This window comes from Coregonus clupeaformis, chromosome 5, assembly GCF_020615455.1.
Source record: "Coregonus clupeaformis isolate EN_2021a chromosome 5, ASM2061545v1, whole genome shotgun sequence".
Lineage (NCBI taxonomy): Eukaryota > Metazoa > Chordata > Actinopteri > Salmoniformes > Salmonidae > Coregonus > Coregonus clupeaformis.
Window position 1 is genome coordinate 33367424 of NC_059196.1, and position 72089 is coordinate 33439512.

At 42.7% G+C, this 72089-nt stretch overlaps 3 protein-coding genes and 1 long non-coding RNA gene across 7 annotated transcripts; 2 read left to right on the plus strand and 2 right to left on the minus strand.

The window, feature by feature from the left end:
* Positions 1 to 9406: 9406 nt before the first annotated feature.
* LOC121567194 lies at positions 9407 to 15522 on the minus strand. 2 transcript variants are annotated; one of them, XR_006001064.2, is made up of 4 exons: positions 15273 to 15522; positions 14970 to 15057; positions 9932 to 10023; positions 9407 to 9755 (listed from the first exon to the last, which is right to left on the minus strand). It is a non-coding gene; the product is annotated as an uncharacterized LOC121567194 (long non-coding RNA). The 2 variants fall into 2 exon arrangements; XR_006001063.2 differs by having other exon boundaries at positions 9909 to 10023.
* On the plus strand, positions 11987 to 15932 carry LOC121567193 (retinol-binding protein 2). Its single transcript, XM_041877125.1, has 4 exons — positions 11987 to 12143; positions 13955 to 14133; positions 14959 to 15060; positions 15759 to 15932. The coding sequence occupies exons 1-4, from the start codon at positions 12071 to 12073 to the stop codon at positions 15810 to 15812; spliced, it is 408 nt and encodes a 135-aa protein (XP_041733059.1). The 5' UTR covers positions 11987 to 12070; the 3' UTR covers positions 15813 to 15932.
* A 2159-nt stretch (positions 15933 to 18091) lies between these two features.
* On the plus strand, positions 18092 to 33928 carry LOC121566898 (coatomer subunit beta'-like). Of its 2 annotated transcripts, none has more exons than XM_045214050.1 (22): positions 18092 to 18301; positions 19485 to 19622; positions 19796 to 19882; positions 20062 to 20188; positions 22019 to 22167; positions 22359 to 22505; positions 22751 to 22850; positions 23086 to 23228; positions 23508 to 23707; positions 24156 to 24266; positions 24372 to 24460; positions 24578 to 24684; positions 27030 to 27173; positions 27291 to 27421; positions 27688 to 27895; positions 28032 to 28142; positions 28487 to 28701; positions 29112 to 29219; positions 29547 to 29727; positions 31207 to 31278; positions 31439 to 32788; positions 32995 to 33928. In XM_045214050.1, exons 1-22 carry the CDS (start codon positions 18299 to 18301, stop codon positions 33085 to 33087), a joined length of 4014 nt encoding a protein of 1337 aa, XP_045069985.1. In that variant the 5' UTR covers positions 18092 to 18298; the 3' UTR covers positions 33088 to 33928. The 2 variants fall into 2 exon arrangements, with proteins under 2 accessions (XP_045069985.1, XP_041732741.2); XM_041876807.2 differs by having other exon boundaries at positions 18093 to 18301; positions 29112 to 29204.
* Positions 33929 to 34219: 291 nt separating this feature from the next.
* Positions 34220 to 44130, minus strand: LOC121566899 (28S ribosomal protein S22, mitochondrial). 2 transcript variants are annotated; one of them, XM_041876810.2, is made up of 7 exons: positions 43987 to 44130; positions 36409 to 36569; positions 36080 to 36244; positions 35655 to 35882; positions 35397 to 35542; positions 34908 to 35016; positions 34220 to 34776 (listed from the first exon to the last, which is right to left on the minus strand). In XM_041876810.2, the coding sequence occupies exons 1-7, from the start codon at positions 44111 to 44113 to the stop codon at positions 34687 to 34689; spliced, it is 1026 nt and encodes a 341-aa protein (XP_041732744.2). In that variant the 5' UTR covers positions 44114 to 44130; the 3' UTR covers positions 34220 to 34686. The 2 variants fall into 2 exon arrangements, with proteins under 2 accessions (XP_041732744.2, XP_041732742.2); XM_041876808.2 differs by having other exon boundaries at positions 36409 to 36587.
* Positions 44131 to 72089: the final 27959 nt, after the last annotated feature.

Here is a 72089-nt window from a genome sequence, read left to right on the forward strand (position 1 = left end):
CTTCCTGTTTGAGTTTCTGCCTATAGGAAGTGAGGAGCAAAATGGAGTTGTGATCAGATTTGCCGAAGGGAGGGTGGGGAAGGGCCTTCTAGGCATCCCGGAAGGGGGAGTAACAGTGGTCGAGCGTTTTAGCAGTGTGAGTACTACAATTAATGTGTTGATAGAACTTCGGAAGTGTTTTCCTCAAATGTTCTTTGTTAAAATCCCAGCTACAATAAATGCAGCCTCAGGATATGTGGTTTCCAGTTTGCACTAGGTCCAGTGTAGTTCCTTGAGGGCCGTCGTGGTATCGGCTTGAGGGGGAATATACACGGAGGTAATAATGTCAGCATTTGATTGTGAGGTATTCTAGGTCGGGTGAACAAAAGGACATACACCACCGCCTTTCTTCTTCCCAGAGAGTTCTTTATTCCTGTCTGCGTGATGTACTGGGAACCTAGCTGGCTGTATGGATGGGGACAGTATATCCGGAGAGAGACATGATTCCGTGAAACAGAGTATGTTACAGTCCCTGATGTATCTCTGGAAGGAGATCATCACCCTGAGCTCGTCTACTTTATTGTCCAGAGACAGAACATTAGCAAGTAATATACTCGGAAGCGGTGGATGGTGTGCACGCCTCCTGAGTCAGACTAGAAGTCCACTCCGAATGCCTCTTCTCCGCCCTCTTATAGGAGCCTCTGGGATAAGTTCAATTGCCCTGGGGGGTCCGAACAAAGGATCCAATTTGGGAAAGTTGCATTCCTGGTCGTAATGCTGGTGAGTTACCGCCGCTCTGATATCCAAAAGTTATTTCTGGCTGTATGTAACACAAAAAAACATTCTGGGCTAATAATGTAAGAAATAACACACAAAAAAGCAAAATACTGCAAAGTTGCTTAGGAGCTAGAAGCAGATCTTCCATGTCTGTCGGCGCCATCTTGCCATCATTTTGTAGCAGACCAACAGAACAAAAGTAAACCTTGAATTTGTAGGTTTAAAATATCCCTCTAGTGGCCAAGGTTGACCTGTTTAAAGAAATGCCATTGGTTGGTGGATATGAAATCTAAGATCTTTCATAGGCTGATGCAGAACTTGTGCCAGGATTTAATCAGTGTCAACTGTTGAAGTTAGCATAGGACTAACGTGTGCCATTTATCTGATGGGACCAGCTACAATTTAGCGCTCTGTCACATGCAAGTAAATCAACGATTGTAATTGGATGATACGCATTTTGAGCTGGAGAACACATTTACCTTTAAATGGTTGCTTATGTTCGCAACTATGGCCTCATAATGTTTTGGGCTTTGAAATGGCACAGAAATATTATGTGAACCAATCCCAGTTTAGTATTTTGCCAATCGTCCCCCTCTCTTTTAGATACACACACAGACACACACACATACAGATGCAGGATCTTAATTTGATCACTTTTGTTGCTGAGAATTTTCCTGCAAACTTGTAGTGTATTCATGGTTTAAAAGTTTATAATTTCCACTTTAAAATGTCAGACTTTATTTGCCCTAACGAAAGCGTATTTTATATCTATTGCTTCTGATATTTTTACATTTTAGTCATTTAGCAGACGCTCTTATCCAGAGCGACTTACAGTTAGTGAGTGCATACATTATTTTTCATACTGGCCCCCCGTGGGAATCAAACCCACAACCCTGGCGTTGCAAACGCCATGCTCTACCAACTGAGCTACATCCCTGCCGGCCATTCCCTCCCCTACCCTGGATGACGCTGGGCCAATTGTGCGGCGCCCCATGGGTCTCCCGGTCGCGGCCGGCTACGACAGAGCCTGGATTCGAACCAGGATCTCTAGTGGCACAGCTAGCACTGCGTTGCAGTGCCTTAGACCACTGCGCCACTCGGGAGTTATATTGTTATGTAGCCCAGACTGTGGTCTCATTCCAGTTATATGTGACATTTGAATTGTCCATTTTTGATACTCTATATGTTCCTTGTTAATATGCATTGACTCCCGATTCGCCAGTCTCTAATCAACTGTCTGCTTGCACCTGTTGCACCTGTTGCGCACAGCAGGTGTCTTCTTAAGTACGTGTCTTCTTAATTTGTTTGTACAGCACTGATGAACGCATAAGGCCGAAATGTATGCTCCGTTCCTTAAAAATAAAATTATATAGCACCTTTCACCTTCACTTTTTGTATTCTTTCAAGCATGGATTAAATTAATTATATTGTTTTTGCATCTCTGCCTCCTTGGGTTATTCATTTTCATGGTTTTGAGTGCAAGTACCTTTTGAACTCTACAGATATTTTCTCTCCCACGCACCGGCTGCTTTTTATTCTAGCCTGAGCGCAAACCCTCATACTTGTTTCCAAGAATTATAATCCACATAATAATTCACATTTCCTGCTGCTGAAGGATTATTTTCCTGCTGTAGGAAACTGGCTCAAATTAAGATCCTACATCTGTAGACACACACACACACACACACACACACACACACACACGCCACTCACCTGGGCTTCACATGAAAAAAACAGAAGACCTTCTCCACAAGTGCCCTCCTGTAAGAAAGGCTATGATTGTGGTGAACAGAACGGGCATTTAATCTTTTTTGTCCTGGCCCTTTTTGTCTTGGGCCCCTGGAAGGACCACAAACTGTGTGTGTGTGTGTGTGTGTGTGTGTGTGCGTGCGTACAGGTGTAGGATCTTAATTTGATCACGCTGTTGCAGGAGAAATGTAATACTTGTAGTGTATTTGTGGTTTAAAAAGGCTTCTGAAGTTTGTAATTCCATTTTGACATTTCAGACTTGATTTTCCCTTACAAAAAAATGTATCAACCCCTACAAAAATGTCCATGAATTATAATCCACATAATAACCCACATTTCCTGTTACTGCAGGATTATCTTCCTGCTGTAGCAAACTGGCTCAAATTAAGATCCTACATCTATACATGTGTGCATGTGTACGTGTGCGCACGTACTATGAACATTTTTGCTTTGTACAGCTATGTCAGACTTCTCTGATGGGGCATAGAGTGGTTGAAAGCTGGTGATTTTGGACCAGCCTCATGCAGTCCTGAGAATGATAGAAAAGCTGTTCTATTGTACTGTACTGACATATTGGAAACCTTTTGATTGTCACTGTGACACCTGAGCACACAGCTAGAAGAACATTTCTATTCGGGAGACCGTGGGTGGCCACAGAACAGCTCATTAGGAAAATAAAGAACGCAAAAAATACCTGCTAACTTTTCTAAATCTTACAAGTATTTTGGGATGTCAGGGAAAATGTATGGGTGTAAAAAGTACATATTGTCTTTAGGAATGTAGTGTAGTAAAAGTAAAAGTTGTCAAAAATATAAATAGTAAATTAAAGTACAGATACCCCCCCAAAAAATACTTAAGTAGTACTTCAAAGTATTTTTATTTAGTTACTTTACACCACTGATCTTCCAAAACAAAAGCTGCAACACAGCTAGTAAGAAGAAACATAAAATTAAATAAAAATAGTACCCGCAAAACACCAGTCTCAATGTCAACAGTGAAGAGGCGACTCTGGGATGCTGACCTTCTAGGCAGAGTTGCAAAGAAAAAGCCATATCTCAGACTGCCCATCTTAATCTTTTCTTTTTATTGGCCAGTCTGAGATATGGCTTTTTCTTTGCAACTCCGCCTAGAAGGTCAGCATCCCAGAGTCGCCTCTTCACTGTTGATGTTGAGACTGGTGTTTTGCGGGTACTATTTAATGAAGCTGCCAGTTGACGACCTGTGAGGCGTCTGTTTCTCAAACTAGACGCTTTAATGTATTTGTCCTCTTGCTCAGTTGTGCACCGGGGCCTCCCAGTCCTCTTTCTATTCTGGTTAGAGCCAGTTTGCACTGTTCTGGGAAGGGAGTAGTACACAGCGTTGTACGAGATCTTCAGTTTCTTGGCAATTTCTCGCATGGAATAGCCTTCATTTCTCAGAACAAGAATAGATTGACGAGTTTCAGAAGAAAGTTCTTTGTTTCTGGCCATTTTGAGCCTGTAATCGAACCCACAATTGCTGATGCTTCAGATACTCAACTAGTCTCAAGAAGGCCAGTTTTATTGCTTTTTTAATCAGCACAACAGTTTTCAGCTGTGCTAACATAATTGCAAAAGGGTTTTCTAATGATCAATTAGCCTTTTAAAATGATAAACTTGGATTAGCAAACACAACGTGCCATTGGAACACAGGACTGATGGTTGCTGATAATGGGCCTCTGTACACCTATGTAGATATTCAATTAACAATCTGCCGTTTCCAGCTACAATAGCCATTTACAACATTAACAATGTCTACACTGTATTTCTGATCAATTTGATGTTATTTTAATGGAGAAAAAAATTGCTTTCCTTTCAAAAACAAGGACATTTCTAAGTGACCCCAAACTTTTGAACGGTAGTGTATATAATCACTATAATGAAATATGTTTACCAATAGTAAATAGGGCACTCGAAAACCACAGGCACAGCATGTGATAGTCAACATAAAATACACATTGGCTAGGGCTCACCCCCCTGCTAAAATAAAGGTTCAATAAAATAAGTAATAGTAAACTTGTGTTCTTACTGATTTTTTAAAACTTCTATAGTGCTAGAGATTCAGTTAACATAAAATACACAATGGCTATGCTAATACATTTTAGGTCTGTATAAATACATTGTAGGTCTGTGCCCTATTTACTATTGGTAAACATATTTCATTATAGTGATTGTGTTCCCCAAACTCTACATAATATATGTTCATAGATATGTGTTGTGTATTTGATGTATTGATGCAGGGCTCACCCCCCTGCTAAAATAATGGTTCAATAAAATAAGTAATAGTCAACTTGAGTCCTTACTGATTTTTTAAAATGTTCTATAGTGCTAGAGACTCTGACTCAGATGACCTCTGGGAGCCAACACCAAAGAGACCACATTCAAGTCCTCCAGTAGATACTGGTTCATTCAGTCAGACCCCTGCTGCTGTCTCTGGCTCCACACCCACCCCGCCCGGCCATCTAGATGTGTGAAGTTTAGTGTCTTATGTAGGGAAGCTAATGATCCATCATGTATGACATTACTGGGAGTGTGTAAACTTGTATTTTTTTATTACCATAGTATTTTTCTATGTTCTCTATAGTTATGTACTTGAAAATGTATCAATTTACCAACTCGGCCACTTGGGTACATCACCAATTGTGCAAGTTCTCCCACTTAAAAAGATGAGAGAGGCCTGTAATTTTCATCATAGGTACACGTCAACTATGACAGACAAAATGAGAAAAGAAAATCCAGAAAATCACATTGTAGGATTTTTAATGAATTTATTTGCAAATTATGGTGGAAAATAAGTATTTGGTCAATAACAAAAGTTTCTCAATACTTTGTTATATACCCTTTGTTGGCAATGACACAGGTCAAACGTTTTCTGTAAGTCTTCACAAGGTTTTCACACACTGTTGCTGGTATTTTGGCACATTCCTCCATGCAGATCTTCTCTAGAGCAGTGATGTTTTGGGGCTGTCGCTGGGCAACACAGACTTTCAACTCCCTCCAAAGATCTTTTATGGGGTTGAGATCTGGAGACTGGCTAGGCCACTCCAGGACCTTGAAATGCTTCTTACGAAGCCACTCCTTCGTTGCCCGGGCGGTGTGTTTGGGATCATTGTCATGCTGAAAGACCCAGCCACGTTTCATCTTCAATGCCCTTGCTGATGGAAGGAGGTTTTCACTCAAAATCTCACGATACATGGCCCCATTCATTATTTCCTTTACACGGATCAGTCGTCCTGGTCCCTTTGCAGAAAAACAGCCCCAAAGCATGATGTTTCCACCCCCATGCTTCACAGTAGGTATGGTGTTCTTTGGATGCAGCTCAGCATTCTTTGTCCTCCAAACACGACGAGTTGAGTTTTTACCAAAAAGTTCTATTTTGGTTTCATCTGACCATATGACATTCTCCCAATCCTCTTCTTGATCATCCAAATGCACTCTAGCAAACTTCAGACGGGTCTGGACATGTACTGGCTTAAGCAGGGGGACACGTCTTGCACTGCAGGATTTGAGTCCCTGGTGGCGTAGTGTGTTACTGATGGTAGGCTTTGTTACTTTGGTCCCAGCTCTCTGCAGGTCATTCACTAGGTCCCCCCGTGTGGTTCTGGGATTTTTGCTCACCGTTCTTGTGATCATTTTGACCCCACGGGGTGAGATCTTGCGTGGAGCCCCAGATCGAGGGAGATTATCAGTGGTCTTGTATGTCTTCCATTTCCCTAATAATTGCTCCCACAGTTGATTTCTTCAAACCAAGCTGCTTACCTATTGCATATTCAGTCTTCCCAGCCTGGTGCAGGTCTACAATTTTGTTTCTGGTGTCCTTTGACAGCTCTTTGGTCTTGGCCATAGTGGAGTTTGGAGTGTGACTGTTTGAGGTTGTGGACAGGTGTCTTTTATACTGATAACAAGTTCAAACAGGTGCCATTAATACAGGTAACGAGTGGAGGACAGAGGAGCCTCTTAAAGAAGAAGTTACAGGTCTGTGAGAGCCAGAAATCTTGCTTGTTTGTAGGTGACCAAATACTTATTTTCCACCATAATTTGCAAATAAATTCATTAAAAATCCTACAATGTGATTTTCTGAAAAATAAAATCTCAATTTGTCTGTCATAGTTGACGTGTACCTATGATGAAAATTACAGGCCTCTCTCATCTTTTTAAGTGGGAGAACATGCACAATTGGTGGCTGACTAAATACTTTTTTTCCCCCACTGTATCAGTCTGAAACTTTACATATACACTGCTGACCTTACCTCCAGCTTCCTATCTGAATCTATGGCTTTTATTTGTCATGTCAAAGCTGATGCAACAAAAATAGAAATAGAAAACATATGTTTTTTTGTTTTTTTTACCAGATCTATTATGTTATGTTCTCCTACATTAATTTTACATTTACACAAACTTCAAAGTGTTTCCTTTCAAATAGTATCAAGAATATGCATATCCTTGCTTCAGGTCCTGAGCTACAGGCAGTTAGATTTGGGTTTGTCATTTTAGGTGGAAATTGAAAAGAAGGGTGTGATCCTTAAGAGGTTAAGGTAATGGTGAGAGCATGTCTTGGGGGTATGATATTTGTGCGTCTAACTTTCTCACTCATCATTATTCACAATTCATTCAGGATTATCCGTAATCATGGTACGGTTCCACATTAATGTAGAAGTGTTTAGAAACATATTCTATTCTTATTTACAATAAAAGTGACTCCAAAAAGACACAATACATTATTTACCATTCATTTCTATTAGGCACAAAATAATCTGAAACACAACCAAAACAAATAGCAAATGCATCCAACAAATTTGTATAGTCACAAGCTTGATGTAGTCATTGCGTGCTATGAATTTGGGACCAAATACTTAACTTTTTACTTTAATACACATAAAAGTGAATTTTGCTCCCCTAAAATGGGGGGACTATGTACAAAAAGTGGTGTTCCTTCTAAATGGTTCACCCAATATGGATAAAAATAACATCAATTAAAGCTGACAGTCTGCACTTTAACTTCATAGTCATTGTTTGATTTCAAATCCAAACTTTTGGAGTATAGAGCCAAAAGAGGGAAAGATGCTTCATTGTCCCAATAATTATGGATGGCACTGTAATTCATATCATAGGCATAATAGTACTGTAGAGCTCTTTTTACTTGCAATCAATATAGCTGGGTCGCCCCGTCCTGTCCCTAGGGGTCCACTGCCCTGCAGCGCCCCAACCCAACACACCCCACTCAGCTTTAGGATCTTAGTGAAACATTCATTATTGGTTTCAGGTGTGTTAGACCAAGGCCAGAGTGCCAACTAACTGTACGGCAGACCCCCAGGGCCAGGACTGACCAGCCCAGCAGCTAGGGATTGCCTAAATAGATATCTCCCCTGACATGGGCATGTTTTCAATACAGACTCCTTTTGTCGTACAGTATTCCATATAAGGCATCCAGACCTTATGAAAGTTGCACAGTATACCCTGAATCTTGTAATAAATCAAATATAGTGATACATAACTTGACTTTTCTGCCATCCATTGTTACATTGTGGGAGGATAACCAACCTTCCAATTAATGGCAATGCATTTCTTATCCGCTATAAATGCTAGGATACACAATTTCTTCTGATAACAATCTCCAGTATCAACATTTCCAAGCAAACAAAAACTGGGAGAAGGGAGAATCTGTAGACATGCTGAGATAAAATAACATACTCTTTGCCAGAATTCAGCAAGCCTTAACAAGAGCATAACATATGCAAATATGTCCCCTTGTGTTTTACACCTCCAGCAGAGGAATTACATTTCTGAGTGCATGATATTCAGTTTCACTGGCATATAGTAAGTTCTATGGATGGTCTTAAACTGCAGTAATTTATGTCTGAGATTATATGAACATGACTGGGCATTCAAACATATCTGTATCCATTCATTATCATCAATAGTGTCTCCCAGGTCTTCCTCACATTTTTGTTTTACATGTTTTGTGTCATCGAGAAAAGCCTCCATCAACCTTTGATACAGTTTGGAAATCAACTCTAAAGGTTTGTCAGACTGCCTTAAAATAGTTTAAATCTTTGAAGCTTCTGGCTTGTCCAGTGTTTGCTGCACAGAGAGAATAAAGTGTTGCATCTTCCCTGGTTGCCTGACCCTACTGAGACTCCTATCACCAGCCGATCCTACTAAGATGAGGCATGACAAAGAATTACCTTGGTGTACATTTATATATGATATTATCCATGAATAGAATCAATGGTTCAATAATTGAATGACCATTATTCCCAGATCCCAGACTGTTACTTTTCTGTAGCCCTACCCATCAACTCAAGATGGAACTTTGTGTCCATTCAGTGATTGTTATAATATACTGCAAAATTCACCTGAGCTCCGTAGACTGGTCTCTCTGGCTGTCTGACTCTGCTGGGACACCTGTCACCCTCTGATCCTGCTAACACATTATGAGCATAGTGTTGTGTAGTGTGTACTGACGGTGCACCATTACAGTGACGCCTGTAGAGCTGTATATGCCGTGTCAGTGTGAAAAGTAGGGAATTAGCTAGGGAAACTGTCAGATCAATATCGTTTGAATCAGGTCTAGTGTGATTGAGGCAAAAAATAATAGCAAAAGTTAGTGAGCTAGCTAGCTAACGTTAGCCAACTTTTGGCTAGCTCTAATGGTACAGCAACTGTCGAAAACTAGCCAAGTTAATTTACTTCTGTTGAAACGGGACACAACAAAGGCTACAAAACATTTAAATACACACAACAGCTGTTAGATACTGCTACCTGACAGATACTGAGATAGCTAGAGGCTAGAGCTGAACTGACTGTGGTAGCTACTAGCTAGCTACTGTAACTAGTTCATTCACTTCAGATAGAACTTCAGTAAAGAGGGGATGAAACATTAGTTAACATTAGATGCTTTATTTTTTAATGTTAGCTAAGTCAAACAGCAGTTACCTTGCATCAGTGAAGCCAGTTAGTAGTAGCCAGTTTCTGCTCTGCTTGCTTTACAACTCAGAGAAAAAGTGCAACACACACAGACAGCAGCTGCCTCTGTTCATCTCTCCCGTGCTGGTCCAATACGCCAGCCTTTCAGAAGCTTTGCCTTCACACAGCCTGTCCCCATGCTCTGCAGAAGCGGTCCTAAATCCAGCCAGCTGAAACTGCCAAACAGCCTACACGACCAATCTGAGGCGTCCGCATGGTCCTAAAGCACACCGATACCTCTTTTTGTATCACACTGCAATGATAAAACTGGGGGGGACAAAATGCAATTTCAGAATGTGGGGGGGTCATGCCCCCCCGTCCCCGTCCCCCCCGTCCCCAGGGAAAGTTGCACCCCTGCCTGTGTTAAACCATGAAGATGTAGAGTGGTCTGAAATGCTTTATGCCCTATAATCAACTCACACTGGCCCACCCACCATACATACACAGATGGCCTTGATGCAGGGAATGGTGGATGGTTGGAGAAAGACATTCTGGCGGTGTTGTATCCACTTGTGTGGTCCGTGTGCGTGCATATCTGTGTATGAGAGAGAGACAGAGACAGAAAGTCTGAGCATGTGAAGAGCATGCACAAGTAAAAATGACTTGTTTTCCATGTTACAATACCACCCTCGTGTGGTTAAAAGATGAAACAATCCATGTTTGGCATTGAAGTTGTTGCTGGTGAGCCCAGTCCATAACAAAAAGTGATTTTGCCTTTCTGATAATGTATCAATAATAAAAATGTTAACTTTTACCCCCCACACCCAGAATCTTTTTGGGTTGCCTAAGGGTAACGCTGTACCATAAGGGTACTAAAACACCACGGAAAACCGGGGGCAAAAAGGTTTTCTGTTTTCTAGAGGGTTAAATAATTGGATTCTGCATTCTGCAGGCTTCTGCAGAATGAAGGAAGAGCAAGGCTACTCAGTCAGCACTAGTTTTAAGAAACACTTATGCAGTTGCATGACAACAGTTCGTTCCGTGACACTTTACTCAGTTGCGTGGCAATGCTAGGGTGAAAGTTCCGATGATAATAGTGTTCTTTTGATAAAACATTTCAGACATCGACCTTTGACCCCTTCAAAGCAACTCAAGAGGTCAATTCACATCACAGTCAAACTGTTATTTTGATGTGATGCAAATTAAATAATCGTGTGAAATACTGCTCCATTAAATTAATTGTGTAGTTAGGAGTACATACAACACAATCTATGCAGAGCCGTTGTTCAGCTGTTGTTGGTTGCATGTATTTATGGAATAGGATTGTGGTTTAGGGTAACAGTGAACTCAATCCTGAGAAATGAATAACGCTGGGTGCCACCTACAGCAAGCTCATGTATCATCTATGTTCTTAATGCAGTGTTTATGAGCTCAACTCTGTACACCCCCACTCATGTTCACTTCCCCTCTCTCTCAATTTGTCTCTCAATTTGTCTCACTCTGCCCCCCACCCCACTCTCTCTCTCTCAATTCAATTTCAATTTCAATGTAAGTATGTTTACATTGCCAAAGCAAGTTAAATAGATAATGAACAAAAGTGAACTAAACAATTTTTTTTAATAACAGTAAATATTACACTCACAAAAGTTCCAAAATAATGAAGACATTTCAAATGTCATATTATGTGCAAATAGTTAAGTACAATGGGGAAATAAATCAACATAAATATTAAGAACATAGATGATGCATGAGCTTGCTGTAGGTGGCACCCAGCGTTATTCATTTATCAGGATTGAGTTCGCTGTTACCCTAAACCACAATCCTATTCCATAAATACATGCAACCAACAACAGCTGAACAACGGCTCTGCATAGATTGTGTTGTATGTACTCCTGACTACAATGGTTTTTGTTCTTCACTGTCTCTCTCTCTCTCTGCCCCTCTCTATGTCCCGCTCTGTCCCTCTCTGTCGCTCTCTCTCTCTCTCTCTGCCTCTCTCTCGCTGTGTCCCCCCCCCCCCTTCCTATCTGCTTTGCTGATATGATAGATTTCATGCAGCAGATTATGGGACCATCACACATGACTGATAACAAAGTAATCAGCTCATTATCTCGTTCTCTCTCTCGCTCTCTCTTTCTCTCTTTCTCTCTCTCTCTCACTCAAACACACACACAAACACATTAATCAAATTGACATTGACATTGATTATGAGAAGGGATTTGAAGTCAGAAATACGGTAGGTTATTGTAATTCATTAGGAAGAACTAAAGTCAAAGCTTGTGCTCTCCATCTTGTTTCCTTTCTGCATCATTACAATGAATAAGTGATCCGGCTAGCCTGGTAAGAGGCAGTGGGTTAGCTGACGCTAAGTGCCTCCACACTTGACACACACACACACACACACGGACAAACACACATACACATACACACACCCGACCCTTCTCTCTCTAAGAAATTGAGAGTGTGTTATCAGACGAACCCTGCCCATTAGTTTCACACGTAAACAGGCTGTATATAAAGGGTTGGGCCCATATAATCTGTCTCTACCTCTTGCAGTGTGTGTGTGTGTGTGTGTGTATGAGCAAATTCCCCATAGACAGATACAGGGCATATACAGTAACACAAACCCGGCCGGTGCCAAGATGCCTGCAGACTTCAATGGACAATGGGTGATGGTCACCAATGAGAACTTTGAGGATATCATGAAGGCCATTGGTAAGCTGTTCTTCTAATGTCTGTTGGAAAGTAGGGACACGAGATAGGGGTGGAGAGGAGAGAGGGAATTGACAGAGAAAGAGTGTGTTGTGTGCGTGTGCGTGTATATGTCTATGTGTGTGTGTGTGCACAAGTGTGTCTGATAGAGAGGGGGATGTCAGAGACAATGCTTGTGTAAAGACTTTATTTGAGCATGTTAGTGAGTGAGATTGTGAGAGGGACAGAGAGAGAGGGAAAGAGAGAGAAAGGATGATGTGGTGCTGCTTCATTTACTTATTGAGCTTCTGTCATGGCGACTTAACCTCAACTGTTTGTGTGAATGGCTCCTGCTTGTTACCACGTCGAACAAATATTGATTTACTCTTTTAAGCATTTTTATCCTCCCCATTCAGGAGGATAAAAAATCCCATCCCGAGCTCTGCCAAGAGGCGTCTGCATATCGCTGGCAAGTGAAGGCCCCCATCCATCCACTTAGCATGGCATTGATAAACCACAAGTCTTTTATTATTCATGACTTTATCTCCAATTCATAACTCCCTCTGTGTCATAACTCCCTCTCTGTCATAACTCCCTCTGTGTCATAACTGCCTCCTTGTCATAACTCCCTCCCGCTCAACCCAACAAATCCAAAAAATCCAAAATCCGAGGCGTCTCATTCCGTGCCACTCTATTATTTCCATGAGCGGATCGAAAATTACACCCATATGGAAACAGAGGGAGGGAGAACATATTTGGATGGGTAAATAAAAGAGCTTCATCAAAAAGAGAGATTGGTAGAAATTGAATTTACACTTTGTGGCCAATGCTATGTGAATATCAAAATGGAAGAGGCAGTCTCTTTTGCAGGCTCACAGTTTAACTTATTCAGGCCATTTTAAAAAGGGTAAATGAGATTATCAACAGAGCTGGTCTGAGTGGAATAGTAATTCTAGGACTTGAGCTGCAGTCTCATAACTGAAGAGGGGGACTGGTGGCTTATGCACAAGGAAACACAATAAAAATATATACTATACATAACTCACTGCCCAACCAAGGTGAACAGAATCTATATGAAATTATAAACTGGGTGGTTCGAGCCCTGAATGCTGATTCTCTGAAAGCCGTGCTATATCAGAACGTATACCACGGGTATGACAAAACATTACTTTTTACTCTTCCAATTACGTTGGTAACGTAATAGCAATAAGGCACCTCTGGGGTTTGTGATATATGGCCAATATACCACAGCTGAGGGCTGTGTCCAGGCGTTGCGTCGTGCATAAGAACAGCCCTTAGCCGTGGTATATTGGCCATTTACCACACCCCCTCAGGCCTTATTGCTTAAACATACTTCATCCTTATCCTGTTACAGTATCCACTGAGTGTCCAAGACATTAGGAACACCTTCCTAGAACAGCCTCAATTGGTCGGGGCATGGACTCTACAAGGTGGCCAAAGCGTTCCACATGGATGCTGGCCCATGTTGACTCCAATGCTTCCCACAGTTGTGTCATGTTGGCTGGATGTCTTTCGGGTGGTAGACCATTCTGAAAAACCCAGCAGCGGTGCGCCTACTACCATACCCCGTTCAAAGGCATTTAAGTATTTTGTTTTGCCCATTCACCCTCTGAATGGCACACATACACAATCCATGTCTCAAGGCTTAAAAACCCTGTTTTAACCTGTCTCCTCCCCTTCATCTACACTGATTGAAGTGGATTTAACAGGTGACATCAATAAGGGATCATAGCTTTCACCTGGTCAGTCTATGTCATGGAAAGAGCAGAACATCTTTACACGTTGACATTGTTGTTTCACTGTTTTTCCTCCAGATATTGACTTTGCCACCCGTAAGATCGCCGCCCACCTGACCCAGACTAAGGTGATCGTCCAGAACGGAGACAAGTTTGAGACCAAGACGTTGAGCACCTTCAGGAACTACGAGGTCAACTTCACGATCGGGGAGGAGTTTGAGGAGGTCACTAAGGGACTGGACAACAGGACGATCCAGGTAGGACCACAACCACTATGACCACGTCAGAGAGACACTCTGTCACTGCACTCTGTCCTAACTGGTTCCAAACCCTAACCTTTACCCTCTCCATCATGTTCTCTCCTTTTAGTCTATTCCACCATTTTTTATTTACATTTTTTATTGGTTTTCGTCTCCTGCTTTCCCTTGACTCTCAGTTTGTTAATGCATTCAGTATGGTCACATAGCCCTCACACACATAGCCCACAATCCAAGCATCTTAAAAAGTTTGGTTCAGTCTTGTTGACCCTGGATTTATGGAAACATACACACATCTTCAGCCTGGACTCAGGGTTACATTTACATTTTACAATTTAGTAATTTAGCAGACGCTCTTATCCAGAGCGACTTACAGTTAGTGAGTGCATACATTTTTCATACTGGCCCCCCCACAACCCTGGCGTTGCAAGCGCCATGTTCTACCAACTGAGCTACAGGAGGTTAGACGTAACATAGTAAATGAAAATCTGGGACACTCAAATTAGTGTGATATGTTACATTTGGCATGGTATGTATTAATTTGCATCATCCACCTCGTATGATATGTTACGAATTACAATTAGAACACACAGCCTTTGGGTTGCGAGACGTTCACGTCATTCATCCCGACCAACTACCCTCCTTTCGTTTTTGCCTTAAACAACCTTCTGTCTTATGCAACCATACCAAAAGTCAAATATAGTAATTTGAGTGACCCGGATTTTCGTTTACTATGTTACGTCTATGATACCAGCCTGATATCTTAGATGTGGGACATTTGGGTAAATGTGTGTCTACGGTAAGCTGACTGTGTGTGTTCTTCAGACACTGGTTACCTGGGATGGAGACAAGTTGGTGGCTGTGCAGACGGGAGAGAAGGCCAATCGTGGCTGGAAGCAATGGATAGAAGGAGACCTGTTACACCTGGTGAGAGAGAGAGAAAGATGGGGGGAGGGGGTTAGAGACAGAAAAGAGAGTGAGAGAAATGTCCTAGACTTCAACTTGAACATACATATACATATTCTTCATACCTAAGACAACAGAAGCGCTATACATTTAGTACATTTCTGAGGAGAGAGATAAAGAGACAAACAGCTATCAATCCTTCAGCTTTTATACATATCCTCATTCAGACTTACACTCTGGACTTTTTAATTATATTAAAGTGAGAAGGTGTACTTCTGTATGTCAATCAGTACAGTGGAAGTGGAAGTTATAAAGTCAATCTTGATTTCCAACTCTGAGAAAGAGAAGTGAAAATATAATCCCTTTAGGGCTTCATGCCAAATGGCACCCTATGCCCTCTATAGTGCCCTACTTTTGACCAGAAGTGCACTATATAGGGCACATGTGTCAAACCTATTCTATTAAGGGCCGAGTGTCTGCAGGTTTTCGCTCCACCCTTGTACTTGATTGATGAATTAAGGTCACTAATTAGTAAGGAACTCCCCTCACCTGGTTGTCTAGGTCTTAATTGAAAGGAAAAACCAACAACCCGCAGGCACTCGGCCCTCCGTGGAATGAGTTTGACACCCCTGATAGAGGGAATAGGGTGCCAATTTGGATACAGACCAGATGTTATTTGATTGTCTCATTGTCTTTCTATCCGTCTCTTCTTCTTTCAGGAGATCCACGTTGAAGACAAAGTCTGCAAACAAGTATTCAAGAAGAAACCCTAAAACATCTGACATAACCTTCTTTATTGTAACATTACCTACATGTGTTTCTGCCTGCATAATGATGTTATGTATTTATGATGTGATTGTACATACATTTAATAAATACTTAATTCAACCCAAGCAGATGGGATGCATTGACGTTGGTCTATAAATTAAATGAATATTTATATGGGTGTATATTGACCAGAGTTAACAGTACCTGCAAATAAACACAAACAATATTAACTTATAAAAACATAACATACCCTCTCAAATTAGCGTGTCATTGTAAGAGAACAGAACTACACTACCAGTCAAAGGTTTTAGAACACCTACTCATTCAAGGGTTTTTCTTGAAATCATGTAGTAACCAAAAAAGTGTTAAACATATCAAAATATATTTTATATTTGAGATTCTTCAAATAGCCACCCTTTGCCTTGATGACAGCTTTGCACACTCTTGGCATTCTCTTGACTAGCTTCACCTGGAATGCTTTTCCAACAGTCTTGAAGGAGTTCCCACATATGCTGACCACTTGTTGGCTGCTTTTTCTTCACTCTACGGTCTAACTAATTCCAAACCATCTCAATTTGGTTGAGGTCGGGGGATTGTGGAGGCCAGGTCATCTGATGCAGCACTCCATTACTCTCCTTCTTGGTAAAATAGCCCTTACACAGCCTGGAGGTGTGTTGGGTCATTGTCCTGTTGAAAAACAAATGATAGTCCCACTATGCCCAAACCAGATGGGAGGGCGTATTGCAGCAAAATGCTGTGGTAGCCATGCTGGTTAAGTGTGCCTTGAATTCTAAATAAATCACAGACAGTGTCACCGGCAAATCACCCCCACACCATAACACCTCCTCCTCCATGCTTTACGGTGGGAAATACACACACGGAGATCATCCGTTCACCCACACCGCGTCTCACAAAGACATGGCGGTTGGAACCAAAAATCTCAAATTTGGACTCCAGACCAAAGGACAGATTTCCACCGGTCTAATGTCCATTGCTCGTGTTTCTTGGCCCAAGCAAGTCTCTTGTTCTCATGGTGTCCTTTAGTAGCGGTTTCTTTGCAGCAATTCGACCATGAAGGCCTGATTCACACAGTCTCCTCTGAACAGTTGATGTTGAGATGTGTCTGTTACTTGAACTCTGTGAAGCATTTATTTGGGATACAATTTCTGAGGCTGGTAACTCTAATGAACTTATCCTCTGCACCAGAGGTAACTCTGGGTCTTCCATTCCTGTGGCGGTCCTCATGAGAGCCAGATTCATCATAGCGCTTGATGATTTTTGTGACTGTACTTGAATAAACTTTCAAAGTTCTTGAAATTCTCCGTATTGACTGACCTTCATGTCTTAAAGTAATGATGGACTGTTGTTTCTCTTTGCTTATTTGAGCTGTTCTTGCCATAATATGGACATGGTATTTTACCAAGTAGGGCTATCTTCTGTATATATTCTGTTTTGATATCTTCACTATTATTCTACAATGTAGAAAATAGTAAAAATAAAGAAAAACCCTTGAATGAGTAGGTGTTCTAAAACTTTTGACCGGTGGTGTATGTGTAAATTGGCAAATCAATCGAAAACATTGTACTCTGTACAGTAGATGACCAGAAAAAATACATATATGAATAGCATCCAGTATATGACATTAATCAGTTGGGTTGTGAAGGCCTGCAACCTTATCTCCTACTTCACAAGGACAGATCTAAGAGATTATCAATGACAGAACACCAGGTTTACGGAACCTTTGAACATGCAACAGTGAGGAGGTGTGGACTTTGAATACAAGATTGGGAGAGGATTCCTCACACCACCCAGGCTTTCTTATCAAGACCTGATAGATTTGGAAACCTCAACAGAGGGTGCAGTTAAATGATGAAGTAGAACACCTCGACTATAAAGCATCGTAGGCATAGAGCTGGGAGCATATAACATTCTAATTGTTATGACACAAGTATGTGATTGCTTAGTTGGTTGGAACTTGCTTCTTGCAACACCAGCGTGGTTTGAAATCTGCATGGACTATACTGGGTAGGCCTAGGTACTGTAGCCTAAGCCTAATACATCTGCAATACTATTCAGTCATCATATTAGTATATTTATACACATAAGAAATAGGGAGATAATTTGTACAAATAGGAAATTAGGCAATTTTTAAGATGTTCAAATTAATTATTATTCATTAATTTATTCGTTTTTATTTATTTATGTATATATTTTTTGGAGGGGTGAGTGGGTAGCCTACATGCAATTACCTGATTATGCCTGTAGTCAGCGTCCATACATTTCTCTGTAACCTACATACAGACTGCATAGTATGGCCATGTTAGGTACAGACTGTCCTAGTGCTCCACCGGATCTTGCGAAGTGCAGCCAGGAAGCTCCATAGAATCCACGTCGCCAAGAAGACTCTCAGCTCCAAACCAGTCTACCAGCCCGACTCGTGTCTCAGGGTGGCCGGGCACTTCGACCAAACACTACCCGCAGACGTGGAACCATGGTAAGGAAATGAAAACATAGATTTAGAATGAAGTGCAACATAGATTTCGAGTGAAATGCTTTATAAAGATCCGCCGCCGCTCAGGCCAGTCGTTTAAGGCTATTATTTTGGGGGGAGGTGTGTTGCTTTTTTTTTACGATTGCTACCCTATTGAAAACACATCCAATGAATTAACCTATGCCTGGCTAGTTGTGAATGATCGAGTATTTGAAGATGTTCTAGAAACTCGAGAAATGGCAACAGTGTAACAAAAACAATATGGTATTCAAAAGAGTCAGGAAGTCTCCGATCGATTGGTTACTAAATATGCTAGTAGTTCAATCTGCAACTTTATATAACGACTTTCTTCTAAACTACTTTATCGCAAATGGCTACCGCCTGAGCATTTCCAGACCAGAGCGAATTATTCATGCACCTCAAATGTGGTGGAATGCGCTTCAGTAAACAGACACGCCCCCATATAAACCAACCCTATAAGCTGAACAGTTGACTTGGTTCCACTTTGCCACTTTGTGAAATGTTGTATCTACACCAGGACTACAATTGTATAGCTGTTAGGGGTCGGATACACTTACAGTTTTATTGATAAGCATAATCAGAATAATTTGAATAGATGTAAAAAGTAAATAAAACATTTAAAGTTAAGTGTATCTGACCTGTCTCTATAAAAATATACTCAAATCTGGTCTCTGTCAAAGTTTTATTTCTTGTTCCCGTTCAACTGATCTGCATTTACATAGGAGTAAAGAGTTATCTGGTTAGTATCAATACAAGATACTGTGTCTAGTATTGATAAAGAAAAACCCTCCCGAGTGGCTCAGTGGCCTAATCCTATTTCGAATCCAGGCTCTGTCGTAGCCGGCCGTGACCGGGAGACCAATGGGGCGGCGCACAATTGGCCCAGCGTCGTCCAGGGTAGGGAGCGTCTTCCAGGGTAGGGGAGGGAATGGCCGGCAGGGATGTAGCTCAGTTGGTAGAGCATGGCATTTGCAACGCCAGGGTTGTGGGTTCGATTCCAGTATGAAAAAAATGAAAATGTATGCACTCACTAACTGTAAGTCGCTCTGGATAAGAGCATCTGCTAAATGACTAAAATGTAACTGTAAATGTATTGGTTAAATTAGGAGTCAGAGGTAGATTATGACTTAATATATTGGGTTCTCTCTCCCTCTGTCCATCTCAGCCTCTCCGGTTAGACATCAAGCGGAAGCTGACCGCTCGGTCAGACCGTGTGAAGAGTGTGGACCTGCACCCAACTGAACCATGGATGGTTGCCAGCCTGTACAATGGCAGTGTCTGTGTCTGGAACCATGAGACACAAGTAAACAACATTCATTCTCATTTAATTTGTTAGGATTCAGGGCTTATTCATTCATTCATTCATTGTACACCTTGCTGCACATTATGTTCTTGAGGGAAATAGGAATGGATTCTTTCTCTATGACAATGATAACCATGATGCTGATGCTTCGTTTGAATCTCATGTCTGTGTAGACCCTGGTGAAGACATTCGAGGTGTGTGACCAGCCTGTGAGAGTGGCTAAGTTTGTGGCGAGGAAGCACTGGGTCATCGCTGGAGCAGTAAGTGTTATAACAACCTTATAACTGCTTATAATGCATCTATCTGTCCTATTCTATTCAGAGTTTTTCCATATCTCTCTCCCTGAATGCTGCAATACTTTTCCATTTTAACCTTCTCCACCCTCTCTCACTACACCTTCTCCTCCCCTTCACTCTCGCTCTTCTCGGGTCCTCCCCAGGATGACATGCAGATCCATGTGTTTAACTACAACACTCTGGAGAGAACTCACATGTTTGAGGCCCACTCTGACTACATCCGCTGCATCGCAGTCCACCCAACACAACCTTACATCCTTACCAGCAGTGGTATGTTGTCTCTCTCTCTCTCTCTCTCTCTCTCTCTCTCAATTTATATATATATATATATATATAAATATATAAATTAGTACCAGTCCAAAGTTTGGACACACCTACTCATTCAAGGGTTTTTCTTTATTTTTACTATTTTCTACATTGTAGAATAATGAATAATAGTGAAGACATCAAAACTATGAAATAACACGTATGGAATCATGTAGTAACCAAAAAAGTCTTAAACAAATGAAAATATATTTTATATTTGAGATTAATCAAATATCCACCCTTTGCCTTGATGACATCTTTTCACACTCTTGGCATTCTCTCAACCAGCTTCATGAGGTAGTCACCTGGAATGCATTTCAGTTAACAGGTGTGCCTTCTTAAAAGTTAATTTGTGGAATTTCTTTCCTTCTTAATGCGTTTGAGCCAATCAGTTGTGTTGTGACAAGGTAGGGGGGTATACAGAAGATAGCCCTATTTGGTAAAATACCAAGTCCATATTATGGGAAGAACAGCTCAAATAAGCAAAGAGAAATGATAGTCCATCATTACTTTAAGACATGGAGGTCAGTCAATACGGAAAGTTTCAAGAACTTTTAACGTTTATTCAATTGCAGTCGCAAAAACCATCAAGCGCTATGATGAAACTGGCTCTCATGAGGACCGCCACAGGAATGGAAGACCCAGAGTTACCTCTGCTGCAGAGGATACGTTCATTAGAGTTACCTGCCTCAGAAATTGCAGCCCAAATAAATGCTTCACAGAGTTCAAGTAACAGACACATCTCAACATCAACTGTTCAGAGGAGACTGTGTGAATCAGGGCTTCATGGTCGAATTGCTACAAAGAAAACCACTACTAAAGGACACCAATAATAAGAAGAGACTTGCTTGGGCCAAGAAACACGAGCAATGGACATTAGATTGGTGGAAGTTTGTCCTTTGGTCTGGAGTCCAAATTGGAGATTTTTGGTTCCAACCGCCATGTCTTTGTGAGACGCGGTGTGGGTGAACGGATGACCTCTGCATGTGTATTTCCCACCGTAAAGCATGGAGGAGGAGGTGTTATGGTGTTAACCAGCATGGCTACCACAGCATTTTGCAGCAATACGCCATCCCATCTGGTTTGGGCTTAGTGGGACTATCATTTTTTTTTTCAACAGGACAATGACCCAACACACCTCCAGGCCATGTAAGGGCTATTTAACCAAGAAGGAGATTGATGGAGTGCTGCATCAGATGAGCTGGCCTCCACATTCCCCCAACCTCAACCAAATTGAGAGGGTTTGGAATGAGTCGGACCGCAGAGTGAAGGAAAAGCAGCCAACAAGTGGTCAGCATATGTGGGAACTCCTTCAAGACCGTTGGAAAAGCATTCCAGGTGAAGCTGGTTGAGAGAATGCCAAGAGTGTGCAAATCTGTCATCAAGGCAAAGGGTGGCTATTTGAAGAATCTCAAATATAAAATATATTTTGATTTGTTTAACACTTTTTTGGTTACTACATGATTCCATATGTGTTATTTCATAGTTGTGATGGCTTCACTATTATTCTACAATGTAGAAAATAGTAAAAATAAAGAAAAACCCCTGAATGGGTAGGTGTTCTAAAACCTTTGACTGGTAGTGTGTGTGTGTGTGTGTGTATATATATATGTATATATATATATATATATATATATATATATATATATATATATATATATATATATATATATATATATATACATACTACCAGTCAAAAGTTTTAGAACACCTACCCATTCAGGATATACATAAATTGCAAACATCAACCATAGAATATTGTGAACATGAGCGTGTGTTTGTTTATGTGTCCAGATGACATGCTGATCAAGCTGTGGGACTGGGACAGGAAGTGGGTGTGTGGTCAGGTGTTCGAGGGCCACACCCACTATGTCATGCAGATCGTCATCAACCCTAAAGACAACAACCAATTCGCCAGCGCCTCCCTAGACAGGACCATTAAGGTACATACAGTACACACACACACACTACTCTTTGTGCTTGAAGCACTACAGTTGTTGGTTTGATTATTTTTATGTTGAAGTGCTTATAGTTGTGTAGTGTATGTTTCATGAATTATATACAGTTGTTGTAAATTGTTACCACTACATTTCAGTAATACACTGAAGTATTTGTTGGCCCTTGGCTGTTGCAGGTGTGGCAGCTGGGTTCTTCCACCCCTAACTTCACTCTGGAGGGCCATGAGAAAGGAGTCAACTGTATCGACTACTACAGTGGAGGGGACAAGCCCTACCTTATATCAGGAGCAGACGACCGCCTGGTCAAGATCTGGGACTACCAGGTACACATGGATGTCACACAGTTTATATGCAGATGTACACAGTTTATATACACATGTACACACAGTTTATTTGCACACTTTCACACACTCTCAAACACAGAATGAAACACACACATATGCACAGCATACACACTTTTCAGATCAGAAAATACACACAAACTCCACTTGAAGTGTTATGCGTCTGTACTAGTGATCATATATATTGAGTTGACTGATTCTACGCTAGTCCTCTCCTCTACCTCCAGAATAAGACGTGTGTGCAGACTCTAGAGGGCCATGCCCAGAATGTGTCCTGTGTCAGCTTTCACCCTGAGCTGCCAATCATCCTCACTGGCTCCGAGGACGGTGGGTAGTGTAGTGTTTACCTTATCTCTTTAGAATGGAATAACAAGGTGTTTACCTATGTTATAACATAGTAATAACATTTTAAAAGTTGTAACATTGTATCGTGGTAATAACATGGTGTTTTCTTGTCATGTTGACTAGTTCCTGTCTTCCCTGGATCCTTTATGTTTGACCACCCTTTCACATGTGACTCTCTTTCGCTCCTCCCATCTTTCGTCTCCTAATGGACATACAGGCACAGTGAGAGTCTGGCATTCCAGCACGTACCGCCTGGATAACACACTGAACTATGGGATGGAACGTGTGTGGTGTGTGTGTGGCCAGCGAGGCGCCAACAGTGTGGCGCTGGGATATGATGAAGGCAGCATCATCATCAAGGTACCAATTTATGGAAACTCTAAACTACACATCTAGAATGATGTGGTGTCAGTGATCTGATTATTAGTATTGTTGGTAATCATATAGAATGTTTGTATTGTTTTTATACAGCACCAGTTTGATTCTATAGGCCTACATATCACCCATGTATGTCCAAGTTGTATGTTCAGCTCAAGTTGAAATATTATGATTTGAATATCACTCCTTCTCTTCCTCTGTCTCATCTTCTTCACTCTCTCCCCCCTCTTAATCCCCTTCCCCATCTCCCCCCTCCCTCAGTTGGGCCGTGAGGAGCCAGCCATGTCTATGGACTCTAACGGTAAGATCATGTGGGCCAAGCACTCTGAGGTGCAGCAGGCCAACCTGAAGGCCATGGGAGAGGCTGAGATACAGGACGGAGAGAGGCTGTCTCTGGCTGTCAAAGACATGGGCAGCTGTGAGATTTATCCCCAGACCATCCAGCACAACCCCAACGGCAGGTCAGTGTGTGCGTGTGTTACCGTGTTTGTGTGCATGTGTGTACTAGTTGCTCATCAAATGTAAACAAAAAAGTATATATATATATATGCTATTTAGCAGATGCTTTTATCCAAAGCGACTTACAGTCATGCGTGCATACATTTGTATGTATGGGTGGCCCCGGGAATCGAACCCACAATCTTGGTGTTACAAGCACCATGCTCTACCAACTGAGCCTTACAGGACCATAAATGTACAGTATATGTGTGTGTGTCAGTGGAGGCTGCTGAGGGGAGGACAGCTCATAATAATGGCTGGAATCTATGGAATGGTATCAAACGTGGTTTATGTGGTTGATACCATTCCATTGACTCCATTCCAGCCATTACTATGAGCCAACCTCCCCTCAGCTGTCTCCAGTGGTGTGTGATCACACACTAACTAATGTCCGTTGTGTGTGTGTTGCAGGTTTGTGGTGGTGTGTGGGGATGGAGAGTACATCATCTACACTGCAATGGCCCTGAGGAACAAGAGCTTTGGTTCAGCACAGGAGTTTGTCTGGGCCCACGACTCCTCAGAGTAAGTAAAGTCAACCGCACCCTGACAACTCATACACAGTCATCTATGGACCATCCACGGTCTAGTATGGTCAGGCTGACTTAACCGCTGTTGTTTCTATGGCAGGTATGCTACTCGGGAGAGCACCAGCATGGTCAAAATCTTCAAGAACTTCAAGGAGAAGAAGTCTTTTAAACCAGACTTTGGGGCAGAAGGTGAGACAAACATATCAGATTTGATCCAGTATGAACTGACTCCCTCTGTGTGCGTGTGCATGCAGATGATATGCTGATGTGTTATAACTAACTATATGTGTGTATCATCTCCTGCAGGTATCCACGGTGGGTTCTTGCTGGGCGTGAGGTCAGTGAGTGGTCTGGCCTTCTACGACTGGGAGAACACAGAACTGGTCCGCCGCATTGAGATCCAGCCTAAACATGTGAGTCAGCTACAGTATTTAAACTGCTAATAATCCACAGTTGATCTATATCAACTTTCAGACACTTGACCATTTACAGATTTATAGCAGGTCCAGGCTGCGCCTAGCTCAGGTCAAGAGGGTGAGAAGCCACCCACAGCGACCCAACCCTCCTCTAACCTCCTCCCCACAGCGACCCAACCCTCCTCTAACCTCCTCCCCATAGCGACCCAACCCTCCTCTAACCTCCTCCCCACAGTGACCCAACCCTCCTCTAACCTCCTCCCCACAGCGATCCAACCCTCCTGTAACCTCCTCTCCACAGCGATCCAACCCTCCTCTAACCCCCTCTCCACAGCGATCCAAGCCTCCTGTAACATTTTACATTACATTTACATTTTAGTCATTTAGCAGACGCTCTTATCCAGAGCGACTTACAGTTAGTGAGTGCATACATATTATTATTATTTATTTATTTTTCATACTGGCCCCCCGTGGGAATCGAACCCACAACCCTGGTGTTGCAAACGCCATGCTCTACCAACTGAGCTACATCCCTGCTGGCCATTCCCTCCCCTACCCTGGACGACGCTGGGCCAATTGTGCGCCGCCCCATGGGTCTCCCGGTCACGGCCAGCTACGACAGAGCCTGGATTCGAACCAGGATCTCTAGTGGCACAGCTAGCACTGCGATGCAGTGCCTTAGACCACTGCGCCACTCGGGAGAGTAACCTCCTCCCCACAGCAACCCAACCCTCCTCTAACCCAGAGCGACCCAACCCTCATCTAACCCCCTCTACACAGCGATCCAACCCTCCTCTGACCCCCTCTCCACAGCAATCCAAGCCTCCTGTAACCTCTTCCCCACAGCAATCCAACCCTCATGTAACCTCCTCCCCACAGCAATCCAACCCTCCTGTAACCTCCTCCCCACAGCGATCCAAGCCTCCTGTAACCTTCTCCCCACAGCGATCCAAGCCTCCTGTAACCTTCTCCCCACAGCGACCCACTCCTCCTCTAACCTCCTGTAAGCTCTCCACAGCAACCCAATCCTCCTCTAACCCCCTCTCCACAGCAATCTAACCCCCTCTCCACAACGATCCAACCCTCCTCTAACCTCCTCTCCACAGTGATCCAACCCTACTCTAACCCCCTCTCCACAGCGACCCAACCCTACTCTAACCCCCTCTCCACAGCGAGCCAACCCTCTTCTAACGCCCTCACCACAGCGACCCAACCCTCCTCTAACCTCCTCTCCACAGCGATCCAACCCTCCTATAACCTCTTATCCACAGCGATCCAACCCTCCTCTAACCCCCTCTCCACAGTGCCCCAACCCTCCTCTAACCCCCTCTCCACAGCAATCCAACCCTCCTGTAACTTCTTATCCACTGCGATCCAAGCCTCCTGTAACCCCCCTTTCCACAGCGATCCAACCCCCTCCCCACAGCGATCCAACCCTCCTCTAACCTCCTCTCTACAGCGACCCAATCCTCTTCTAACCCCCTCTCCACAGCGATCCAACCCTCCTGTAGCCTCTTATCCACAGCGATCCAACCCTCCTCTAACCCCCTCTCCACAGTGACCCAACCCTCCTCTAACCTCCTCTCCACAGCGATCCAAGCCTCCTCTAACCCCCTCTCCACAGCGATCCAAGCCTCCTCTAATCCCCTCTCCACAGCGACCTAACCCCCTCTCCACAGCGATCCAACCCTCCTGTAACCTCTTATCCACAGCGATCCAACCCTCCTCTAACCCCCTCTCCACAGCGATCCAAGCCTCCTCTAACCTCCTCTCCACAGCGACCCAACCCTCTTCTAACCCCCTCTCCACAGCGATCCAACCCTCCTGTAACCTCTTATCCACAGCGATCCAACCCTCCTCTAACCCCCTCTCCACAGCGATTCATGCCTCCTCTAACCCCCTCTCCACAGCGACCCAAGCCTCCTCTAACCCCCTCTCCACAGCGATCCAAGCCTCTTCTGCCTTTCTCCACAGCGATCCAACCCTCCTCTAACCCCCTCTCCACAGCGATCCAACCCTCCTGTAACCTCCTCTCCACAGCAATCCAACCCTCCTCTAACCCCCTCTCCACAGCGATCCAAGCCTCCTGTAACAACATCTCCACAGCGACCCAACCCTCCTCTAACCCCGTCTCCACAGCGATCCAACCCTCCTGTAACAACCTCTCCATAGCGACACAACCCTCCTCTAACCTCCTCTCCACAGCGATCCCACCCTCCTCTAACCTCCTCTCCATAGCAAGTCAACCCTCCTCTAACCCCCTCTCCACAGCGATCCCACCCTCCTCTAACTTCCTCTCCACAGCGATCCAACCCTCCTCTAACCTCCTCTTCTTTCCTCAGATCTTCTGGTCAGAGTCTGGGGAGCTGGTTTGTATCGCCACGGAGGAGTCTTTCTTTGTGCTGCGCTACCTGGCTGAGAAAGTGGCAACAGCACAGGAGACCAAGGAGGGAGTCACTGAGGACGGGATAGAGGACGCCTTCGAGGTGAGACTACACTACATCTAGAGATTAGATTCTGGACAGGAGGATTTATTTTGTATTTGTACTGTAACATTTTCTTCTATATCTATTTCTCTCCCCCTCCCCCCTCTCTCTCTCTAGGTGTTGGGTGAGATTCAGGAGGTGGTGAAGACAGGTCTGTGGGTGGGAGACTGTTTCATCTACACCAGCTCAGTCAACAGACTCAACTACTACGTAGGAGGAGAGATCGTCACCATCGCCCACCTGGACAGGTAAGACTATACCTACCTGCTGAGACTGCTACAAACCATTGACCTGTTCACCTCAAATTACCTGCTATGTACTGTACCTGTCGGTCTAAAATACTGGTGCTATATTAACTCCCCTGTCTGTCTGCTATAGAACTATGTACTGTACCTGTCGGTCTAAAATACTGGTGCTATATTAACTCCCCTGTCTGTCTGCTATAGAACTATGTACTGTACCTGTCGGTCTAAAATATTGGTGATGTATTGACTCCCCTGTCTGTCTGCTATAGAACTATGTACCTGCTGGGCTACATCCCTAAGGATGACCGTCTGTATCTGGGTGATAAGGAGCTGAACATCGTCACTTACTCTCTGCTGGTGTCAGTGCTAGAGTACCAGACTGCTGTAATGAGGAGGGACTTTGGGATGGCCGACAGGGTCCTACCCACCATCCCTAAAGAGATGAGGACCAGGGTCGCCCACTTCCTAGAGAAACAGGTGAGACTGAGAGGGTGGGTGTATTTTTACATTGGTATGCGTCTTAACGCATACCATTTCAGTGAATGTGTCCTCTCTTCTGTCTGTGTATCTTTGTGTGTGTAACCCTTTCTCTTATCTCTATCTCTCTCTACAGGGTTTCAGGCAGCAGGCCCTGGCTGTGTCCACAGACTCAGAACACAGGTTTGAGTTGGCTCTGCAGCTAGGAGAACTGAAGATCGCCTACCAGCTGGCTGTAGAATCCGAGGTAAGACATCACGTAAAGAGAAAGACTGGGGACATTTTTGACAAACTGGGAATTATATAGCAGTCTTGGAATGAAAGGGAAGTATTGAGAAATGTAGGGCCAAATGTGGATATTGGGAGACATATTTGGAGACCTCGGTATAAGATGACATGAGAATAACTGTAGTAAAGGGTATATCTTATCATATTTTTAACTAATCAAAAGCATAGTGAATAGGGCTTCTGTTTTGTGTTTGTGATGACTGTCTTTCTAACATGGCATACCTGTTCCCTCTCTCTTTTTCCCTCCCTTTCTCTCTCTCTCCACCTCCTCTTCTCCTCTCTCCCTGGCACGGTGCCCTGCAGTCGGAGCAGAAGTGGAAGCAGCTGGCAGAGCTGGCCACCACTAAGTGCCAGTTTGGCCTGGCCCAGGACTGTCTGCACCATGCCCAGGACTATGGAGGGCTGCTGCTGCTGGCCACAGCCTCGGGCAACGCCAGCATGGTGGGCAAGCTGGCAGAGGGGGCAGAGAGAGACGGCAAAACCAATGTGGCTTTCCTTACCTATTTCCTCCAGGGGAAGTAAGTGTGTTTAGGGAGAGAAGGGTGTGGGGGTGGATGTTACAGAGGAAGGTGAGGAGGAGTGAGCAGAGAGTACTGGCCGGTGTTTAGGTTGAACTTTTATATGTATATCATCATCATGTGGTCCTCTGTAGCTCTGTAGCTCAGCTGGTAGAGCACGGCGCTTGTAACGCCAAAGTAGTGGGTTCGATCCCCGGGACCACCCATACACAAAAAAAAAATGGCATATTATTATTATTATATCATCATAATCTGTCAATACATTATTCTTATCGTTTCATCATTTATAATTCATTATTGGATCTTGGTGCGCTTTATATGTTTATGATTTAGCTCTGTATGTGTCAATGTCCTTGGTTTCATCATTAATAATTGTATCTCCATATTTCTGTTCTGTTTATTCCTTCCAGACTGGACAAATGTTTGGAGCTCCTCATTAAAACCAACCGGCTGCCAGAGGCTGCATTCCTGGCCAGAACGTACCTGCCCAGCCATGTGTCTAGGTACAGCACTGGCAGGTTGACGTTTATTATCAATAATCTTGCCCTGGAGGCAGAACTAAGCAATTTCCGCTAGTGGGCCAGCAGTCATAATTGGTTATATTGTAAAAATTCATGAAAACAAAATCTAGTTTTTTGGTCTTCATTTAAGGTTAGGGTTAAGCATTCGTGTTAGCAGTGTTGTTAAGGTCAGTGTTGTTAAAGTCAGATTTTATGACTTAGTGGCTATGCCAGCTAGTGACCACTCCGCAGAGCTACCTCCAGAACATGATTCATGATGGAAAAACGCTAACCTGCATAGCACTGTGTGTGTGTCTGTGTGTACTGATCTCGCTGTGTCTCCAGAGTGGTGAAGCTGTGGAAGGAGAGCCTGGGGAAGGTGAACCAGAAGGCAGCTGATGCGTTGGCTGACCCTACAGACTACAGCAATCTGTTCCCCGGCCTACAGGAGGCCTTCCTGGCCGAAGACTACCTGAAGGAGACCCACGTCAGGCTGAGGCCTGCCGCAGAGTACCCCCTCATCACCGTGAGTAGATACACACACACATCTTGGGCATATTGTGGCAAAACGTTTGCAACCGTTTGGAGCATTTTTTTATGTTTCATACCTATTTAACACGACCCTGATTGAACATGTTATTTCCATCTTACACTGAACAAAAATATAAACGCAACATGTAAAGTGTTGGTCCCATGTTTCATGAGCTGAACTGAAAGATCCCTGAAGTTTTCCATGCGCACAAAAACCTAATTTCTCTCAAGTTTTGTGCACAAATTTGTTTACATCCCTGTTTGTGAGCATTTCTCCTTTGCCAAGATAATCCATCCACCTGACAGGTGTGGCATATCAAGAAGCTGATTAAACAGCATGATCATTACACAGATGCACCTTGTGCTGGGTACAATAAATGGCCCATTGTCGTGCAATTCATCCGCCGCCATCACCTCATATTTCAGCATGATAATGCACGGCCCCATGTCGTAAGGATCTGTACACAATTCCTGGAAGCTGAAAATGTCCCAGTTCTTGTATGGCCTGCATACTCACCAGACATGTTTGGGATGCTCTGGATCGATGTGTACGACAGCATGTTCCAGTTCCCGCCAATATCCAGTAATTTCGCATAGCCATTGAAGAGGCGTGGGACAACATTCCACAGGCCACAATCAACAATCTGATCAACTCTATGCAAAGGAGATGTGTCGCACTGCATGAGGCAAATGGTGGTCACACCAGATACTGACTGGTTTTCCTATCCACGTCCCTACCTTTTTTTAAAGGTATCTGTTACCAACTGTATTCCCAGTCATGTGAAATCCATAGATTAGGGCATAATTTATTTATTTCAATTGACTGATTTCCTTATATGAACTGTAACTCAGTAAAATCTTTGAAATTGTTGCGTTTTTATTTTTGTTCAGTATAGGTATATTACTGTAGTATATTAGTGACACCTAGTGGTGCAATACCAGCTGAGCACTATAGATACATGTGATGCACTGATGAACTCGCTCAATGTGTGCGACCACCAGTAAAATACATGTCAAGTCAATACTCTACAGTTACCATAACTCCTTTGTACCCTCTGCCCTTGTTTTCTAGTCAAATAAATAATATAATAATAATGCTTATTATAATAGTATAAGCCTTGTACCTGTACTTGTAATAGTACTGTTGTAATACTGTGCTGTTCTACCTCCCCACCTCACTGTTCTACCTCCCCACCTCACTGTTCTGCCTCCCCACCTCACTGTTCTACCTCCCCACCTCACTGTTCTGCCTCCCCACCTCACTGTTCTGCCTCCCCACCTCACTGTTCTACCTCCCCACCTCACTGTTCTACCTCTCCACCTCACTGTTCTACCTCCCCACCTCACTGTTCTACCTCTCCACCTCACTGTCTACCTCTCCACCTCACTGTTCTACCTCCCCACCTCACTGTTCTACCTCCCCACCTCACTGTTCTACCTCCCCACCTCACTGTTCTACCTCTCCACTCTGCAGCCCAATGAGGATAGGAATGTCCTGGGGGAATCTGCAGACTTTGTGCCAAAAGTAGTGCCGGCTGAACCAGAGGTAAAGTCTGGAATCTCACACCTACTGGAATACTGGACATGGCCACAGCTGTTGTATATAGTACTACTTACATAACCCCTAGTTTAGACAACCATTCAGTGTGATTTGTCAACTTGTCATTCTCAATTAAAATATGCTACTATCACTGTTCTATGTGCAGGAGGTTGCTGGGAGCATGGATGAAACCCCTGTATTGGTAGCAGTGGTAGAAACCCCCGTAATGGCAGCAGTGGTGGAGGCTGCAGCTCCAGAAGCTCCAGTAGTGGAAGAGTCCATTGTCATGGAACAGGTAGAGCCTGTTGTGGCTGCAGTGGAGGAGTTTATCCCAGCAGTAGAAGAATCTATCCCAGTGACAGAAGTGGAACCAACTATGGCTGCAGTGGAAGAATCCATTGAGATGGCAGAGGAGGAACCCATTATTGTTGAAGTGGAAGCTCCCAAGCCAGAGGAGGCAACAGCAGTGGAAGATACCATCACTAAGATAGAGGTTCTTGTCACCATAGAAAACGGCACAGAAGCACCCCTCTTGGCGCCAGAGGTAGCACAGTCCACCTCAGAGGAAGAAGTCATAGCAACACCAAAGGAGGCTGTTGAGGAAGAACCTGCGACAATGAAGCCCATAGCAACAGATGCACCTATTACCGAGTTGGTCACAGAACCAATTGTAACAGAAGCACCAGTTGCAGAGGCAACAGAATCAGAACCTGTTACCATAGAAGCGGTGGTGGAAGTTGAAGCACCCATTGCCGCAGCAGTACTAGAAGCCATAGCAACAGAACCCACGGTTACAGAGGAAGTAACAGAACCCATAGCAACAGAACAAGCACCTGTTACCATAGAAGTGGCAGTGGCAGCAGAAGCACCCATTACTGAGGCAGTAGCAGAACCCATAGCAGCAGCTGAAGAAGCCCCAGTCATTGTAGAAGAGAATGAACCTGCTCTAGCCCCAGTCATAGACCCAACCCCAGTCCTAGCCCCAGCCATAGACCCAACCCCAGTCCTAGCCCCAACCACAGTCCTAGCCCCAGCCATAGACCCAACCCCAGTCCTAGCCCCAGCCATAGACCCAACCCCAGTCCTACCCCAAGTCATAGACCTTAGTCCTGTCCTAGCCCCAGCCATAGACCCAACCCCAATCCTAGCCCCAGCCATAGACCCAACCCCAGTCCTACCCCAAGTCATAGACCTTAGTCCTGTCCTACCCCCAGCCCTCGGCTCAACCCCACACATAGATATAGCCCCAGAACCAGTCATAGACCTAGCCCCAGCCGCAGCCATAGATCCAGCTCCAAACCCAGCCGTAGAGGACCAGGCTGCAGCAGCCCCAGCAGTAGAGCCCCTACCAGCCCTCATCCAGGTGGTTCCACCAGGCCCAGAACCAGGCCCTGCAGCCCCTCTAGCTGCCCCCTTAGAGGGTAAAGGAGTGGAGGAGGCAGCCCCTGCAGCAGTAGCGGTAGCAGCAGTGTCCATGGACCTGCTGGACCTGAATGATAAATGGAATGATGAGGAGGTAAAGCTAACCAGAGTCTATACATCCTGTCATGACTTACACACTATTTAGAATGCTAATCTATATTGGAAATCACTTTTTGATGTTTATTGATATTGAACAATGATGTACTCTATATGAATGTTAAGGGACAACAATGTACCAGCGAGGTACTTCACCCTCGCCCACACTGACTCATCACTCATATACATTGCTTTTCCCTCCAGGGCCTTGACGATCTGGACCTGGACAACTTTGATCTGGACGATGACATCGACACCACAGATGTCAATCTGGACGATGACTTCTTAGACGACTGAAAGTCTTGGTGGAGAAATCTCTTTAAAGTGACCAAAGAACACGTAGTGTGGGAGTGTGTGTGGGTGAATGGGAGTGTGTGTGGGTGACGGGGGTGTTTTTACCTTTACAGTGAAACTGGTGAAAGGTGGGGTGGATGAGTTTATGTCTTTCTATCTTTATACATGAACTGTGAAACACCGTGGGAGGGGGTTTGTAGAATGCTTTGGGTGATAATGGGATGTACAGGGTTCATTCATTAGGAACGAACGCAGGACATTTTTTGAAACGGGAAACAAATGTGCCTTCTTATTGAACAGGTACAAATTTACTGTGTCAAATAGATTTCTCTGGTTTCGCACATGCTGAACACGACCCTGGGTTGTATTCATTAGTCGTATTTCGTTGCAAAACATTTTGCAATGGAAACTGTTTACTCCAAATACAAAACAAGTTTCTATTGCACAAATTCAGGTCGGTTCCTAGAGTAAACTTTTTCCATTGCAAAATATTTAGCAATGGAATCCAACTAATGAATACACCAACTGTCACATTGACCTACAGTATAGAATGATAGTGTGAACCAGAGGGGTCATGGGTTTGAAATGTTTACCGTATCCTCTCACATAGGAAGAGAATAGTTTACTACACTACAGTACCTCTTACCCCTAGCTAACCAGGCTTGGGTCTATCTTTCATTAGTTAGGTTCTCTCCACAGGTGATGAGCTTGTCATCAGTATACCTCTACATGTCATGGCAAGCATGCTGCTCTGTCATGGTCTAGTGTAGGGTTGCCCAACCCTGTTCCTGGAGAGCTACTCTCCTGGAGGTTTTCGTTCCAACCCCAGGTGTTAATAACCTGATTCATCTTATCAACCTGCTAATTATTAGAATCAGATGTGCTAGATTAGGGTTGGAGCAAAAACCTACAAGACAGTAGCTCTCCAGGAACAGGGTTGGGCAGTCCCGGTCTAGTGCTTTATGCCTCTGCTGTTTTTATAAGGAACCTACTTCGCTGTTACAGATGTGAACCCAAGTGCCTTATGTACTGGTCTAGAAAAGGGATTGAAATGTTATCAACTCAGTAAAGATGACAAGTGTTTGTCTGAATCAGGCCATAGGAATAATTCAGATTCAATAAATGAGAGAGAAAGTATATAAACACATTTTTATTTTGTATGTACATAAATCATGATCATTAAAAAGCTTACAGTCAGTTCCAATGTTGAGATACAGTATGATTAAGGTTATGGACAAATGACAAGGTTGAAATGCAGAAGTGAATATCTGCACTGCGTCGTGTGCCCTTCCACCAAATGATAGACTGAAGCTTGGTGCACCCCAATTATGTGCACATTTTGATGCCATTCATTCCAATGGACACTTGGCTTGCAAGTGGTTCATATGAGCTCCATAGTTGAAGGACAAAGTTATTCTCTTTGTTTACTGTAATTGTCCAGTTGATGAAAGTTTGGGTCATGGATAGGCAGGCCATTGGGGATAATGTCACAGCTCCATTGGTTTGTTGTTGTGGGTGTGAGGTGTATGGGACGGTCAGACTGAGCTCTGCTGTGATGTGACAGAGCTCTCCAGTGGTTAGGTATGGTGATGCATGGGACGGTCAGACGGCGCTCTCTGCAGAGGTCTGTTCGTAGGCCTGCAGGGCCAGCTCTATGTATCCTGCCCTCTGGGATTCCCGCTTGGCGTAAATCTGGTGGGGAACAGACACACAGAGGTTAAACAAAGGGTTTACTGGGTATCATGGCTACCAATATGGTGACTGGTGCATCAACCTATCAATCAGGTCCTGAGATGCACTAGTGTCTGCTGATTGGGCCCCACCTTGAGCAGGTCCAGTCCAGAGGCCTGTTGGCTGGAGGCCTCCTGGGCTATCTCACTGTGTGGATGGACCTTGTTGAACAGACCCACCAGACTCACTGCATCCTGCAACCTAGAACAACCAGAACAATAAAGCCAGTGTTAGTGTGGATACTCTGGGCTAACAATGACAGTTATGGTGTTAAATCATTACTTGTTGTCACAATGCCTACAAAACACTGTTATAATATGGCATTTGGAGTCATAAACAGATGGCATGGGGTGTCAGTTTCAATAAAGTTGGAGAAAAACAAGCCTCTAACACAGTGGTTCCCAACCAGGGGTACTAGGACCCCTGGGGGTACTTGAGAAGATTAATGAGACCATAGTCTAACAAGTAAAATGCACATGAGGGGGTACTTCAGGGGTACTCCGGGCAGAGCAAAATTCAGTAGGTGGTACAGTAACCGAAAAAGGTTGGGAGCCACTGCTCTAACATACACGGACACTCACAGGTCTTTCTGCAGCATGTCTATGATGAGTCCGTCCACCCTCCTGGCATTGACCAGGTACCAGACCAGGCCACCAAAATGTCTGGTGGAGCGCAGCAGACCATACTTCCCCATCTTCTCTAGATTCTCATAGGTGGCTGCATGCACCTGGACAACAGAGCACAGCCAATAGGAAGAGGGTTTTACTAACTGCTAATGGGTAATAATAACTGAACAATACATCTGGACAGCCTGTTGAGTGTGAAGGCAGTGCTTTTACCCTGATGTATTCTGAGGAGTCAGGTTCAAACTGGACCTGGCACAGATCCAACACATCCTCATGACGATCCTGGCCAAACACCACCTTCAGGTTCTCCTCCTTGAAGACAGGGGGTGCTGTGAGCCTGCGGCCCCCTTTAGGGAAGTAGACCTGCAGGATCCTGTCTCTCTCCTCCCACGATGCCTTCCTCAGTGTCCCAGTGGGTTCCCGGATCACTATGAACCGCTCCTGGAAACACCAGGAGACAACCATGGAAGAGAGAACAAAATTTGAGTGAGAAGACAAAAAAGAGCACTAATTGTAAATGATAACCAATATTGATGTTGATGGACACAAACCATTACACACTTTGCCTGTGGTGTACTGTATGTTGAATGTAACGTTGGTGGACACAAACAAACACACTCTCTTCCTCTCTCTCCTACCCTGTGCGGTATGTTGAAGGTGATGTCAGTGAAGACGTATTTGGCTGTGTCCATGCCCTCCAGGATCTTGTCCTCAGACAGGACATCGTTGATGGGCTTCCTCTCCGGCAGCACTGGAGGCATCTTCAGCAGCCTCTGGGCCTGCTCCCTGGCACTCTGGGTCGCCTACAACACAAACACTGACACATTAACAAGACTGACACTAGCTGTACAGAGACATAATCTGCCAACTGAAATGTTCAGAATGTTGCAGCAGATGTTGTAGACCCATTCCCTACTCTGCATGACAGACAAACTATCTGCCCTGCTGTGTGTGTGTGTGTCCATACCGCCTTCAGCTGTGCATCGGTCATAAGTTTGTACGTGGGCGGCTTCAGCTCCTGTTTGATGGGTCTGAACACCTTCTCCAGGTCCAAGCCTGTGATTCGGGTTAGGATGTCCTGCACCTCTGCATCCATAAACTGGGGCTTCACATTGGCATCTGGAGAACCTAGAAACAAATGAATGACTTCAGAGATGGATTAAGCTAGCTCTGGTCTCAGATCTGCAAGTACGCCCTGCATCAGAGTTAGTCACACTGCGCATATTGACACAGGAAGTGATCTCACTGATGTCGCAAAACAGGAAGAATGGCGCCAAGTACAAACCAAAGATTGTATGTACAAACCTTCCTCTCCTGAATACAAGCCTTCTAGATACTTTTCATAATTGCACTTATCTTCAACTCCTGGAATGATTGTTACATCATTGTTACATGTTCTCCAAAGAATCTTAAAATGGACTTGGTACTTAAAGATCAGAAATCAAACTTGACGAGAGTGAGGATGAAGATAGATACAGTATCAGTCAAAAGTTTAGACACACCTACTCATTCATTCCAGGGTTTTTCTTTATTTTTACTATTTTCTACATTATAGAATAATAGTGAAGCCATCAAAACTATGAAATAGCAAATATGGAATCATGTAGTAACCAAAAAAGTTAACAAATCAAAATATATTTTATATTTGAGATTCTTCAAATAGCCACCCTTTGCCTTGATGACAGTTTTGCACACTTGGCATTCTCTCAACCAGCTTCATGGGGTAATCACCTGGAATGCATTTCAATTAACAGGTGTGCCTTGTTAAAAGTTAATTTGTGGAATTTCTTTCCTTCTTAATGCGTTTGAGCCAATCAGTTGTGTTGTGACAAGGTAGGGGTAGTATACAGAAGATAGCCCTATTTGGTAAAAGACCAAGTTCACATTATGGTAAGAACAGCTCAAATAAGCAAAGAGAAATGATAGTCCATCATTACTTTAAGACATGAAGGTCAGTCAATCCGGAAAATTTCAAGAACTTTGAAAGTTTCTTCAAGTGCAGTCGGAAAACCATCAAGCGCTATGATGAAACTGGCTCTCATGAGGACCGCCACAGGAAAGGAAGAACCAGAGTTCCCTCTGCTGCAGAGGATAAATTCATTAGAGTTAACTGCACCTCAGATTGCAGCCCAAATAAATGCTTCAGAGTTCAAGTAACAGACACATCTCAACATCAACTGTTCAGAGGAGACTGCGTGAATCAGGCCTTCATGGTCGAATTGCTGCAAAGAAACCACTACTAAAGGACACCAATAAGAAGAAGAGACTTGCTTGGGCCAAGAAACCCGAACAATGGACATTAGACCGGTGGAAATCTGTCCTTTGGTCTGATGAGTCCAAATTTGAGATTTTTGGTTCCAACCGCCGTGTCTTTGTGAGACCCAGAGTAGGTGAATGGATGATCTCTGCATAGTGAGTGCATACATTTTCATACTTTTTTCGTACCCTGGTGTTGCAAGCACCATGCTCTACCAACTGAGCTACATGGGACTTGTTTCTAAACCAATACATGTATTACTAGTAAGACATAATGTGGTATATTGTTTAATTTCAGATTTTTGGTGACCTGAGCCTTTTAACCAAAATATCACAAAAGAGACAGAAATGTTCACCTGCCCCTTTAAGGGCGGGAAGTTACCGTGGTAACGCGACTCAAGAACCTGTGAGATTGAGTGACTAATAGCTGCGTTGTCTTCTCTTCCCTAGAAGTTGAAACTGAAACATTGAAAAACAACCTAGCTTGTAAACAAAACAATGTAATTAGCCAAGGAACACAAGGACAAAGTCTCACTTCAGTAGACTTTCGTTTCAAGTAAATTAGACCAACCTGTGCACTGCCAATCTAAAAATGAATCTTTCACTCAGCTCTTCACGTGCGCACAGGCTCTAGCCAGGCAGTGTTGCAACTCGAGGTGGGATAGGCTATAGGATTTGTAGTGCTTTGACTTTGTGCGATTAATTTACCAGCTATGAAACAAAAAAATGGCAGAAATACTTTGAAAACAGCTACCGCTGCATTTACTTTGCTATAAATGTGATCATACTTGTCTTTTTATTTCCAAATGCTCGCACTGTGGAGCCCTGACCACCCTTCAACGTGGCTGGTGAAATGTACATCTTACCCGGCAATGCCAAAATCTACCCGCATATGGCAGGTGTTAATTGTAGGCCCTGTATTATTATTATTTGTATTATTATTATTTTTATTATTATTATTATTAATTATTATTATAATAAGTCATTTACATTTCTAATTGTCGGAGTGGACATGCTACACTTGTGAGAAAACAATTTTTGTTTATTTCATTCCATTTATGAATTTTGTTAATTTATTAATCGTCTTTTGTTTGAAAAGCTCCTGTCAATGTTGAGTAAGGACGCGGACCTGATTATGCATATAGACGTAGGACTAGTCTACATGGCCAGCGCGCAAATGTAGGCCTACAAATGTGCCCATTTGGGGATGTTTGATAGTATTTCTGATTGTCTTAACTCACCACCACTAATGACCTGTGGAACTTCAAGGTAATTTTTCTTCACCTCAAACAGCAAGTAAACTAAACCTGTTTTTAGAATCAAATGAGAGTGACAATAGTTCCTCAAAAGTATTTTAACAATATTTCCAGCTCTCTCCCTTTCATTAACCACTCGACATTAAAGGCTAAATATAACGCTCTGATCCAGTGGAAACGTCATAGAATGCCTGATTACTTCTTAACCCTTGCACAAATAGCCTACAGCCGTGTCAGTCCTGAGGTCACTGGCCTCGGGACTGACACATTTTATACAATGTTTCAAGTTTGCTAGAGTGAATTTTGAGCGACCCAGTTGATACAATATTTCAAGTTCAAGTTGAGCAATGTTTTTATGTGTTGGCTTTATGTAGTCTATTTTTACATTGTAGGCAATATGTTACTTTTATATAATTTTCATTTAGATAGAATGTAGATTAACCACAGACAATGACTTTGAGATACAAAGACTATTATACTTTAAATGAAACTGTTCTACAAAAATGTGCATATGAAAATCCTAACTGGCATGCAGATCATTAGAAATGGTAGGATAAATTGGCACTCCAAAAGGAAAAGGTGTAGCCTATTACAGGCAACTTCAGGAGCATAATGGCAGAATCTGCCAAGGCCAGCAGCAGTAGGAGGGTCGGGAACAGGTTTTCTTCTTCTGGTTCGGCTATCTTGAGCTCTTCTTCTTCTTCGATGAGGTTTAACGGCAGTTGGCATCCAATAAATGTTGCATTACCGCCACCTACTAGACTGGAGTACAACTCCCTTGTACTTTGCTTGAAAAAAATAAATAAAAAATACCCTACCATCTAACACTATACTCACAAAAAAAGTAAACACCACCCTACTCCACTAATTAAATAAAATGTAGTCCTACTTCAGACCAACAGCCTGAAAGGATGGGACACCACCACTTAACACACCCTGTAACTCTTCTGACGTCAAGTCTCGCAAACCCAAATACCTCTCTGCAGCTGCCACCACAACCTCAATTTTCTGCGACTTATGTTCCATCCCTGCAGTACAGTTGATAACCATTGCTATAAATGCTAAAAATCCAATCTTACTGAAACATACAGTATATCACTTGTTGGTTTATCCCTCTGTACTGGTACAGATCTACTACTCACACCACTCCTCTCAGGATCCCTCCCCTTTGACCCATCTTCCTCTACTTTCTTCACTGCCTCAACATATATGACAACTTCTGCACTACTTTAACCCTGGAAACCTCAACCTGCCTCTCTCGCACGGGACATTTCTGATCCCCAGCCCCATGGGCACCCCTACAATTAACACATACCATTACTTTCCACAAATTCCTTTGTCTCATGCCCTTCTGCACACTTCTCATACCTAGGAACCTCCCTCCTACACACTGCTGCCACATGCCCATAAGCTTGACACCTGTAACAACGTAATGTATTCGGCACAAAAGCTCGTACAGGATAACTTATATATCCTAACATCACTTTGTCGGGCAAAGACTCAACAAAACTCAAAGAACAGACAACGACGCTTCTATTTCACCACTCACGCCACCTGTCTGCATCGCACCAAATGACAAGCACCACAAACACCGGGAATCTTCCCCTTCAGTTGGTCAACTTTTACATTTACCGCTACCCCAGTAATCACTTCTTTCAATGGCGCCCTTTTCTTGAATGCAGAGTGCCTGCTCCCTCTGCCCAGCAGAAACAAACAATTATCACTAGACCACTTCTGGTTACCCTAACGGATTCCAAAGCACCCAACTCTGCTTTCACCCACCCTGAAACCACAAATGGATCAGCCAAAAGGCAAGGGTCCACTATTTCCCAAAACGTCATTACTACTGTCACAGACTCCTCTTTATCCTACCGCAACACTTTACCATTTCAAACAAGCGCGCTCTTCCAACCACCATCTCGCTTCCTTCACCCTCCGATCCCTCATACTACGCCCCCAACATCTGCCGCCCTACTCTATCTTGATCTCTGGCTCCCTCGAGACATTTGTGTGTCTTAATTAGTTAATCAAACCGCCTGCTTAAAGCATCAGACAAGTTCAGTATATATAGCTTAGTTGCATTTATTAAAACACATAGTGTTGAAAAATACACGTTTTAAAATTTCAACCAATCGATTGGTGGAAAGAAAAAACTACTCTTGGTCGACCAAGATTATTTTTTATTTTTTTTCGGGGACAGCCCTAGTAGAAATGAGCTTTAGATGCCCAAAACAATCCTGAGGGAGGACCCCCAGACCCACCGCCAGGTTATGTCCAGAAATCCGTCCATTATGATGTAGCATTGCGATAAAGCCGCTCTCACTACACTGGAAGTTAATAGGAAAATGACTTTTAGATCGCAAAAACGTATATCATTGGTCAGATTTCAATACTGGCCGATGTCATAACGCGGGAGGTTGTCTCCTCTCCAATGAGCCATTGATCATATTGTTGCGATATTCCTACCTCGAGAAATGTGTAATTTAACAGAGGGTCCACCACATTTCTCATATTTGTCTGCCTCTTCAGTCCGGGGTGCATTGCATGTTGCCGTTGCGAATGTCAGACTCCACTCTGCGAGGCACATCGATCTGAAGGTTGAACATGGCGAGATTGTAGACTCCTAAATTGATAGTGCAGTTTGTTCAGGTGATTTTACAGGTAACTAGCTACTCCACATGCTGATATTGATTTTGGTATTATTGTGTGTAACTAAACTCAGCAAAAAAAGAGACGTCCTCTCATGGTCAACTGCGTTTATTTTCAGAAAACTTTAAATATTTGTATGAACATAACAAGATTCAACAACAGACATGAACTGAACAAGTTCCACAGACATATGACTAACAGAAATTGAATAATGTGTCCCTGAACAAAGGGGGGGGGGGTCAAAATCAAAAGTAACAGTCAGTATCTGGTGTGGCCACCAGCTGCATTAGGTACTGCAGTGCATCTCCTCCTCATGGACTGCACCAGATTTGCCAGTTCTTGCTGTGAGATGTTACCCCACTCTTCCACCAAGGCACCTGCAAGTTCCTGGACATTTCTGGGGGGGGAATGGCCCTAGCCCTCACCCTCCGATCCAACAGGTCCTAGACGTGCTCAATGGGATTGAGATCCGGGCTCTTCGCTGGCCATGGCAGATCACTGACATTCCTGTTTTGCAGGAAATCATGCTCAGAACGAGCAGTATGGCTGGTGGCATTGTCATGCTGGAGGGTCATGTCAGGATGAGCCTGCAGGAAGGGTACCACATGAGGGAGGAAAATGTCTTCCCTGTTACGCACAGCGTTGAGATTGCCTGCAATGACAACAAGCTCAGTCCGATGATGCTGTGACACACCGCCCCAGACCATGACGGACCCTCCACCTCCAAATCGATTCCGCTTCAGAGTACAGGCCTTGGTGTAACGCTCATTCCTTCAACGATAAACGCGAATCCGACCATCACCCCTGGTGAGACAAAACTGCAACTCGTCAGTGAAGAGCACTTTTTGCCAGTCCTGTCTGGTCCAGCGACGGTGGATTTGTGCCCATAGGTGACGTTGTTGCCGGTGATGTCTGGTGAGGACCTGCCTTACAACAGGCCTACAAGCCCTCAGTCCAGCCTCTCTCAGCCTATTGCGGACAGTCAGAGCACTGATGGAGGGATTGTGCGTTCCTGGTGTAACTCGGGCAGTTATTGTTGCCATCCTGTACCTGTCCCGCAGGTGTGATGTTCGGATGTACCGATCCTGTGCAGGTGTTGTTACACGTGGTCTGCCACTGCGAGGACGATCAGCTGTCCGTCCTGTCTCCCTGTAGCGCTGTCTTACGGGTCTCACAGTACGGACATTTCAATGTATTGCCCTGGCCACATCTGCAGTCCTCATGCCTCCTTGCAGCATGCCTAAGGCACGTTCACGCAGATGAGCAGGGACCCTGGGCATCTTTCTTTTGGTGTTTTTCAGTCAGTAGAAAGGCCTCTTTAGTGTCCTAAGTTTTCATAACTGTGACCTTAATTGCCTACCGTCTGTAAGCTGTTAGTGTCTTAATGACCGTTCCACAGGTGCATGTTCATTAATTGTTTATGGTTCATTGAACAAGCATGGGAAACAGTGTTTAAACCCTTTACAATGAAGATCTGTGAAGTTATTTAGATCTCTACGAATTATCTTTGAAAGACAAGGTCCTAAAAAAGGGACGTTTCTTTTTTTGTTGACTTTACGTTTGCTTGCTGGCTGGCTAGAGCCGATGGAGAGAGCGTTGCATTGTGGGTTGTGTAGTCAACTTGAGCTGTAACAGATTTCCACAAAGATTGTCACGTTGCTACCAACCTTATTATAATGACAAAATGAAACATTTGTTCGCATAAAATAGTTCTAACATAGGAATTAGTAGTTCTGGGTGGATGTTTCCTTTAAGTTAGCTAGTTAGGGCCATGGTAGCCAGATACAATGTCTGTGACGTTCCAAGTCCGATTGCTGTCACATTCAAAACAACTGGGAACTTCGGGAAAAAACGAGCTCTGACTGGGAAAATCGTTTTGAACGGTCATCCAACTAGGATTTCCAAGTCGGAAAAATCTGGCATCTTTCAAAAATTCCGACTTCCCGACCCAAAGATGACTGACGTCATGATTTGACCTCGTTTTTTTCTGAGTTCCCAGTTGTCTTGAAACCACCAGTACTTTATGCTAAGAAATGCTAATGGGACCTTCAAGACCACTGGGAACTCGTAAAAAAACGAGGTCAAATCATGACGTCAGTGATCTTCGGGTGGGGAAGTCGGACCTCTAGAAAGAGGCCAGAGTTCCCGACTTGGAAATCGTAGTTTTGAACGCGGCATAAATGTACGTTATTGTCAACGTGTGTAAATAGCTTCAAGGATAACAGCTAGCTACTAGTACCATTCAAGTGATTCAGATGCTGAAAAGTGAACGCTAGCTACATTTTCGCATAGGCAGCTAGATAACAATAGCTGCACATGCTACAAGGTCAGTGGTAGAGCTCCCGTTTCTCAGTGTGGCGACAAATTGTAAATAAACGACTTACTGTTGTCAGACGGTGCACTGCACAGCATCCTTCTGCTACATCTGACAAGTATTCGTGTGTTTTGATCGACATTTTTGACCCAAGAATAGCTCCTAAATAGGCACCGCGCTGCACCAAGCGCGGCCATTTTTGTAGTTACCTCATCGATCACAATGACGTGACCTTTACGTTCTAAGTAGAAATGGGGGAATCATGGGAGATGGAGTCTTTCGATTGTGTGAGTGTTTTATGAAGGATGTTCACCAGATGGCGCTAATTGATAATTTATTTTGTGTCCACTTGCAAGTTGTTCATTACATTTTACATTTTAGTCATTTAGCAGACGCTCTTATTCAGAGCGACTTACAGTTAGTGAGTGCATATATTTTTCATGGTTACAGTGGTGATTCTCATGACATTCTGACATGTTGTAAGTACCATAAACATGTATTATGTTTGTCTGACCAATATAGACAGTCTTTTCTCATTACAAAAAAAAAAAAAGAAAAACCCTGGAATGAGTAGGTGTGTCCAAACTGTTGACATTTAGCCATTTAGCAGACACTCTTATCCAGAGCAACTAGGGTTAAGTGCCTTGCTCAACGGCAGATTTGGTCACCTAGTCGGCTCGGGGATTCGAACCAGCGACCTTTCGGTTACTGGCCCAATGCTCTTAACCGCTAGGTTACATGCCATGGAAACACACACACATATTATACATGCATTACATGGATATACAGTACATGAATATGCAGTACATGGAGTTAATTTGTGGAATTTCTTTCCTTCTTAATGCGTTTGAGCCAATCAGTTGTGCTGTGACAAGGTAGGGGTAGTATACAGAAGATAGCCCTATTTGGTAAAAGACCAAGTCCATATTATGGTAAGAACAGCTCAAATAAGCAAAGAGAAACGACAGTCCATCATTACTTTAAGACATGAAGGTCAGTCAATACGGAACATTTTAAGAACTTTGAAAGTTTCTTCAAGTGCAGTCGCAAAACAGGAAGAATGGCGCCAAGTACAAACCAAAGATTGTATGTACAAACCTTCCTCTCCTGAATACAAGCCTTCTAGATACTTTTCATAATTGCACTTATCAATCTTCAACTCCTGGAATGATTGTTACATCATTGTTACATGTTCTCCAAAGAATCTTAAAATGGTACTTAAAGATCAGAAATCAAACTTGACGAGAGTGAGGATGAAGATAGATACAGTACCAGTCAAAAGTTTAGACACACCTACTCATTCATTCCAGGGTTTTTCTTTATTTTTACTATTTTCTACATTATAGAATAATAGTGAAGCCATCAAAACTACGAAATAGCAAATATGGAATCGTGTAGTAACCAAAAAAGTGTTAACAAATCAAAATATATTTTATATTTGAGATTCTTCAAATAGCCACCACTGCCTTGATGACAGTTTTGCACACTCTTGGCATTCGCTCAACCAGCTTCATGGGGTAGTCACCTGGAATGCATTTCAATTAACAGGTGTGCCTTGTTAAAAGTTAATGTGTGGAATTTCTTTCCTTCTTAATGCGTTTGAGCCAATCAGTTGTGTTGTGACAAGGTAGGGGTAGTATACAGAAGATAGCCCTATTTGGTAAAAGATCAAGTCCACATTATGGTAAGAACAGCTCAAATAAGCAAAGAGAAACGATAGTCCATCATTACTTTAAGACATGAAGGTCAGTCAATCCGGAACATTTCAAGAACTTTGAAAGTTTCTTCAAGTGCAGTCGGAAAACCATCAAGCGCTATGATGAAACTGGCTCTCATGAGGACCGCCACAGGAAAGTAAGAACCAGAGTTCCCTCTGCTGCAGAGGATAAATTCATTAGAGTTAACTGCACCTCAGATTGCAGCCCAAATAAATGCTTCAGAGTTCAAGTAACAGACACATCTCAACATCGACTGTTCAGAGGAGACTGCGTGAATCAGGCCTTCATGGTCGAATTGCTGCAAAGAAACCACTACTAAAAGGACACCAATAAGAAGAAGAGACTTGCTTGGGCCAAGAAACACAAGCAATGGACATTTGACCGGTGGAAATCTGTCCTTTGGTCTGATGAGTCCAAATGTGAGATTATTGGTTCCAACCGCAGTGTCTTTGTGAGACGCAGAGTAGGTGAACGGATGATCTCCGCATGTGTGGTTCCCACCGTGAAGCATGGAGGAGGAGGTGTGATGGTGTGGGGGTGCTTGGCTGGTGACACTGTCTGTGATTTATTTAGAATTCAAGGCACACTTAACCAGCATGGCTACCACAGCATTCTGCAGCGATACGCCATCCCATCTGGTTTGCACATAGTGGGACTATCATTTGTTTTTCAACAGGACAATGACCCAAAACACACCTCCAGGCTATGTGAGGGCTATATGACCAAGGAGAGTGATGGAGTGCAGCATCAGATGACCTGGCCTCCACAATCCCCCAACCTCAACCCAATTGAGATGGTTTGGGATGAGTTGGACCGCAGAGTGAAGGAAAAGCAGCCAACAGGTGCTCAGCATATGTGGGAACTCCTTCAAGACTGTTGGAAAAGCATTCCAGGTGAAGCTGGTTGAGCAAATGCCAAGAGTGTGCAAAGCTGTCATCAAGGCAAAGGGTGGCTACTTTGAAGAATCAAAAAAATATATATTTGTATTTGTTTAACACTTTTTTGATTACTAGATGATTCCATATGTGTTATTTCATAGTTTTGATGTCTTCACTATTATTCTGCAATGTAGAAAATAGTCAAAATTAAGAAAAACCCTTGAATGAGTAGGTGTTCTAAAACGTTTGACCGGTAGTATATATATTCCATTTAGATGCCATGGGTGTCAACATGTTGGGGTGCCATGCTCTTTGGGCACCCAGGCTTAAAAAAACAGTCTCTTGCCTTCTCTCTGCATGATAGAACTGTGTCTGATGTAAGAATTCAGATATTCCTATATTCAGCAATTTGGTTGTTTTTCTGCACTGCCTTGTGATGTCTGCCTATCCTTGAGGCAAAGCTTTGAGTCAGAGTACTAGATATTCCTACACCATCATTACAATGTGTTCCTGCATTGTCTGATAGATAGCTGAGAAATCTGTCTGGATGATAGAGAATAAACACAATTTCTCATGCAGACATACAATACACTTTCTCATGCAGACATACAATACACTTTCTCATGCAGACATACAATACACTTTCTCATGCAGACATACAATACACTTTCTCGTGTAGACACCCACAAAAACACAGACACTTAACGTTGCACTTTAGCACAGATTTACTGTGAAACACCTTATGATTTGGTCTGTGAAACATTCTTAATAATAAATGATCGTGGGATAGATTCTAGGGCAATATTTTTGTATGAAAACTTTAAGGACGTCACAAACATTTTGTTAGATAATTATTCATTCTTACCAATAAGTCAGCAACTGATGGGAAAGTTCTATTATGGTAGGCAATTGAATTTTGATTGTGCACTATAGTGTATTCCATAATCCTGAGTGGCGCAGTGGTCCAAGGCACTGCATCGCAGTGCTAACTGTGCCACTAGAGATCCTGGTTCGAATCCAGGCTCTGTCGCAGCCGGCCGCGATCGGGAGACTCATGGGCGGCGCACAATTGGCCCAGCGTTGTCCAGGGTAGGGGAGGGAATGGCCGGCAGGGATGTAGCTCAGTTGATAGAGCATGGCGTTTGCAACACCAGGGTTGTGGCTTCGATTCCCACGGGGGGCCAGTATAAAATATTAAAAATAAAAAATAAAAAATAAAAATGTATTCACTAACTGTAAGTCGCTCTGGATAAGAGCGTCTGCTAAATGACTAAAATGTAAATGTAATAATAAAAGGAGAGATTGAAACCAAAGAGACTCTGTTTTTGGACTGTTGAGAATCTATTCAGAGAGAAAGAATAGGCTAGCTTTGGCAGACATTCTCTGGTCGTCCCTGGTAACATGTAGGAGTGAAGCCTTGATCACTGCTTAGATCTTCTAGAGAGGGATTATGAAAAGACCAGGTGGCTATCTCTCACAGTGAGCCCACGGCACACACACACACTCACAAGCCACCACCATATACAGTCACGTAACCAGAGCTACCTATCTGTACGTCATCATCAAAAACAGCATGTGTCACACATAAATCCTTCCCCCAGGGAAGGGCTAGACAGTAGATGGGGGGATGTAAGATAGAGCAGGGTAAAGGTGTGTGTTTGTCAGTAATGAGGTGATGTGTAGCTGTAGCTAGCTGTATGTAATGACGTGAGGATTGAGCTGTAAGGGGCCTATGGCTCCAGATGTACGCAGCTGTCGCCTTGCTGACAGCCCTAATCCTGCTACCCACAACTGAGTGCTCTGAGAGGGACTGCGAGAGCGAAGGAGAAAGAGGGAGAGCGAAATGGTAAATGCTTTCTGCATTTCTGATTCTCCTCTGTATAGTCTTTATTTTTCTGTAAGATAGAGGGAGAGGAGAGATGGAGAAGAAATCTGCCTCACTTTCTACATATCTGTTGACCCTCCTCCTCCTTTCTCTCTCGGGACAGAGATTGTTGAATACAAACAGGAAGCTTGGTGACACCCATGATGAGGCAGGATCAAGTTCAACACACACACATATACAGTGCATTCGGAAAGTATTCAGACCCCTTGACCTTTTCCACATTTTGTTACGTTACAGCCTTATTCTAAAATTGATTTTTTTTTTTATATATCTGAATGCACTCTATATGTTTTACATTTACATATGGGTTAGAGTCAATTGCATTTAGATTCAGGTAATTCAGCAGGAGATTCATAAAAAAAATTGTGAAGTGCAATTAGGGTGTTTTTCAGCTCTTGAATTCCAATTCACTTCCTAAATTGACATGGGATTGACCCCAAACCTGAAATACCTAGACATGTAGGCCTACATATTTTCTCACACCCACACATTCAATATTGGACTGGTTGAGTGTAAGGGTGTGTGTCAGCGTGACTGGGCGCAGCAGGAAGCACAGAGAGGTGAAACCTGAGTAGAGGGGCTCTCTGATAGAGGGGCTGCTATGGGGGGCGGTGAGGGGGGCACTCAGGGAGCGAGTCAGTCTATGTTTATTTGTCTTTCTGCACGGTGGACAGAGGAGAACGGGTTCAGAGGAGGGTGGACAGAGGAGAACGGGTTCAGAGGTGAAAACGGAAAGGTTTGTGACTATGAAGAAGGAAGGTTTTTTGAAAATCGATATGACCAAAATGTGAGAAAATAAATACTACAAATGCTGTATAGAGGAATAGTATAAGGTAACTATTAAGGCACTGACCAGTTAAAATAATGTTTCATTGAGAGTGAATTGTAATGTGTCAATGACTTTTAGTAGAAAAGCATTTATTGACACTGACATAGAAAGAAGAAAAATCTGAAAGGATACATTTTCCCAAATTCCACCAATTTAAAATGTTCTCAAATGCTTCGGAAATAAGTGTCATAAAACCCTTAAGGTCCATGTCCGCGCACCTGTGGAAATCCAATTAGCATAATAAAAACATTCCCATAAAAATCTGTCAGTTTAAGCTAGAGATATCTGTTTTTTTTTTGCATTGGATGCGCCACCTATGTCGGTGAAAGGTGATAGAGATAGATTGGTGTTTGTCAGACCATGAGACATTCCAAAAATCGGTCTTCTCACAAAATAGTCTGTAGAGTCAAAATGGTTTGGCCTACAAACTATTTTGAAAGATGAGATTCTTACGAACACTATAGTGTTCTCCGTTTTGCTCTACAACACCCACAAGTGTCTTGTGACTCGTCTGAAGTCGGTACAGCCGATCTGCCAACTTCTGTCTGTAGTGTCTGAACAGTTAGGGCTACACACCTCTGTGGAAAGGTGAGACTCTCACGAACACGTACATGTCGGTTGTTTTGGTCTAGGACGCCCACAGGCCTCACAAGACTTGTCTGTAGATCCCCCGGTACCAGTTGAAAAAATCTATGGAAGTATATATATGGAGACTGTTTAGTGCCAAAAATCAGGGGTTAAATACATGTCAAATGTTTGTGTGTGTGTGTGTGTGTCAGCTGAGAAACAGGGGCATCTCTGTGGCTTCTGTCTCAAGTACAGCAGCTCCTCCTCTCCTCCTCATCTTTGAACGAAGAGGAGTGAGAATGGGAGAGAAGGAGATAGGAGGACAGAGAAGACAGATAGGAGTGAGGGAGAGATTGAGGAGAGGAGAGGGAGGAAGAGAGAAGGGCACAGTGACATAGCGATGGGATCCTCCACAACTATAACCTGCATCTTTTTATAATGATTACCCAGGGAAGTTAATGGCTCCCACCATACTGGAATCAGATAGATAGAGAGAGAGAGAGAGAGAGTATGAAAATTCCTAGAGGGAGAGTTCACCTGTACCCTCTGACATCCCTTGACCTGCCTACATCTGTTCATGCTCACTGGTTTCTATTGAAGCCCAGACTAGCCCTATGCCATGGACTAAGCTATATGCCTCCCAACCCTTCTTAGGCTTTTCAACCCAACTTCGCCCCTTACTGTCCCCCACACTCACACACACACACACACACACACACACACACACACACACACACACACGTACACACTCATCATCACACCAATCACACAGACTACCCCCAACCTCCCCCTCCAAATGAAACTGGAACCAATTAGCCACCTCACCCTGCTGCACCTCTACCGTTAGGAAGACCTTTAGACTGCATTTGTTTCCAACTAAAGCCTGTCTTGGTTTACGTGCAACGCGAGAAGGCCCTCCTTTCTACTCCTCTGGTCCACTCCTCTTGTTATTTAATGCTGTTTTTATAATTTAGGCTGGGGTTGGAGGGGGGTAGGATGGGGGTGAGGATGGGGAGCGTGGCACTGATAAAGAAGCTAATACCCAGTATCTGAGGAGGTCAGAGTTCAAGCTGGGAAAACTGGGTGGTGCGATGAAGGGGGGGCTGAGGGGGGCTGGTGAAGGAGGAGGGTGGGAGGCAGGGGGGCTGGTGAAGGAGGAGGGTGGGAGGCAGGGGGGGGCTGGTGAAGGAGGGAGGGTGGGAGGCAGGGGGGCTGATGAAGGAGGAGGGTGGGAGGCAGGGGGGCTGGTGAAGGAGGAGGGTGGGAGGGTGGGAGGCAGGGGGGCAGGGGGGCTGGTGAAGGAGGAGGGTGGGAGGCAGGGGGGCTGGTGAAGGAGGAGGGTGGGAGGCAGGGGGGCTGGTGAAGGAGGAGGGTGGGAGGCAGGGGGGGGCTGGGTGAAGGAGGAGGGTAGGAGGCAGGGGGAGCTGGTGAAGGAGGAGGGTGGGAGGCAGGGGCGGCTGGTGAAGGAGGAGGGTGGGAGGCAGGGGGTGCTGGTGAAGGAGGAGGGTGGGAGGCAGGGGGGGCTGGTGAAGGAGGAGGGTGGGAGGCAGGGGGGCTGATGAAGGAGGAGGGTGGGAGGCGGGGGGGCTGGTGAAGGAGGAGGGTGGGAGGCAGGGGGGGCTGGTGAAGGAGGAGGATGGGAGGCAGGGGGGGCTGGTGAAGGAGGAGGGTGGGAGGGGAATAAAGGTTGAGTAAAGAGAAAAGAGGAAGGAAAGGTGCTTCTGAGTAGGGGACAACATTGGGCCGGGGCCTCATTGCCACATCATCCTGGACTTATGAGGGACAAGAAGAAAGCAAACGAAAGATGGGAGGGAACGCTCTCTCTGGTCAGTGACAGTAATCAGAGTCAGTGTCCCACAGGAACAGGAAGTCCCACGGGATCCAGCTACTGATCCGCCAAAGCACTCGGAAGCCTCCGCTTCACCATGTCCCAAACACACACACACACACACACACACACACACACACACACACACACACACACACACACACACACACACACACACACACACACACACACACACACACACACACACACACACACACACACACACACACACACACACACACACACACAATCTGTTCCCCTACTCCGCTATTCCTCCCCTCACCACACACACTCTGGCTCCAAATTAGACGGTTGATTGAGCCACCCACTAATTTCAGCCAAAGACGCCCTGCTCCCTCCGAGTGGCCCTTGCATCCCGGCTCCGAATCAGAATTGTCGGAAGAAGAGGTGATCAATCGCTGTCATCCCTGTCACGACAGAACAAGGAGTGATGCGGAGCGGAGGGGAACGCTGGAGAATGTTGTGGAAGTGGGGTAACACGCCAGATCCTGACATCTGTTGTTGTTATTATTGTCGGGTGGAGAGATTTGAGATTTGCGTGCGAGTGTGTGTGTGAGAGAAAGAGAGAGAGAAAGAGAGATGTACTGTGTGTTCCATAGTCTGATGACTCTCTGATGGTGAAGAGCAAAGCAGAGTTACCACTATCAACTGACACACTGATAACACAATACAAACACTGTCTACTAACACACTGATGACAACATACAAACACTGTCTACTAACACACTGACAACACCATACAAACACTGTCTACTAACACACTGACAACACCATACAAACACTGTCTACTGACAACACACTGATAACACCATACAAACACTTTCTACTGACAACACACTGATAACACCACACAAACACTGTCTACTAACACACTGATAACACCAGACAAACACTGTCAACTAACACACTGATAACACCATACAAACACTGTCAACTAACACACTGATAACACCATAGAAACACTGTCTAGTAACACACTGATAACACCATACAAACACTGCCTAGTAACAACACACTGATAACACCATCCAAACTCTGTCTAGTAACAACACACTGATAACACCATACAAACACTGTCTACTAACAACACACTGATAACACCAGACAAACACTGTCAACTAACACACTGATAACACCATACAAACACTGTCTACTGACACAATAATAACACCATACAAACACTGTCTATAGAAGCATATAGAAGCATACCAGATGGACATCATGAACATGATCAGAGGAAGTTCAGGAGTAAAAACAAACAAAATATAATTAGTGACTGTGTCAATAAAATGTATATAGTATGTATAAGCATGAAGTAGAGGTATGTATATATAGATATATAGATATGTATATATGCGAGAAAAAATAAAAAAACATATGGGGGATTGGAAGTGATGCAGACAATTACATTGATGGAAGTTACAATCTATCGGCAATATTAAAGCAGATCTACCCCCTAACAAAAAAAAAAAAAAAAAAACACATTGATAACATCACACAAACACTGTCTACTAACACACTGACAACACCATACAAACACTGTCTAGTAACAACACACTTATAACACCATACAAACACTGTCTACTGACAACACAATGATAACATCATACAAACACTGTCAACTAACACACTGATAACACCATACAAACACTGTCAACTAACAAACTGATAACACCTTACAAACAATGTCCACTAACACACTGATAATACCATACAAACACTTTCAACTAGCACACTGATAACACAATACAAACACTGTCTAGTAACAACACACTGATAACACCATACAAACACTGTCTAGTAACAACACTTTGATAACACCATGCAAAAACTGTCTACTAACAACACACTGATAACACCATAAAAACACTGTCTACTAAAACACTGATACACCATACAAACACGGTCTAGTAACAACACACTGATAACACCATACAAACACTGTCTACTAACACACTGATAACACCATACAAAAACGGTATAGTAGCAACACACTGATAACACAATACAAACACTGTGTACTAACACACTGATAACACCATACAAACACTGTGTACTAACACACTGATAACACCATACAAACACTGTCTACTAACAACACACTGATAACACCATACAAACACTGTCTACTAACACACTGATAACACGAATCAAACACTGTCTACTAACAACACACTGATAACATCATACAAACACTCTCTACTAAAAAACACACTGGTAACACCATAAAAACACTGTCTAGTAACACACTGATAACACCATATAAACACTGTCTACTAACACACTGATAACACCATACAAACACTGTCTACTAACAACACTCTGATAACACCATACAAAGACTGTCTAGTAACAACACACTGATAACACCATACAAACACGGTCTACTAACAACACACTGATAACACCATACAAACACTGTCTAGTAACAACACTCGGATAACACCATGCAAAAACGTTCTACTAACAACACACTGACAACACCATACAAACACTGTCTACTAACACTCTGATAACACCATACAAAAGCGGTCTAATAACAACACACTGATAACACAATACAAACACTGTCTAGTAACAACACTCTGATAACACCATGCAAAAACTGTCTACTAACAACACACTGATAACACCATAAAACACTTTCTACTAACACACTGATGACACCATACAAACACTTTATAGTAACACACTGATAACACCATACAAATACTGTCTACTAACACACTGATAACACAATACTAACACTGTCTAGTAACAACACACTGATAACACCATACAAACACTGTCTAGTAACAACACTCTGATAACACCATGCAAAAACTGTATACCAACAACACACTGATAACACCATACAAACACTGTCTACCAACACACGGATGACACCATACAAACACTGTCTAGTAACAACACACTGATAACACCATACAAACACTGTCTACTAACACACTGATAACACCATTCAAACATGTCTACTAACACACTGATGACACCATACAAACACTGTCTAGTAACAACACACTGATAACACCATACAATCACTGTCTTCTAACACTCTGATAACACCATACAAAATTGGTCTAATAACAACACACTGATAACACCATAAAAACACTGTCTAGTAACAACACTCTGATAACACCATGCAAAAACTGTCTACTAACAACACACTGATCTCACCATAAAACACTTTCTACTAACACACTGATAACACCATACAAACACTTTATAGTAACACAATGTTAACAACTTACATACACTGTCTACTGACAACAAACGGATAACACCATACAAACACTGTCTAATGACACACTGATAACACCATACACACACTGTCTAGTAACAACACACTGATAACACCATACAAACACTGTCTACTAACACATTGATAACATCATACAACCACTGTCAACTAACACACTGATAACAACATACAAACACTGTCTTGCAACAACACACTGATAAATCCATACAAACACTATCTACTAACAACACACTGATAACACAATACAAACACTGTCTACTAACAACACACTGATAACACCACACAAACACTTTCTACTGACAAAGCACTGATAACATCATACAAAAGCTATCAACAAAAAAACTTATAACACCATACAAACAATGTCTACTAACAAACTGATAATACTATACAAATACTTTCAACTAGCACACTGATAACATAAAATACAACCACTGTCTAGTACCAACACACTGATAACACAATACAAACACTGTCTATTAACAACACTCTGATAACACCATGCAAAAACTGTATACAAACAACACACTGATAACACCATAAAAAACACTGTCTACTAACATATTGATGACACCATACAAACACTGTCTAGTAACAACACACTGATAACACCATTCAAAAACTGTCTAGTAAAAACACACTGATAACAGCATACAAACACTGTGTACTAACACACTGATAACACCATACAAACACTGTCTACTAACACACTGATAACACCATACAAACAATGTCTACTAACAACACTCTGATAACACCATACAAACACTGTCTACTAACACACTGATAACACCATACAAACAATGTCTACTAACAACACACTGACAACACCATACAAACACTGTCTACTAACACTCTGATAACACCATACAAAAGCGGTCTAATAACAACACACTGATAACACAATACAAACACTGTCTAGTAACAACACTCTGATAACACCATGCAAAAACTGTCTACTAACAACACACTGATAACACCATAAAACACTTTCTACTAACACACTGATAACACCATACAAACACGGTCTACTAACAACACAATGATAACACCATACAAACACTGTCTAGTATCAACACTCTGATAACACCATGCAAAAACTCTCTACTAACAAAACACTGATAACACCGTACAAACACTGTCTACTAACACACTGATAACACCATACAAAAGCGGTCTAATAACAACACACTGATAACACCACACAAACACTGTCTAGTAACAACACTCTGAAAACACCATGCAAAAGTGGTCTAATAACAACACACTGATAACACAATACAAACACTGTCTAGTAACAACACTCTGATAACACCATGCAAAAACTGTCTACTAACAACACACTGATAACACCATAAAACACTTTCTACTAACACACTGATAACACCATACAAACACTTTATAGTAACACACTGATAACACCATAAAAATACTGTCTACTAACACACTGATAACACAATACAAACACTGTCTAGTAACAACACACTGATAACACCATACAAACACTGTCTAGTAACAACACTCTGATAACAACATGCAAAAACTGTATACCAACAACACACTGATAACACCATACAAACACTGTCTACTAACACACTGATGACACCATACAAACACTGTCTAGTAACAACACACTGATAACAACCATACAAAAACTGTCTACTAACACACTGATAACACCATTCAAAAATGGTCTAGTAACAACACAATGATAACACCATACAATCACTGTGTACTAACACACTGATAACACCGTACAAACACTGTCTAATAACAACACACTGATAACACCACACAAACACTGTCTAGTAACAACACTCTGATGACACCATGCAAAAACTGTCTACTAACAACACACTGATAACACCATACAATCACTGTCTACTAACACTCTGATAACACCATACAAAAGCGGTCTAATAACAACACACTGATAACATCATACAAAAACTGTATAGTAGCAACACACTGATAACACAATACAAACACTGTGTACTAACACACTGATAACACCATACAAACACTGTGTACTAACACACTGATAACACCATACAAACACTGTCTACTAACAACACACTGATAACACCATACAAACACTGTCTACTAACACACTGATAACACGAATCAAACACTGTCTACTAACAACACACTGATAACATCATACAAACACTCTCTACTAAAAAAACACACTGGTAACACCATAAAAACACTGTCTAGTAACACACTGATAACACCATATAAACACTGTCTACTAACACACTGATAACACCATACAAACACTGTCTACTAACAACACTCTGATAACACCATACAAAGACTGTCTAGTAACAACACACTGATAACACCATACAAACACGGTCTACTAACAACACACTGATAACACCATACAAACATTGTCTAGTAACAACACTCGGATAACACCATGCAAAAACGTTCTACTAACAACACACTGACAACACCATACAAACACTTGCTACTAACACTCTGATAACACCATACAAAAGCGGTCTAATAACAACACACTGATAACACAATACAAACACTGTCTAGTAACAACACTCTGATAACACCATGCAAAAACTGTCTAGTAACAACACACTGATAACACCATAAAACACTTTCTAGTAACAACACTCTGATAACACCATGCAAAAACTGTATACCAACAACACACTGATAACACCATACAAACACTGTCTACCAACACACTGATGACACCATACAAACACTGTCTAGTAACAACACACTGATAACACCATACAAACACTGTCTACTAACACACTGATAACACCATTCAAACATGTCTACTAACACACTGATGACACCATACAAACACTGTCTAGTAACAACACACTGATAACACCATACAATCACTGTCTACTAACAACACACTGATTTCACCATAAAACACTTTCTACTAACACACTGATAACACCATACAAACACTTTATAGTAACACAATGTTAACAACTTACATACACTGTCTACTGACAACAAACGGATAACACCATACAAACACTGTCTAATGACACACTGATAACACCATACACACACTGTCTAGTAACAACACACTGATAACACCATACAAACACTGTCTACTAACACATTGATAACATCATACAACCACTGTCAACTAACACACTGATAACAACATACAAACACTGTCTTGCAACAACACACTGATAAATCCATACAAACACTATCTACTAACAACACACTGATAACACAATACAAACACTGTCTACTAACAACACACTGATAACACCACAAAAACACTTTCTACTGACAAAGCACTGATAACATCATACAAAAGCTATCAACAAAAAAACTTATAACACCATACAAACAATGTCTACTAACAAACTGATAATACTATACAAATACTTTCAACTAGCACACTGATAACATAAAATACAACCACTGTCTAGTACCAACACACTGATAACACAATACAAACACTGTCTAGTAATAACACACTGATAACACTATACAAACACTGTCTACTAATCAATCAATCAATTTTATTTTATATAGCCCTTCTTACATCAGCTAATATCTCGAAGTGCTGTACAGAAACCCAGCCTAAAACCCCAAACAGCTAGTAATGCAGGTGTAGAAGCACGGTGGCTAGGAAAAACTCCCTAGAAAGGCGAAAACCTAGGAAGAAACCTAGAGAGGAACCAGGCTATGAGGGGTGGCCAGTCCTCTTCTGGCTGTGCCGGGTGAAGATTATAACAGAACCATGCCAAGATGTTCAAAAATGTTCATAAGTGACAAGCATGGTCAAATAATAATCAGGAATAAATCTCAGTTGGCTTTTCATAGCCGATCATTAAGAGTTGAAAACAGCAGGTCTGGGACAGGTAGGGGTTCCATAACCGCAGGCAGAACAGTTGAAACTGGAATAGCAGCAAGGCCAGGCGGACTGGGGACAGCAAGGAGTCACCACGGCCGGTAGTCCCGACGTATGGTCCTAGGGCTCAGGTCTCTCAGTTGGCTTTTCATAGCCGATCATTAGGAGTTGAAAACAGCAGGTCTGGGACAGGTAGGGGTTTCGTAACCGCAGGCAGAACAGTTGAAACTGGAATAGCAGCAAGGCCAGGCGGACTGGGGACAGCAAGGTGTCATCATGCCCGGTAGTCCTGACGTATGGTCCTAGGGCTCAGGTTCTCAGAGAGAAAGAGAGAACGAGAGAATTAGAGAGAGCATACTTAAATTCACACAGGACACTGGATAAGACAGGAGAAGTACTCCAGGTATAACCAACTAACCCCAGCCCCCCGACACATAAACTACTGCAGCATAAATACTGGAGGCTGAGACAGGAGCGGTCCGGGAGACACTGTGGCCCCATCCGGAGAAACCCCGGACAGGGCCAAACAGGAAGGATATAACCCCACCCACTCTGCCAAAGCACAGCCCCCGCACCACTAGAGGGATATCCTCAACCACCAACTTACAATCCTGAGACAAGGCCGAGTATAGCCCACAGAGGTCTCCACCACAGCACAAACCAAGGGGGGCGCCAACCCAGACAGGAAGATCACGTCAGTAACTCAACCCACTCAAGTGACGCACCCCTCCCAGGGACGGCATGAAAGAGCACCAGCAAGCCAGTGACTCAGCCCCTGCAACAGGGCTAGAGGCAGAGAACCCCAGTGGAGAGGGGAACCGGCCTGGCAGAGACAGCAAGGGCTGTTCGTTGCTCCAGAGCCTTTCCGTTCACCTTCACACTCCTGGGCCAGACTACACTCAATCATATGACCTACTGAAGAGATAAGTCTTCAGTAAAGACTTAAAGGTTGAGACCGAGTCTCGCGTCTCTCACATGGGTAGGCAGACTGTTCCATAAAAATGGAGATCTATAGGAGAAAGCCCTGCCTCCCGCTGTTTGCTTAGAAATTCTAGGGACAATTAGGAGGCCTGCGTCTTGTGACCGTAGCGTACGTATTGGTATGTACGGCAGGACCAACTCGGAAAGATAGGTAGGAGCAAGCCCATGTAACGCTTTATAGGTTAACAGTAAAACCTTGAAATCAGCCCTTGCCTTAACAGGAAGCCAGTGTAGGGAAGCTAGCACTGGAGTAATATGATCAAATTTCTTGGTTCTAGTCAGGATTCTAGCAGCCGTATTTAGCACTAACTGAAGTTTATTTAGTGCTTTATCCGGGGTAGCCGGAAAATAGAGCATTGCAGTAGTCTAACCTAGAAGTAACAAATGCATGGATTAATTTTTCTGCATCATTTTTGGACAGAAAATTTCTGATTTTTGCAATGTTACGTAGATGGAAAAAAGCTGTCCTTGAAACAGTCTTGATATGTTCGACAAAAGAGAGATCAGGGTCAAGAGTAACGCCGAGGTCCTTCACAGTTTTATTTGAGACGACTTTACAACCATCAAGATGAATTGTCAGATTTAACAGAAGATCTCTTTGTTTCTTGGGACCTAGAACAAGCATCTCTGTTTTGTCCGAGTTTAAAAGTAAAAAGTTTTCAGCCATCCACTTCCTTATGTCTGAAACACAGGCTTCTAGCGAGGGCAATTTTGGGGCTTCACCATGTTTCATTGAAATGTACAGCTGTGTGTCATCCGCATAGCAGTGAAAGTTAACATTGTTTTCGAATAACATCCCCAAGAGGTAAAATATATAGTGAAAACAATAGTGGTCCTAAAACGGAACCTTGAGGAACACCGAAATGTACAGTTGATTTGTCGGAGGACAGACCATTCACAGAGACAAACTGATATCTTTCCGACAGGTAAGATCTAAACCAGGCCAGAACTTGTCCGTGTAGACCAATTTGGGTTTCCAGTCTCTCCAAAAGAATGTGGTGATCGATGGTGTCAAAGGCAGCACTAAGGTCTAGTAGCACGAGGACAGATGCAGAGCCTCGGTCTGACGCCATTAAAAGGTCATTTACCACCTTCACAAGTGCAGTCTCAGTGCTATGATGGGGTCTAAAACCAGACTGAAGCATTTCGTATACATTGTTTGTCTTCAGAAAGGCAGTGAGTTGCTGCGCAACAGCTTTTTCTAAAATTTTTGAGAGGAATGGAAGATTCGATATAGGCCGATAGTTTTTTATATTTTCCGGGTCAAGGTTTGGCTTTTTCAAGAGAGGCTTTATCACTGCCACTTTTAGTGAGTTTGGTACACATCCGGTGGATAGAGAGCTGTTTATTATGTTCAACATAGGAGGGCCAAGCACAGGAAGCAGCTCCTTCAGCAGTTTAGTAGGAATAGGATCCAGTATGCAGCTTGAAGGTTTAGAGGCCATGATTATTTTCATCATTGTGTCAAGAGATATAGTACTAAAACACTTAAGTGTCTCTCCCGATCCCAGGCCCTCGCAGAGCTGTGCAGATCCAGGACAGCTAAGCCCTGGAGGAATACGCAGATTCAAAGAGGAGTCCGTAATTTGCTTTCTAATGGTCATGATCTTTTCCTCAAAGAAGTTCATGAATTTATTACTGCTGAAGTGAAAGCCATCCTCTCTTGGGGAATGCTGCTTTTTAGTTAGCTTTGCAACAGTATCAAAAAGAAATTTTGGATTATTCTTATTTTCCTCGATTAAGTTGGAAAAGTAGGATGATCGAGCAGCAGTGAGGGCTCTTCGGTACTGCACGGTACTGTCTTTCCAAGCTAGTCGGAAGACTTCCAGTTTGGTGTGGCGCCATTTCCGTTCCAATTTCCTGGAAGCTTGCTTCAAAGCTCGGGTATTTTCTGTATACCAGGGAGCTAGTTTCTTATGACAAATGTTTTTCGTTTTTAGGGGTGCAACTGCATCTAGGGTATTGCGCAAGGTTAAATTGAGTTCCTCAGTTAAGTGGTTAACTGATTTTTGTCCTCTGACGTCCTTGGGTAGGCAGAAGGAGTCTGGAAGGGCATCAAGGAATTTTTGTGTTGTCTGAGAATTTATAGCACGACTTTTGATGCTCCTTGGTTGGGGTCTGAGCAGATTATTTGTTGCGATTGCAAACGTAATAAAATGGTGGTCCGATAGTCCAGGATTTTGTGGAAAAACATTAAGATCTACAACATTTATTCCATGGGACAAAACTAGGTCCAGAGTATGACTGTGGCAGTGAGTAGGTCCAGAGACATGTTGGACAAAACCCACTGAGTCGATGATGGCTCCGAAAGACTTTTGGAGTGGGTCTGTGGACTTCTCCATGTGAATATTAAAATCACCAAAAATTAGAATATGATCTGCTATGACTACAAGGTCTGACAGGAATTCAGGAAACTCAGAGAGGAACGCTGTATATGGCCCAGGAGGCCTGTAAACAGTAGCTATAAAAAGTGATTGAGTAGGCTGCATAGATTTCATGACTAGAAGCTCAAAAGATGAAAACGCCATTTTTTTTTTGTAAATTTAAATTTGCTATCGTAAATGTTAGCAACACCTCCGCTCTTGCGGGATGCACGGGGAATATGGTCACTAGTGTAACCAGGAGGTGAGGCCTCATTTAACACAGCAAATTCATCAGGCTTAAGCCATGTTTCAGTCAGGCCAATCACATCAAGATTATGATCAGTGATTAGTTCATTGACTATGACTGCCTTTGAAGTGAGGGATCTAACATTAAGTAACCCTATTTTGAGATGTGAGGTATCACGATCTCTTTCAATAATGGCAGGAATGGAGGAGGTCTTTATCCTAATAAGATTGCTAGGGTGAACACCGCCATGTTTAGTTTTGCCCAACCTAGGTCGAGGCACAGACACAGTCTCAATGGGTATGGCTGAGCTGACTACACTGACTATGCTATTGGCAGACTCCACTAAGCTGGCAGGTTGGCTAACAGCCTGCTGCCTGGCCTGCACCCTATTTCACTGTGGGGCTAGAGGAGTTAGAGCCCTATCTATGTTGGTAGATAAGAGGAGAGCACCCCTCCAGCTAGGATGGAGTCCGTCACTCCTCAGCAGGTCAGGCTTGGTCCTGTTTGTGGGTGAGTCCCAGAAAGAGGGCCAATTATCCACAAATGTTATCTTTTGGGAGGGGCAGAAAACAGTTTTCAACCAGCGATTGAGTGCTGAGACTCTGCTGTAGAGCTCGTCACTTCCCTAACTGGGAGGGGGCCAGAGACAATTACTCGATGCCGACACATCTTTCTAGCTAATTTACACACTGAAGCTATGTTGCACTTGGTGACCTCTGACTGTTTCATCCTAACATCGTTGGTGCCGACGTGGATAACAATATCTCTATACTCTCTACACTCGCCAGTTTTAGCTTTAGCCAGCACCATCTTTAGATTAGCCTTAACGTCGGTAGCCCTGCCCCCTGGTAAACAGTGTATGATCGCTGGGTGATTCGTTTTAAGTCTAATACTGCGGGTAATGGAGTCGCCAATGACTAGGGTTTTCAATTTGTCAGAGCTAATGGTGGGAGCCTTCGGCGTCTCAGACCCCGTAACGGGAGGAGTAGAGACAAGAGAAGACTCAGACTCAGACTCCGACTCGCTACATAATGGGGAAAACCGGTTGAAGGTTTCTGTCGGCTGAATGAGCGACACCGGTTGAGCATTCCAACAGTATTTCCCTCCAGAAGCCATGAGAAAGTTGTCCGGCTGCGGGGACTGTGCGGGGGGATTTATACTAACGTTACTGTCTGTACTTACTGGTGGCACAGACGCTGTTTCTTCCTTTCCTACACTGAAATTACCCTTGCCTAACGATTGCGTCTGAAGCTGGGCTTGTAGCACAGCTATTCTCGCCGTAAGGCGATCGTTCTCCTGTATATTATGAGTACAGCGACTGCAATTAGAAGACATCATGTTAATGTTACTACTTAGCTTGGCTGTTGAAGATGTTGACGAACCATGTCCAGATAAAGCGTCCGGAGTGAAAAAGTTGAATAAGGGAAAAAAAGTTGCGATGGAAAAATGGAAAATAAAGTAAAATTGTCAGCTAAAACGCACAGGAAAATGACTCTTCTGTCTCGGGATAAAACGGGATAAAACGTCCGGGGTGAAAAAGTTTAACGAAAAAAGATGAGTGAGGACAAAACTAAAAAGTTGGTAAATTTGTTGAACACAGATATTGATTAAACGTTTATTAAAAGTAAAACGTGAATAGTTTGGCAGGTAGCCAAGTAGCAACAAACAGCACAGCAGCACGGAGACAATGCGGAAGCGAGACGGAAGTCACGTGTCACAACAGCTCTAACACACTGATAACACCATACAAACACTGTCTACTAACAACACACTGATAACTTCATACAAACACTGTCTACTAACACACTGATAACACCATACACACACGGTCTACTAACAACACTCTGATAACACCATACAAACAATGTCTACTAACACACTGATAATACCATACAAACACTTTCAACTAGCACACTGATAACACAATACAAACAATATCTAGTAACAACAAACTGATAACATCATACAAACACTGTCTATTAACAACACTCTGATAACACCATGCAAAAACTGTATACAAACAACACACTGATAACACCATAAAAAACACTGTCTACTAACATATTGTTGACACCATACAAACACTGTCTAGTAACAACACACTGATAACATCATACAAACACTGTCTATTAACAACACTCTGATAACACCATGCAAAAACTGTATACAAACAACACACTGATAACACCATAAAAAACACTGTCTACTAACATATTGTTGACACCATACAAACACTGTCTAGTAACAACACACTGATAACACCACACAAACACTGTCTAGTAACAACCCACTGAAAACACCATACAAACACGGTCTACTAACAACACAATGATAACACCATACAAACACTGTCTAGTAGCAACACTCTGATAACACCATGCAAAAACTCTCTACTAACAAAACACTGATAACACCGTACAAACACTGTCTACTAACACACTGATAACACCATACAAAAGCGGTCTAATAACAACACACTGATAACACCACACACACACTGTCTAGTAACAACACTCTGATAACACCATGCAAAAGTGGTCTAATAACAACACACTGATAACACAATACAAACACTGTCTAGTAACAACACTCTGATAACACCATGCAAAAACTCTCTACTAACAAAACACTGATAACACCGTACAAACACTGTCTACTAACACACTGATAACACCATACAAACACTTTATAGTAACACACTGATAACACCATAAAAATACTGTCTACTAACACACTGATAACACAATACAAACACTGTCTAGTAACAACACACTGATAACACCATACAAACACTGTCTAGTAACAACACTCTGATAACACCATGCAAAAACTGTATACCAACAACACACTGATAACACCATACAAACACTGTCTACTAACACACTGATGACACCATACAAACACTGTCTAGTAACAACACACTGATAACACCATACAAAAACTGTCTACTAACACACTGATAACACCATTCAAAAATGGTCTAGTAACAACACAATGATAACACCATACAATCACTGTGTACTAACACACTGATAACACCGTTACAAACACTGTCTAATAACAACACACTGATAACACCATACAAACACTGTCTAGTAACAACACTCTGATGACACCATGCAAAAACTGTCTACTAACAACACACTTATAACACCATACAATCACTGTTCTACTAACACTCTGATAACACCATACAAAAGCGGTCTAATAACAACACACTGATAACATCATACAAAAACTGTATAGTAGCAACACACTGATAACACAATACAAACACTGTGTACTAACACACTGATAACACCATACAAACACTGTGTACTAACACACTGATAACACCATACAAACACTGTCTACTAACAACACACTGATAACACCATACAAACACTGTCTACTAACACACTGATAACACGAATCAAACACTGTCTACTAACAACACACTGATAACATCATACAAACACTCTCTACTAAAAAACACACTGGTAACACCATAAAAACACTGTCTAGTAACACACTGATAACACCATATAAACACTGTCTACTAACACACTGATAACACCATACAAACACTGTCTACTAACAACACTCTGATAACACCATACAAAGACTGTCTAGTAACAACACACTGATAACACCATACAAACACGGTCTACTAACAACACACTGATAACACCATACAAACATTGTCTAGTAACAACACTCGGATAACACCATGCAAAAACGTTCTACTAACAACACACTGACAACACCATACAAACACTGTCTACTAACACTCTGATAACACCATACAAAAGCGGTCTAATAACAACACACTGATAACACAATATAAACACTGTCTAGTAACAACACTCTGATAACACCATGCAAAAACTGTCTAGTAACAACACACTGATAACACCATAAAACCCTTTCTACTAACACACTGATAACACCATACAAACACTTTATAGTAACACACTGATAACACCATACAAATACTGTCTACTAACACACTGATAACACAATACTAACACTATCTAGTAACAACACTCTGATAACACCATGCAAAAACTGTCTAGTAACAACACACTGATAACACCATAAAACCCTTTCTACTAACACACTGATAACACCATACAAACACTTTATAGTAACACACTTATAACACCATACAAATACTGTCTACTAACACACTGATAACACAATACAAACACTGTCTAGTAACAACACTCTGATAACACCATGCAAAAACTGTCTAGTAACAACACACTGATAACACCATAAAACCCTTTCTACTAACAAACTGATAAGACCATACAAACAATGTCTACTAACACACTGATAATACCATACAAACACTTTCAACTAGCACACTGATAACACAATACAAACACTATCTAGTAACAACAAACTGATAACATCATACAAACACTGTCTATTAACAACACTCTGATAACACCATGCAAAAACTGTATACAAACAACACACTGATAACACCATAAAAAACACTGTCTACTAACATATTGTTGACACCATATAAACACTGTCTAGTAACAACACACTGATAACACCATACAAACACTGTCTACTAACACACTGATAACACCATTCAAAAACTGTCTAGTAACAACACACTGATAACAGCATACAAACACTGTGTACTAACACACTGATAACACCATACAAACACTGTCTACTAACACACTGATAACACCATACAAACAATGTCTACTAACAACACTCTGATAACACCACACAAACACTGTCTAGTAACAACACACTGATAACACCATACAAACACTGTCTACTAACACACTGATAACACCATTCAAAAACTGTCTAGTAACAACACACTGATAACAGCATACAAACACTGTGTACTAACACACTGATAACACCATACAAACACTGTCTACTAACACACTGATAACACCATACAAACACTGTCTACTAACACACTGATAACACCATTCAAAAAACTGTCTAGTAACAACACACTGATAATAGCATACAAACACTGTGTACTAACACACTGAAAACACCATACAAACACGGTCTACTAACAACACAATGATAACACCATACAAACACTGTCTAGTATCAACACTCTGATAACACCATGCAAAAACTCTCTACTAACAAAACACTGATAACACCGTACAAACACTGTCTACTAACACACTGATAACACCATACAAAAGCGGTCTAATAACAACACACTGATAACACCACACAAACACTGTCTAGTAACAACACTCTGATAACACCATGCAAAAACGGTCTAATAACAACACACTGATAACACAATACAAACACTGTCTAGTAACAACACTCTGATAACACCATGCAAAAACTGTCTACTAACAACACACTGATAAAACCATAAAACACTTTCTACTAACACACTGATAACACCATACAAACACTTCATATCTCTCTTTTGACGAACATATCAAGACTGTTTCAAGGACAGCTTTTTTCCATCTACGTAACATTGCAAAAATCAGAAATTTTCTGTCCAAAAATGATGCAGAAAAATTAATCCATGCATTTGTTACTTCTAGGTTAGACTACTGCAATGCTCTATTTTCCGGCTACCCGGATAAAGCACTAAATAAACTTCAGTTAGTGCTAAATACGGCTGCTAGAATCCTGACTAGAACCAAGAAATTTGATCATATTACTCCAGTGCTAGCTTCCCTACACTGGCTTCCTGTTAAGGCAAGGGCTGATTTCAAGGTTTTACTGTTAACCTATAAAGCGTTACATGGGCTTGCTCCTACCTATCTTTCCGAGTTGGTCCTGCCGTACATACCAATACGTACGCTACGGTCACAAGACGCAGGCCTCCTAATTGTCCCTAGAATTTCTAAGCAAACAGCGGGAGGCAGGGCTTTCTCCTATAGATCTCCATTTTTATGGAACAGTCTGCCTACCCATGTGAGAGACGCAGACTCGGTCTCAACCTTTAAGTCTTTACTGAAGACTTATCTCTTCAGTAGGTCATATGATTGAGTGTAGTCTGGCCCAGGAGTGTGAAGGTGAACGGAAAGGCTCTGGAGCAACGAACAGCCCTTGCTGTCTCTGCCGGGCCGGTTTCCCTCTCCACTGGGGTTCTCTGCCTCTAACCCTGTTGCAGGGGCTGAGTCACTGGCTTGCTGGTGCTCTTTCATGCCGTCCCTGGGAGGGGTGCGTCACTTGAGTGGGTTGAGTTACTGACGTGATCTTCCTGTCTGGGTTGGCGCCCCCCTTGGTTTGTGCTGTGGTGGAGACCTCTGTGGGCTATACTCGGCCTTGTCTCAGGATTGTAAGTTGGTGGTTGAGGATATCCCTCTAGTGGTGCGGGGGCTGTGCTTTGGCAGAGTGGGTGGGGTTATATCCTTCCTGTTTGGCCCTGTCCGGGGTTTCTTCGGATGGGGCCACAGTGTCACCGGACCGCTCCTGTCTCAGCCTCCAGTATTTATGCTGCAGTAGTTTATGTGTCGGGGGGCTGGGGTTAGTTGGTTATACCTGGAGTACTTCTCCTGTCTTATCCAGTGTCCTGTGTGAATTTAAGTATGCTCTCTCTAATTCTCTCGTTCTCTCTTTCTCTCTGAGAACCTGAGCCCTAGGACCATACGTCAGGACTACCGGGCATGATGACACCTTGCTGTCCCCAGTCCGCCTGGCCTTGCTGCTATTCCAGTTTCAACTGTTCTGCCTGCGTTTCGAAACCCCTACCTGTCCCAGACCTGCTGTTTTCAACTCTTAATGATCGGCTATGAAAAGCCAACTGAGAGACCTGAGCACCTAGGACCATACGTCGGGACTACCGGCCGTGGTGACTCCTTGCTGTCCCCAGTCCGCCTGGCCTTGCTGCTATTCCAGTTTCAACTGTTCTGCCTGCGGTTATGGAACCCCTACCTGTCCCAGACCTGCTGTTTTCAACTCTTAATGATCGGCTATGAAAAGCCAACTGAGATTTATTCCTGATTATTATTTGACCATGCTTGTCACTTATGAAAATTTTTGAACATCTTGGCATGGTTCTGTTATAATCTTCACCCGGCACAGCCAGAAGAGGACTGGCCACCCTCATAGCCTGGTTCCTCTCTAGGTTTCTTCCTAGGTTTTCGCCTTTCTAGGGAGTTTTTCCTAGCCACCGTGCTTCTACACCTGCATTACTAGCTGTTTGGGGTTTTAGGCTGGGTTTCTGTACAGCACTTCGAGATATTAGCTGATGTAAGAAGGGCTATATAAAATAAAATTGATTGAAATTGATTATAGTAACACACTGATAACACCATAAAAATACTGTCTACTAACACACTGATAACACAATACAAACACTGTCTAGTAACAACACACTGATAACACCATACAAACACTGTCTAGTAACAACACTCTGATAACATCATGCAAAAACTGTATACTAACAACACACTGATAACACCATACAAACACTGTCTACTAACACACTGATGACACCATACAAACACTGTCTAGTAACAACACACTGATAACACCATACAAAAACAGTCTACTAACACACTGATAACACCATTCAAAAATGGTCTAGTAACAACACAATGATAACACCATACAATCACTGTGTACTAACACACTGATAACACCGTACAAACACTGTCTAATAACAACACACTGATAACACCATACAAACACTGTCTAGTAACAACACTCTGATGACACCATGCAAAAACGGTCTACTAACAACACACTGATAACACCATAAAACACTTTCTACTAACACACTGATAACACCATACAAACACTTTATAGTAACACACTGATAACACCATAAAAATACTGTCTACTAACACACTGATAACACAATACAAACACTGTCTAGTAACAACACACTGATAACACCATACAAACACTGTCTAGTAACAACACTCTGATAACACCATGCAAAAACTGTATACCAACAACACACTGATAACACCATACAAACACTGTCTACTAACACACTGATGACACCATACAAACACTGTCTAGTAACAACACACTGATAACACCATACAAAAACTGTCTACTAACACACTGATAACACCATTCAAAAATGGTCTAGTAACAACACAATGATAACACCATACAATCACTGTGTACTAACACACTGATAACACCGTACAAACACTGTCTAATAACAACACACTGATAACACCATACAAACACTGTCTAGTAACAACACTCTGATGACACCATGCAAAAACTGTCTACTAACAACACACTTATAACACCATACAATCACTGTCTACTAACACTCTGATAACACCATACAAAAGCGGTCTAATAACAACACACTGATAACATCATACAAAAACTGTATAGTAGCAACACACTGATAACACAATACAAACACTGTGTACTAACACACTGATAACACCATACAAACACTGTGTACTAACACACTGATAACACCATACAAACACTGTCTACTAACAACACACTGATAACACCATACAAACACTGTCTACTAACACAATGATAACACGAATCAAACACTGTCTACTAACAACACACTGATAACATCATACAAACACTCTCTACTAAAAACACACTGGTAACACCATAAAAACACTGTCTAGTAACACACTGATAACACCATATAAACACTGTCTACTAACACACTGATAACACCATACAAACACTGTCTACTAACAACACTCTGATAACACCATACAAAGACTGTCTAGTAACAACACACTGATAACACCATACAAACACGGTCTACTAACAACACACTGATAACACCATACAAACATTGTCTAGTAACAACACTCGGATAACACCATGCAAAAACGTTTCTACTAACAACACACTGACAACACCATACAAACACTGTCTACTAACACTCTGATAACACCATACAAAAGCGGTCTAATAACAACACACTGATAACACAATACAAACACTGTCTAGTAACAACACTCTGATAACACCATGCAAAAACTGTCTAGTAACAACACACTGATAACACCATAAAACCCTTTCTACTAACACACTGATAACACCATACAAACACTTTATAGTAACACACTGATAACACCATACAAATACTGTCTACTAACACACTGATAACACAATACTAACACTATCTAGTAACAACACTCTGATAACACCATGCAAAAACTGTCTAGTAACAACACACTGATAACACCATAAAACCCTTTCTACTAACACACTGATAACACCATACAAACACTTTATAGTAACACACTTATAACACCATACAAATACTGTCTACTAACACACTGATAACACAATACAAACACTGTCTAGTAACAACACTCTGATAACACCATGCAAAAACTGTCTAGTAACAACACACTGATAACACCATAAAACCCTTTCTACTAACAAACTGATAAGACCATACAAACAATGTCTACTAACACACTGATAATACCATACAAACACTTTCAACTAGCACACTGATAACACAATACAAACACTATCTAGTAACAACAAACTGATAACATCATACAAACACTGTCTATTAACAACACTCTGATAACACCATGCAAAAACTGTATACAAACAACACACTGATAACACCATAAAAAAACACTGTCTACTAACATATTGTTGACACCATACAAACACTGTCTAGTAACAACACACTGATAACACCATTCAAAAACTGTGTACTAACACACTGATAACACCATACAAAAACTGTCTAGTAACAACACACTGATAACAGCATACAAACACTGTGTACTAACACACTGATAACACCATACAAACACTGTCTACTAA

What these genes read in the sequence shown, in the direction of transcription:
- LOC121567193 (XM_041877125.1), top strand. Translation starts at nt 12,071, where the DNA reads ATGCCTGCAGACTTCAATGGACAATGGGTGATGGTCACCAATGAGAAC. An exon ending in GGATATCATGAAGGCCATTG is followed by an intron (nt 12,144 to 13,954) that starts GTAAGCTGTTCT and finishes TTTTTCCTCCAG; the next exon opens with ATATTGACTTTGCCACCCGT. An exon ending in TGGACAACAGGACGATCCAG is followed by an intron (nt 14,134 to 14,958) that starts GTAGGACCACAA and finishes TGTGTTCTTCAG; the next exon opens with ACACTGGTTACCTGGGATGG.
- LOC121566898 (XM_045214050.1), top strand. An exon ending in ACCAGACTTTGGGGCAGAAG is followed by an intron (nt 24,461 to 24,577) that starts GTGAGACAAACA and finishes CATCTCCTGCAG; the next exon opens with GTATCCACGGTGGGTTCTTG. An exon ending in TTGAGATCCAGCCTAAACAT is followed by an intron (nt 24,685 to 27,029) that starts GTGAGTCAGCTA and finishes TTCTTTCCTCAG; the next exon opens with ATCTTCTGGTCAGAGTCTGG.
- LOC121566899 (XM_041876808.2), bottom strand. Translation starts at nt 44,113, where the DNA reads ATGGCCGCGCTTGGTGCAGCGCGGTGCCTATTTAGGAGCTATTCTTGG. An exon ending in ACTCCTCAGAATACATCAGG is followed by an intron (nt 35,543 to 35,654) that starts GTAAAAGCACTG and finishes TCTGTTGTCCAG; the next exon opens with GTGCATGCAGCCACCTATGA. An exon ending in CTGGACTGGACCTGCTCAAG is followed by an intron (nt 34,777 to 34,907) that starts GTGGGGCCCAAT and finishes GTTCCCCACCAG; the next exon opens with ATTTACGCCAAGCGGGAATC.